Below are 63,256 nucleotides of genomic sequence, written 5' to 3'. Positions count from 1 at the left end.
GGGTGAATATAATAGGGGAATGATTCACCCAACACTCGCCTTCGTTCGACTCCTGTACTGAGTGTACTGCCGCCACGTAGCGTTTTCTAGCCTTACTTGAAATTGCACCCCCGCCAAATCCTCCTGCAATAGATAAGCATTCCCCAGCAGGATCGCCCAACTCTTCAACTATCTCTTTACCTTTACCTTTGTCCCCTTGAGTGATTTTAGCTACCTCCGGCGCTGCTGTGTCTTTGACAAAGTTTGCCAAATGGCCAGCTTTAATCAAGCGATCAATTTCCCGCCTTAAATTCCAGCAATTATCTGTCGTATGCCCCAACGCTCTGTGGTACTCGCACCACCTTTGGTGTCCACGTTAGCTGGCGGCCGCCGTGGGGTGGTGGGTACTGCACAACGTTGGTCTGTCCAACCGCCCTTAAAATGGTACTTAAGGGTGCATTCAACTTAGTAAGGGGGATTGGCGTTGGCGAAGCACCAGGCTGACCAGCTGTGGCAGCAGCGGGACCTTGTGAGTTTCTGTGCCATGTATTTTGAAAGCCAGGTTTAGAGTTGTGGTATGGTCCGGTCTTGGTACACGGGGGGTTTGCGCTATCCTGGTTTCCTTCCCCGCCTTAGATTTGTCTTGTGAAACACCGCCAGATTGAGACTGCTTACGTCCTTCCTCTCTTTCTTGTTTCTTCTGGTCATCTTGCTCAATCAATATGAACTCTTGAACACGAGCGCGAAGATCCATCATATCCTTCGCCGGTCGCCTTGTTAAGTCTCTATTCAAATCTCCCGCCCGAAGGCCATTTTTGAATGACGCCAAACAGACATCTGGATTTTCATCCTCCAACTGCACCGCCATCTTGCTGAAGCGTGCCATGTAGGTTTTTAATTTCTCGCCTGGTTGCTGATGTATGCTGATGAGATCAAACATTGTTGCTTTTGTGGTTTTATTGGCGGAAAATTGAGTCAGAAACTTAGTGGACAGATCAGTGAAATTATCAATGGAGAAGGGCGGTTGTCGAATGAACCACTGCATCGCCATGCCCTTGAACGTGGAAGGCAATAATCGACATTTTACCGCATCCGACGCCCGCCGATCACCATTTTAGTATTGAAGTATCTAAGATGCTCCATAGGATCAGATTCGCCCGAAAAGGCGTCTAATGCCATGGTTTGCAGGTGCTTTGGAATGTCCACCCTAGTGATGGCTGGAACAAAAGGTTGGAATTCAACTACATCCTCCGCCTCCAGGCGTTGTTCTTGCTTAAAATTCTGCCGCTGAGTAAGATACTCAACTTGGCTTGCAACTGCTCGTTTTGGGACTGCACCTTCTGCAAGGTATCTAACATTTGTTGCAAAGCCGCAGGCGTGATACCTGTCACTGCCTCTTGCGCTCTCCGTGGAGCAGTTGTTTTAAGATCTTCCAAGTTCACGTAGTCAGGCGGCGTTGAACGCCGCCGAACACCTGGATCTGATTTAGCGATCAGATCTGAAGGTCTTCCCGGAGCTGCATTCACCAATGACGCCGGCGACGGCGCCACTGAGTGACCCCCTCCGAGGAAGCTTCCTGCTCTTGGTCGTCCAGTACGGGACGGTTGTTGTTTCGTCCGCCGGCGCGACCGCCGTGTCGACCACCACCGCGCCGGCGATGATCGCGCCGACCTACGCCGTATGAACGAGTCTCCATGGCTCGCGATTCCTCCTTCTGTCACCGGAAGAGGTAAGTCCTCCCCACAGACGGCGCCAAAGTTCTATACTAGGGCAAGCTTATGTAAAGAGAGACAAAAAGTAAACCCTAGCAGAGCACTAAAATAGCAAAACTACCATAAAAGGAATATTCTCATTAATGCTGAAAAAGTTGGTCTCGTACAAGTGGATGACCTCCCCTTTTATAGAGGGGGTGGTCATGATATGGATCTTTCCTATATTTGGGCCTGACAATCAGGGCCCAAATCCCCGTACATATAAGACAAATCCAAAGGAATCTTCCAGCTGGCTTGTGGGTCCATCACCTAAGGGAGGGCAATGAAGCTCGTCATGTTGCCTTTCCCGCCATGGCTATCTTCAATGATTATTTGTTCATTTTGGGCGGGACATAATCTTCTTTATGTCCCGCCCAGTCCACATGCCCCAAGACATGAGACTCGAGTAGAGAGTTGAAATGTCTTCATCATGTTACCTAAGTAGTTCGCCGCTATTGTTTATTCGTTCATCGCCATTTTCACGTTTCGCCACCTTTGTTGCCGTTTCAAAGATATGTCGCCATTAATCATAACCGCCAACCACGTCTTTTCAACTGACGCACGTATCCTTATTTTCCGGGATTTCGTCATCATTTGTTATAAATGCAATCTTCAGTTGCGCGTCTCGAGGAGTAATGTCTTTTTCGCTTCCTAACTTTTCGAATTTCAAATCCCACGATCCCACGATCTTCCCCCACTCATTCTCTCTCTTCCTTTCTCTCTATAAAATCCCCTTTTCACTTTTCATTTTTCACTTTCTTAAAACTTTTGCTCTGAAAACCCTTTTCACCGCAGCTTTCATTCTCTTCTTTGAACTCCGGTGAACCTTTTCTTCCTCCGGCCGTCGTCATTGCGCGGTGCTCCCCTATCGCCGACGTTCTCCTTTCTCAAATTCACGGTTCTCCCTCTGGTTAGTTTTTCTCTTTCTTGAGACTCTTCGTTTACTTCTTTTTTCTCTGACTCTGTTCATCTTCTTTCTTCTTTTAACTCTGTTCATCTTCTTTTATGAAACTGCCTCGCATGTCTTTACCAAACGCTAGCCTTTCTTCCCTAGAACTTTCTTCACCCTCCACGGAGGAGGAAGTTGTCGCCCCCTCTATAATTGAAATTCATTCCTCGCCTTCTACCCATGATGATTCCGGTCCCGCCGGCTCTGTAGACTCAATTCTCTCCTCTAATGGAGATTTGTCTTCACCTGAATGGCGCTCTGACGTGCATTTAGTTGAAGATAAATGTCTGTTGCATTCTATCTGGAGCAGCGTTGGAGCATTAGTTCGCTTCGAATTTCTGCTCAAGGTTCACGAAGATAGATCCCGCCACCTCGAATAATGAAGATCATCTGTTGAATGTCCTCCCATGTGGCGAAGATGACTGTGTTCTGTTGCGTAAAGAACCAGACGATGGATCGCCCGATTTTTTCTTTGTTTATGGCTATTTCTTCTTAGATTTAAACATTAAACTTCCTTTCTCGCCGTTTATATGTCACGTTCTTTCTTTTCTGAATGTGGCGCCTTGCCAACTCCAGCCAACGCCTGGGGTTTCCTCCGCTGCTTTGAAATTCTTTGTGAACACTTGAGTTTCACTCCAACCTATCCCTTGTTCTTCCTTTTCTATAAATCATCACCACTAAACCTACTTTGTGAAATGGGTTCCACTATTAGCCCGTAATAACATGAGTCGGTTTACCGCCCTTAAAAGCCATTACAAAGTATGGCAGAAGAAATACTTTAAAGTTGTGGAGTCGCCCGAAATAAAGAACTTGTTCCGAGATTCTGACAATAACCCCCTCTTCCCTTTTTACTGGACAAAGAACCCTCGCCGAAAAAATATCTGTTTCATACGACGCCTTGGATGAATCTGAACAAGGCGTCGCCGATTACCTCCGCACACTACCAGTAATTTCCGGTCATGACTTGATTGAGGCGTCGAAGTCCGGCACTTTAAATCAATTTTTAGTAAGTTTATAATCTTTGTACGTAACTTCTTTTTCTTTTTGTTCATGTATCTCGTCTAATTGATGTTTTCCGTACAGCTACGATGGGAAAAGGCAAGGTTGACGCGAACCCACTCAAGATGAAGGAGTACCTCGCCCAGTCTGCTGCGGCGGCGAAAAAGAGGGCCGCCGAAACTGAGCAGAAGAAGAAGAATGAAGGTACCTCGGGTTCTGACAACGTCAGGGACCCTAAACGTCAAAAACTTCAAGTGCTGCTGGTGGTAAGCCTCTCCACCAATCAACTCTTGATTCAAAAACTCGTCCAGCTGAGAAAAAGAAGGGACATGACAATGTCCCGCCCCCTCAACAAGATCCAAGCACGCTGATCAACCGCCCATCAACTCCATTTGGCCAGGCTGGCCCTAGTTCAGCCATTGGTGGCGAAGCTCCTCCCCCCTTGCTGAGCTTGTCGGATCCTCACTTCAATGGGCTGGAATTCATGACCCGTACTTTTGACAACCGGATTCACAAGGACATTTCCGGTCAAGGTCCCCCCAACATTGCTTCCATGGCGATCCATCACGCGCTTTCTGCCGCCAGTACTGTAGCGGGAATGGCTCAGTGTGTGAAAGAGTTGATCTCAGCCAAAAACCGTTTTGAGAAGAAGGCAGCTGATTACAAGGCAGCCTATGAACAGGCTAAAACTGATGCTGAGACCGCCAACAACAAGCTGAAATCTGCTGAGGAGAAGTGTGCCAAATTAACTGAAGACTTGGCTGCTTCGGACCTGCTTCTTCAAAAGACCAAGTCTCTTAAAGAAGCCATAAATGACAAGCACACTGCCATTCAAGCCAAATATCAAAAGTTGGAGAAGAAACATGATCGCCTGAATGCTTCCATCCTAGGGCGTGCTTCTCTCCAATATGCTCAAGGCTTTCTGGCGGCCAAAGAGCAGATCAGTGTAGTTGAGCCGGGCTTTGATCTTTCCCGCATTGGGTGGCTGAAGGAGATCAAGGATGGTCAAGTAGTTGGTGATGATGACATTAGCCTCGATCTCCTTCCCCAATTCAATGATGAGAGTGAGCCTGAAGAAGATGGTGAGGATGGGAATGAGCAGCACAGGAATGAGGATCAAGGGAAGGAAGATCCTCAAGCTGGGACAAGCCAGGGCAACAACGCCAACAACGAGAACCTGGCTTGAATTTGTTTTTATTTTATGAAGTTGAAATTTTTCTTTGGGCATTGCCCCGTTTTCTCTACTTTAAATGGATATCATCTTAAGTTCATTCGTTGTTTTTAGTTGTTCCCAACTTTCGTTGTTATATACCTTAGCCGATTTTTCGACGAGGCTTGGTTTCTAGTGGCCACTAGAATTGCCAAGGCTTTTAACTTTTGAAGGCGATACTTTCTTATTCCGAAAGGTTTACTCGCGGTATTTGCATACCTTGATACGATTTGCATTGCATGAACTCGTAATAAAAATTCAAAAAACATACGATTCTGTTGAAATGATCTTTTCATTAATTTTCCTTCGTATGGGAACCATTGTCCCTTCATTACAATTGTCGCCTCATTAAAAACCTTTCCAAAGAAAGGGAAAAAGAGTGCGACTTCATTCACATTTGTTGTTTCTACTAACTAAAATACTGCTTTAGATGAGAGGCGTTCCATGTTCGTGGAACCTTTTGACCGCTTAGTTGTTCCAACTTATAAGCTCCTCCTCCAACATCGCCAATAATCCTGTAAGGCCCGCCCCAGTTGGGTGAGAGTTTGTTGTGTTTATCGGGTATTGTATTTTTTCGGAGCACTAAGTCTCCTACCCTCATTTTTCTTGGCACCACTTTTGTTGAGAACTTTCTTGCCACCTTCACTTTTCCCGCCTCATTTCTTATGTGGGCCTCTCGTTGTTCCTCGGGCAGCATAATTAGATTTGCTATTAAGTTTTCTCCGTTGTCATTTTCATTAAACCGAGCCACTCGCCAATTTTGGTTTTCAATTTCTACTGGGAGCATGGCGTCAGTTCCATAAGTTAGACGATACGGGGTTTCCTTTGTGCTTGACTGCTCCGTGGTGTTGTATGCCCAAAGAACGCCTGGTAGTTCCTCCGCCCAAAGCCCTTTTGCTTCATCCAGTTTCTTCTTTAAACCCTTCAGGATAACTTTGTTAGCCGATTCAGCCTGCCCATTGGTCTGTGGATGTTCTACGGATGCAAATCGCATCTCGATTCCCATTTCTGCACAGAATTCCCGGGTAACACTACTTGTGAATTGGGTCCCATTATCCATTACTAACGCCATGGGGACCCCAAATCTACAAACGATCCTTCGCCACAGGAAGTTCCTGACCTTGGCAGCTGTGATAGTCGCCACCGCCTCGGCTTCTATCCATTTAGTGAAGTAATCAACCGCCACGATGATGTACTTCATTTGTGCTTTCGCCACAGGGAATGGTCCTAAGATATCGGTCCCCCACATGGCGAACGGCCAAGGCGCCATCATGGTTGTTAATTCTTCTGGTGGAGCCTTGTGCAGGTCAGAAAAGACTTGACATTTTTCACATTTCTTAACATACTCCAAACAATCCTTCTTCATGGTTGGCCAATAGAATCCTGCTCTTATCACCTTAACTGCCAAGGATCGCCCGCCAATATGACTAGAACACACGCCTTCGTGGACTTCCGCCATTATTCCGAGGGCGTCCTTGGTATCGACACATTTGAGCATGGGAGACATGATTCCTCGCCGATACAACTCACCATCCACCAGTGTGTAGAAACTGGCTTCCCTGCGTTTTGTTCTAGTGTTCAAATCATCCTCCTTTGGTGGGTTCTCTAAGAAGGTTTTAATCGATTCCATCCAAGATAGCTCGCCCTCATTGACTGACTTTACAGCTTTCAACTTTATTTCTACCAAATCAATGCTCGGGCGAGGCAGGGTTTCTTGAATGACTGTCTGGTAGTTGCCCAATTTCCCTGTGCTTGCCAACTTCGCCAATACATCAGCCCTCTCATTTTGTCCCCTCGGGACATGTTCTATTTTGATTTCTTTGACCTCCATCATCAATCTGCGCACCACTTCCAAATATTTGGACAGTTGCGGATCCTTCACCTGGTACTCACCTTTCACTTGTTTAACCACTAACTGCGAATCTCCTTTGATAAATAACTTCTGGACTCCCAATTCAATGGCCAACCTTAAGCCGGCAATCAGAGCCTCGTACTCAGATTGATTATTGCTCGCCTTGAACTCGAACTTGAGAGACTGTTCAATGATCATTTTATCTGGACTTTCGATTGTTATTCCCGCCCCACTTCCAGTGTTATTAGAGGATCCATCCACAGACAGGACCCATTCTCCTTGAGTCTTCTCTCCTTCAGTGGGTGTTAATTCCGCCACGAAGTCAATTAAACTCTGGATTGTGACTTGGCCCCTTGGCTCATATTGCAAGTCATACTCTGACAGCTCAACTGACCAGCTAACCAATCGCCCTGATAAATCAGGCTTCTGAAGTACTTGCCTTAAGGGAACATCAGTTTTAATTTTGACTTGGAAACTTTGGAAGTAAGGTCTGAGGCGCCTTGCAGTTTTCAGAATCGCCAAAGCCGCCTTTTCAATTTTTTGGTACCGCAATTCTGCCCCCTGTAAAGTATGGCTCACGAAATATATAACTTTCTGCTTTTTTCCTTCTTCCTGGAGCAAAACCGTACTTACCGCCTTGTCAGTAACCGCCAAATAGAGCACTAATGGAACGCCTGGTGTTGGCTTGGAGAGTACCGGTAATGTGGCCAATGTTTCTTTCAATTTGGTAAAAGCTTGTTCGCATTCCTCTGTCCACTGAAACTTTGAATTCTTTTTTAAACATGTGAAGAACGGGGCTGCTTTGTCACCCGCCATTGGCAAGAAACGTGACAAGGCGGCCATTCGCCCTGTCAAACGCTGAACCTCCTTTACACTTGTTGGGCTTTTCATTTCCAAGATCGCCCTTCCCTTATCTGGGTTTACTTCTATTCCTCTTGATGTTAACATAAATCCCAAGAATTTTCCTCCCTGGATCCCAAAAGAACACTTCTCAGGGTTTAACTTCATTTGATATGTTCTTAACTGATCAAACGCTTCTTTAAGGTCGCCACCATGATCACTAGCCCTGGCGGATTTTACAATCATGTCATCCACATACACCTCCATATTCCTGCCTACTTGCTTTGAAAAAATTTTGTCCATGAGCCGTTGGTACGTAGCTCCTGCATTTTTCAAACCAAAAGGCATTGTCTTGTAACAATAGTTCGCCTGATTGGTCATGAATGCTGTACTTTCCTCATCCGAGGGATGCATCATAATCTGATTATAGCCCGAATAAGCGTCCATGAGACTTAAAAGTTCATTCCCTGAAGCTCCATCCACAAGCTTGTCAACATTGGGAAGTGGGTACGAATCTTTGGGACACACTTTGTTCAGGCTCGTGTAGTCCGTGCACATTCGCCATTTCCCATTGGCCTTCTTGACCATTACCACATTGGCGAGCCACGTTGGGTACTGTACCTCACGGATGAAGCGGGCCTTGATCAATTTTTCAGTCTCTACTTGTACAGCCTTGTTCTTTTCTTCACTCATTCTTCGCCTTGGTTGGATGACCGGGGTCGCCCCTGGTCGTATGGCTAGTTTATGAGTGATCACCTTGGGATCAATCCCTGGTACATCATTGATGGTCCATGCGAAGAGATCTAGATTATCACCCAGAAGGGTGATTAGTCTGTCCTCTTGTTCTGTTGTCAAACCACTGCCAATCTTTAGAAACTTGTCCTTGACTTGCACCTGCTTGGTTTCCTCCAGGGGTTGTGGGCGAAAATCATCAGCATCATCTCTTGGGTCCAAGCTAAATCCTTCTTGTGGGAAGATTTCTGTAATTCGGTGGCTCTCCTTGGCGGCCTTCCGCCCATAGAGCGCCACGCTCCTCAAATAGCATTCCCTTGCTGCATTCTGGTCTACACGCAATATCCCGACCTTCCCGTTGCAGGCGGGATATTTAACAGTTAAATGAGCAGTTGAGATGACCGCGCAGACCTTGTTGAGGGTGTCTCGCCCCAAGAGTACGTTGTAATTGGCTCTACACGCCAATACTAAGTACTTTACTTGAAACTTCTTGACAAACTCTCCTTCTCCAAAGGCAGTCGGAATTTCGACGTATCCCCGCACACTGACACGGTCTCCTGTAAATCCCACCAAAGTTCCCCTGTATGGTTTCAAATCTGATTCCTTTAGTCCCAAGCGATCAAAGGCATCTCCATAGATGATATCTGCCGAAGATCCCTGGTCTAAGAATACCTTCTTTGTCACATAATTGTTAACCCTAATTGTTACCACAATTGGATCGTTGTCATGGGGAATTACATGCGCAAAATCCTGAGGGGTGAATATAATAGGGGAATGATTCACCCAACACTCGCCTTCGTTCGACTCCTGTACTGAGTGTACTGCCGCCACGTAGCGTTTTCTAGCCTTACTTGAAATTGCACCCCCGCCAAATCCTCCTGCAATAGATAAGCATTCCCCAGCAGGATCGCCCAACTCTTCAACTATCTCTTTACCTTTACCTTTGTCCCCTTGAGTGATTTTAGCTACCTCCGGCGCTGCTGTGTCTTTGACAAAGTTTGCCAAATGGCCAGCTTTAATCAAGCGATCAATTTCCCGCCTTAAATTCCAGCAATTATCTGTCGTATGCCCCAACGCTCTGTGGTACTCGCACCACCTATTGGTGTCCACGTTAGCTGGCGGCCGCCGTGGGGGTGGTGGGTACTGCACAACGTTGGTCTGTCCAACCGCCCTTAAAATGGTACTTAAGGGTGCATTCAACTTAGTAAGGGGGATTGGCGTTGGCGAAGCACCAGGCTGACCAGCTGTGGCAGCAGCGGGACCTTGTGAGTTTCTGTGCCATGTATTTTGAAAGCCAGGTTTAGAGTTGTGGTATGGTCCCGGTCTTGGTACACGGGGGTTTGCGCTATCCTGGTTTCCTTCCCCGCCTTAGATTTGTCTTGTGAAACACCGCCAGATTGAGACTGCTTACGTCCTTCCTCTCTTTCTTGTTTCTTCTGGTCATCTTGCTCAATCAATATGAACTCTTGAACACGAGCGCGAAGATCCATCATATCCTTCGCCGGTCGCCTTGTTAAGTCTCTATTCAAATCTCCCGCCCGAAGGCCATTTTTGAATGACGCCAAACAGACATCTGGATTTTCATCCTCCAACTGCACCGCCATCTTGCTGAAGCGTGCCATGTAGGTTTTTAATTTCTCGCCTGGTTGCTGATGTATGCTGATGAGATCAAACATTGTTGCTTTTGTGGTTTTATTGGCGGAAAATTGAGTCAGAAACTTAGTGGACAGATCAGTGAAATTATCAATGGAGAAGGGCGGTTGTCGAATGAACCACTGCATCGCCATGCCCTTGAACGTGGAAGGCAATAATCGACATTTTACCGCATCCGACGCCCCGCCGATCACCATTTTAGTATTGAAGTATCTAAGATGCTCCATAGGATCAGATTCGCCCGAAAAGGCGTCTAATGCCATGGTTTGCAGGTGCTTTGGAATGTCCACCCTAGTGATGGCTGGAACAAAAGGTTGGAATTCAACTACATCCTCCGCCTCCAGGCGTTGTTCTTGCTTAAAATTCTGCCGCTGAGTAAGATACTCAACTTGGGCTTGCAACTGCTCGTTTTGGGACTGCACCTTCTGCAAGGTATCTAACATTTGTTGCAAAGCCGCAGGCGTGATACCTGTCACTGCCTCTTGCGCTCTCCGTGGAGCAGTTGTTTTAAGATCTTCCAAGTTCACGTAGTCAGGCGGCGTTGAACGCCGCCGAACACCTGGATCTGATTTAGCGATCAGATCTGAAGGTCTTCCCGGAGCTGCATTCACCAATGACGCCGGCGACGGCGCCACTGAGTGGACCCCCTCCGAGGAAGCTTCCTGCTCTTGGTCGTCCAGTACGGGACGGTTGTTGTTTCGTCCGCCGGCGCGACCGCCGTGTCGACCACCACCGCGCCGGCGATGATCGCGCCGACCTACGCCGTATGAACGAGTCTCCATGGCTCGCGATTCCTCCTTCTGTCACCGGAAGAGGTAAGTCCTCCCCACAGACGGCGCCAAAGTTCTATACTAGGGCAAGCTTATGTAAGAGAGACAAAAAGTAAACCCTAGCAGAGCACTAAAATAGCAAAACTACCATAAAAGGAATATTCTCATTAATGCTGAAAAAGTTGGTCTCGTACAAGTGGATGACCTCCCCTTTTATAGAGGGGGTGGTCATGATATGGATCTTTCCTATATTTGGGCCTGACAATCAGGGCCCAAATCCCCGTACATATAAGACAAATCCAAAGGAATCTTCCAGCTGGCTTGTGGGTCCATCACCTAAGGGAGGGCAATGAAGCTCGTCATGTTGCCTTTCCCGCCATGGCTATCTTCAATGATTATTTGTTCATTTTGGGCGGGACATAATCTTCTTTATGTCCCGCCCAGTCCAATAGGCTAAAAAGCACTTTTGGCCCCTGATGTTTCAAGTTTGTGTAAATTCTGCCCCTACTATATTTTTGTCGATGTTTCTACCCCTCATGTTTTCAAACAGTGCATCGTCTACCCCTCATGTTTTCAAACAGTGCACCGTCTACCCCTGCGTCAGGGGTAGACGGTGCACTGTTTGAAAACATGAGGGGTAGAAACATCGACAAAAATAGATAGGGGCAGAATTTGCACAAACTTGAAACATCAGGGGTCAAAAATGCTTTTTAGCCAAAAAAATATAGTGCACTCCTGTTTTTTGGTGTTAAACTAAAGAAAAAACATTTTGCGCTACTTGGCGGGCAAGCACACAGCCAACCGTACAAAAGAAAAAAACCCGCAAAATATATAATTAATACAACACAACACAGAAAGAGAAAATGAAGCTGAACAAACGAAACTGAAACAAAACCCCAACAACACACCACCACAGTGACCGTACAGTTTAATTCTTCAAATAAAAAACACAAACCAAACACGCATAACACCTCTGTCTCTGTCTCTGTCTCTGTGAGTGAGTGACTCACAGTACTCTCAAAGTGTAGAGAAGAAACAACAAACCCCTCTCTCTCTCAACGAGGAAGAAAGACGAGCAAAGCTCGCCGATCTTCCACACCATTCTGTAAATCTCGCTGTAAACAACCAGCTACAAACCCGTTTCAATGGACTTGTACGGTCGGAGCCCCGCCGCCAGGAATGGATCCAACCCGGGGAATCAACCTGAATGGCGTTCACCGGCTACCGACACTGGCCTTGAAGGTTTGTTTCTGTTCTATTAGGGTTTTCTTAATGTGGAAGCTTTGGGTTTCGGTTCTGATTAGGGTTTTGGTTTTTCGTGCTGCAGAGTCGATGTGGCATTTGACGCTCGGTGGTGGTGGTGGTGGTGGCGAGCATTACCCGGAGCGACCTGGTGTGGCTAATTGTGTCTATTACATGCGGACTGGCTTCTGTGGATATGGTGGCAGGTGTCGTTACAATCACCCGCGTGATCGTGCTGCGGTAACATTTTGCATTGTTTTGAGATATCTGCATTAGGTTAGAATTGCATGGAAAGGGTCTTGTTGTTTTTGTTTTTGATTTTGCTTGCAGAAACCATTTTCAAGCTCATTTTCTATGGATTGGATTGTGTTATTCTGAAATGGTTAAGGTTTTGGGTGTTTTTAAGTGAGTATGGGGGAACTGAGTCTTGACTTTGTCAATGTGGAGTGAAGTAATCAGCTTAGAGGGTAGATTGGGTGTGTCTTTGCATAAACCGATGTTAGTGAGGGGAATGGGATTAGAAGAACATGTAGCTGACTAATTTCTTATTCATTTTTTTGTTATACTATATGTGAATTGAGTCAAGTAATGCTCAGGTTGCTGCGGCAGTAAGAGCTACAGGGGAGTACCCAGAACGGGCGGGGGAGCCTCCATGTCAGGTATAGTTTTTCTCTGTTTAATGATCTTGTCAATGTAAACTCCATAAATTTCTTCATATCTTTCCGATTTAAAATGGTTATACTAATTTTGGGTATCTTCTGATGGACAGTATTATTTAAAAACTGGAACCTGTAAATTCGGCGCATCCTGTAGATTCCACCATCCCAAACATGGAGGTGGATATTTAAGCCAAGCTCCACTTAATGTTTATGGATACCCATTGCGACCGGTATGACTCTTCTTCTTGCTCTTCTCCCTCATGCAATTGACTGTAATTTATGCGATGGTTAAACTGTTCCTTTTTGTTTAAACAGGGTGAGAAAGAATGCTCCTACTATTTGAAAACGGGGCAATGCAAATTTGGTTTAACTTGTAAATTCCATCATCCTCAACCTGCTGGCACATCAATGCCAGCATCTGCGCCTCAATTTTATCCACAGGTGCAGTCTCCTACAGTTCCTCTGCCTGAACAGTATGGAGGAGCTTCCACAAGCTTGAGAGTGGCTAGGCCTCCTATGTTGCCTGGTTCATATGTACAGGGGGCTTATGGTCCTGTACTTCTTTCTCCAGGGGTTGTTCCATTTCCTGGATGGAGTCCTTATTCGGTGAGAGAGACATACTTATGCATGCGTGTGTGCATGCTCTGAAATATGGTGAAAACCATTTTTTTTCTATGCTTTTGTTGTTACTTCATTGCGATGTTTTTTAAATTTGTGCAGGCGCCTGTAAGTCCTGTATTGTCTCCTGGTGCTCAACCTGCAGTTGGGGCTACTTCTCTATATGGGGTGACTCAATTGTCCTCACCAACATCTGCTTTTGCTAGACCATACACTCCTCTGCCCTCTTCTACTGGCCCTTCAGGAAGTGGCCCAAATGAACAGGTATTTCCTGAGAGGCCTGGTGAACCTGAATGCCAATACTATTTGAGAACTGGGGATTGTAAATTTGGATTAGCTTGTCGATATCATCATCCTCGGGAACGGGTTATGGCACAACCACTTCTTAGCCCCATTGGTCTTCCTTTTCGTCCGGTATGTATGGTTCCTTGACTGTTTAACTTCCCTAGATTTTGTTAAATTTTAAAATGTATTTTACTTCAATGTTATAAATTTCTAATGTCATCAATATCCACATACATGTAGGCATATATAAATGTGTAAGTTTTACACTTAAACATTTATTCTGCTCAGGGAACGCAGTTAGCGAGTTCCTACATTTAGAAACATAAGTCTGTAGGCAGTCTAGACTCTAGACAAGCTTATTTTTAGTAGCTTAGGCTCTAAACAGTATTAGAATGTCCTTGGTTTACATTTAATTCATTACCTGGCTTAAGTTGCATTAGGGTCAAAGTGGACATCAGTGGATCTTGAGTCAGTTATTATTCAACAATTTCTTTGCACAATTGCAGAGTTGGTCCTTGACGTCTGACGGTACATGATCGGTTTTCTATATCTATCATGGCCTCTCACACAAGAGGCTATTTTGGGCTTGAAATGTAATATTTGACTTTTATTTAAATAAATGGATCTAGCAAGGATCAAATTTATGACCACTTGGTGCTTGAAGCGATGATCCCATGTCAAGGTCCACCTCTCCCAAAAGCTGAAGTTATTGGATGAAAGCTCTTGATTAGAACTATAGTATATATGTATCAGTCCTAATATATAACCTGCTATTCCCTCTAACTTTCCTTTTTAAACTATTATGATATTAATGTGCTTGTTGCGTTCTAAATGCCTTAATGTCTGAAATTTCTAGTTTTTAGCCATAAAATTTACGAGCTCATGACTGTTATATGGGTATCATTTTTGAATGGTTCTTCAGCTTAAGAATCCCAAGGGTTTTTGGTGGTTAAGACTTTCCAGTTGCTCACTGAAAATGTGAATTTGTCAATGTAGTATGTACATAATGTTGAAGTTGTAGCATAGTAGTTTCCTTTATTTGCATGTTTGATGTCATACCATGGTTGAGGGGTTTGAGATTGAAGCATAGGATCTGTGCTGAGAAAGGATGTGGATTCATTACATTTTAGTAAATTTGGTTGTGGTTAACTTTTCTTCCTCTGATCAGAGGAAAATATGCTATTTGCACAGCACTTGTACATACAGCAGCACTAGTAACTCGATTTAAATTCAGGTGGTCCTACATAGACTTTAGATGCAATAGCCTGTGCAGTTGTGTGCACTTGTGAATTGTGGCTGCAACATTTGTGCTATAGCATTATTCATGATAGAGTTAGCCACATTAATTATATCATTTATACTGGTATCTAGAGTTAATTAGAGTATTAAAGGACTTATATTAATGAGCTGTGGATGAATCAATTGTTCTTAATGACATTCTCATGTCATGTTAGCAGTGAAATTTGTGTTTTCTTTTCAGAATTTTCTGGATTAATTCATTTTCTAGAAAACAGGGGGTACAACCTTGTGCATTTTATTTACAAACTGGGCAGTGCAAGTTTGGCTCCGCGTGCAAATTTGACCATCCTTTGGGTTCCATGAGATACAGTCCATCCACATCTTCTCTTATTGATGTGCCAGTTGCACCATACCCAGTAGGATCCTTGCTGTCTAACTTGGCTCCTTTAACAGCATCTTCAGAGCTTCGGCCTGAACTGAAGTCTGGGTCCAAAAACGAATCCTTTTCCACCAGAATGCCTTCATCTGGAAATAGTTCTGGTGCTTCTGTTGGTTTAATTTTCTCACAAGGTGGGTCTGTCTCGCTATCTGATGTGCAACTCTCAACTCAGAGTTCTACCCCTCTAAACAGTAGCAGAAGCACCAGACAAAGTGGTGACATACGTTGATCAGGCTAGTACAAAACACATAAGTGACTCCAGATTGTCTACTGGATGTGATATCACAAGCCCCCATTGCTTCTGTCTATAGTCTTCAGTATTTATTGAATAGCAGCTGTTCTATGTTCATATCTCGCTGTTGAGAATTCTTCATCCTATCCTGTTTAGAGTCTTCATACAGTCATTATCTTTTATGATCATCTCATGTGATTATATCATCTTGATCTCAAATAAGCTTCACTAGACAACTTCATATGGTCTTTCCTTGCTCTTTAGTTTTGCTATTACTTTGAAACCTTGCATTTTCTCCTATATTTATCAGGTTTTATTTCACCATGTTTTTAAGTAATACCTTTTGTCTGCAAAGTTTTCTCTTATTATTTTGTTTTTGGTGTTTTACCCTAACCCGACAGAAGAAAACATAGGTAGCTGGTATTACTCTTGGACATCATTATAGTATGGCTGTATTAAACCGTTGATCTAAATGCTGTTATGCATGTATTATTCATGTTATAACCGATCTTGCAATTCATTTACTATGCACGTCTGATGGGTTTCATGCGCGTCCTAGATATGTTCTTGGCGCAACCACACGTTAGCTTCAAAAGCACACCTCTTATGAACATGCTTTATAAAGTGGTACTTTCTAAAATTAAACAAGTGGGTAAAGATTAATCAGTATATTAAACCATAATGAAATGAAGTCTAACCAACGTGAATTGCCATTTTCCCCTCTAGTTTGCTTGTGCTCAGGTATATAAGTTTAAAGCCAAATTTGGCGTTTTCTTTCATGCAGGGTACTGTACACTGAAACGGGAGATAAAGAGGCAGGCGTTGTGAACAATGGTTCACCAATGTAAACTTGTCAAGGATGCAACAGAAGTAGCTTGGTTATTGTGGCTTTGTTTACAGGAGATTTAACCATTCTTGGTGCACCAGTAGACTAAGAATCTTACAGGGTATATGCAATGTAATATGTTTTTTGTTTGGTTTTTTCTGTTAGTCCTTTATAATATTATATGTACAAAATGCCATGACACCCCATGTTCCCATTTTACCTACAATTTCTGTGAATGCCAAAAGCCTTGAGCAAGGACTCCAAACTGTCACTTGGTAGCCACTGCAGAACATGAAGTAGCGGCAATTGCAGTTCACTTGAATTCGAGTTTGGGACGTTCTAAAACCTGTTTTTACCAACTCAACCTCCTTTCATCCTTCAACTCTAATTCACGAGATCCTCTTGCCCCCTTCTCCTTCAACAAATCTGACTCACTAGTCAAAATGCTTTACTCGATACATTCAATTCAAGAGACCTAAAACACGATCCAAGACAAAAGTCGGATTCAAGAAAGAAGCCATGAAGCATGCTGAGGTTTCTGTAATGCGATGATAACATGCATAAACCTTGGTTCTGGCTCCTTTGCCGGTCAAATTGGGTTATGGGTTGAGTCGATTTGGCTAATCTCAGTTTATCAGTGGGTTGAGTTTGTAAAAATATATGATTCATATTTTTCGCGTTGATATCAGCTGACTCAATCCACGGAGTTGATATTTTTTTTACATTTTTAATTACTTATAGAAATTGAGGTCTCTAGGAGAAAATCTAAAATCTTACCTCCTTCTCTTGGCTCTAGCCTCTAACAAGTCTCTTCATCCTTTTAGCAACTACCTTTGCCTATTGGCTCCCCACCATTTTAGACTATTGTTGACCCGGCATTGTAGCACCTTCAACATCATTTTTTTGGTAGATGCCTTCAACAACATTATTGCAGCATGGATTAAGATTTTTTCTTCACATGACAATGTCAAGTGAAACATTGTATTTATTTTTTTCATAAATATTTAAAGAGTCTAACCTATGTAATACACATGAAAAGAGAAATAGGGACAAAATTCTAAGAATGGGGAAATTTTCAAATGAGATGATCTTGATCAATTTAACATAGCGTAGACTACATTCATATTTCACGTTTTTCTAGATCACATTTCACAACTTTGTTGAGTCCATCTCATTGTTGCATCCCATCGATTCCTTTTCAACCGTGTCGTTGTGTCCCGTTGATCGCTACTTAGTCATTTTGTCATCGCATCACTATTTGTAGTTTTGTCAAGTCCCTCTCTTTGATTCCTTTTTCGTCAATTGAGATGATAATTAGATTATTGGCTTAGGTCATGTAAACGACACTTACATGGAGGGGATGTGTGGTATAGGACCAGTATGGTGGTGGCAGGGAAAAGATGCAGGGAACTATAGCTCTCACATAGGAATATAGGATAGAGAAAACCCTCACTAAAGAGGGAGGAAAGCCCGAGAGTCCTCCATGAAGAGAAAAGGATGGAAAACAGGCGGAAGAGTTTGTGGAGAGGGTGATTTTCTAGAGGAAGCAGATGCTATTGCGGCTAGGGTTTTTGTTGATGGTATGACATAGTGCTATGTTCAGTTTCTTCAATAACACTTGTTGCCGGTCTTCCTCTTGTTGTGTAATATGTTTTCAATGTCTCATTTTGTTTTCACTTTGTCTACAATGATATCGGGTATCATGGTAGTAACCATGAGTCTTTTTCACATTTTCAGTATGAAGTTTTTGATTAAATACTTTTCTATGAGCTTGAGTTCATCATCATCACAAAAACAACTTCACTTCTAAAATCAAAAATCACTTCAACTTTAAACAAATTGAATAGATTCATTCATTTAACTTTTTTTTGGTTATTTTCTTATACTATATGTTTCAATTCATTATTTTTATTAAAAAACATTTATTAAATGTAACTAGATTTATATCATAGAGAAGTCAGGCTTTTTGGTTTGCTTACATATTTGTGCAATTATTTTAGTGACATCTTTTGTTAGAATAGAATGACAAGTGGTAAGAAGCCCACATGTTGTTCATCAATACACTTATATAATAGAAACATGAATTGAATACAAGGTTAGCTGCATATATAAACATCAATCTCTCAATTATAGACCTCATTCATGCAATTGAAGGGAGAGTTAGTCTGTGTTCCCACTTCCCACAAGTTTTAATTAAACAGGTGGGCTCACATGTTTTCTGCATATAATGATTGTGGCCACCAGCATTCACACCTGCACTAATTAATGATATTTGGAGTATCTTTCATCTGTGTGTGAAAAAGGGAAAAACCTCATTAACAGTGGCTGTCCCAGGTGTCATCTTCCCATTTTATTATGGATGCCATAGAAGTGATTTTCTTAGCTACACCAATCATGTATTTTTTAAACGAAGCAAGGACCATGATTGATTCTTCACACAGCCGTTTCATGATTGATAATACTGTTCTTCTTTATTAGCCTATTAGTTTCACAGCAAAAAGCTACTTTTAACTTTTTTTTCTTCGAAGAAGTCATTTTATTACCTAATAGACATCATGTATTTACATGAATGCTTATATTATTTATGGAATGCAAACTTAAAGGAAACAGCTACATATAATTTCCAGCTTCAGTTTAAACAGCCTGGAAGATCTTAATTGAGATATGTATATATGTCTCCAGACTCGTTACAAGAATCTGGTGTGCCCTTATGTGTTTGGTTTCCAACTCAAAGCACATTTAAGTGACATATTTGACTTTTAAGATAGTTCTTTTACTAAGAAAAGTTGTATGATTGAGAAAAAGCACGTTCATATCGGGTTTAACGGATAAACAAAAAACACACTTGACTTAAAAATCAAATATTGAGATTTTAAAAGTTTATGTTTGGAAATCCTTCTATAATTGAGTGTATGTTTCGATAACAGTTGAGTTAATATGCAAAAACATTCATCTCAATCGATAAGAAGAGTTTCGCTTTCCCTATTTTCTTTTTCATCACAAAAATTAGTTTAGAAAAACTAAATCATAGTTTTGCTTTGGAATCTCCTCAAATCTTTAGCTTTGACAAACCTGGTCCGCTATGAAGTCAGACTGCCTGTGATCAGGGAGCAGAAATGCAGAGTTGGCATGAAGGAGGAAAAGAATAAAAAGTTATGCACATTTAAGACTCTTTTACTCTTTCACTCACAGCTGCTTGGTGCTTGTATAGTTTTCTACAGAGTCCAGATAGATAGGAATAAATTGCAGGTTAACATAGGACCCCCCTGCCAACTGTACTCATTTCTTTGGAAGGAGAAGCTGTAAAGCATGTAAGTACTTTGGTTCAGGTAAATTTTAATCCTTTCCAGAGCAAAAATATCAAACTCAAAAAGATTGAATGAAATGAAGGCCACATCCACTAAAATGTATTATAAATTGCTCATTACCTACCATAATACTCAACCATGCAACAAAAGAAATTGATGTCCTCATCATGGCCACCAGATCGATGCAATCCAATACCATGATGATTCCAACAGTTGTCGTATTAAGTAATTGTTGTAACTACATAAATTAGTGTCTGTATCATGAGCTGATATTTATTTAATAATTAACCCGTACGTGTTTTGGAGAGGACACTAGGTGTTGCTTTCCCACATTAATGATGTGCAGACACCGCTATAGTATTCTGTTTGCACCACTTGACATATGTAGTTTGTGACAATTTTTACGACTACAAATTACAGAGTCTTAATAAATTTTGCAATTTGTGACGGTCAAAAACTATTGTGCCGGTGTTTACATATAAATGCATCTTGCCATTCATTATCAATTGCTCTTATTTAGCCTATTTTTTTGACTTTGAGAATGGACTAATAAGCTTCATTAGCTAGCCTATTGAGTTAACTCAAGTTGCACAGACTGTAACCAAAATTAATTATTTCTTTGCCACATAAAATTAGATTTTCTTTAGGTTTATAAGATAGATGTTATAAACTTAGCAAAACACAATGTGATTGAAAAAAATTCGCAATAGGCTAAGAGCATGTTTGGTTTTGCGTTTTTATTCTAAAAGCAACTATTTGTTTACTTTCATGCAATTGCTAGTGCAATAAAATTTTCTTGAATTCAAATCCTCTACCGCCATCCAGCCATTGTAGCAGCAAAACTATCAAGTGTTTGAAAGTTTTGACAAATTTAACATTTTATTAATCAATCTGAACCACTAAATATAATAATCAAAGCTAAAATTGTGCAATAGAGAGATGTAAAGAATATGGGGCAGGGGATTCATGTTGAATTTCCATCACATAGTCAGTAACTTAATACATGTATCTGAGCTGATTTATATACCGTGGTTCTTATTATATCATGTAATCCAACTCATCATTTTAATTTCTACTTTTTGTAGACTTTACACATAATACGAGTTAATTTATGATAATATTTATGTTTATACCTTTCGCTAGTCATTATTACAACTCCAAAAAGCACTGCAATGCTACCGGATTCCTGCAATTTCTTAAGACAAAAACCATGTAAAAGTAAGAAAGGTTCCATTTTCTCACTAACTTTCACCGAAAAGTACAAGCACACCTGCATTTTCCTTGACTTTAGATTAAGTTTATTATAAACACAGAAACACTCATAAAGTATGTCCCTAATCACTTCCTCCATCCTTTAACACTGCATGTATTCATGTGACTTTCACTTCTCCACAACTTTCCCTGAAGAAGTGGTCCTCAACACAAAGAATCTGTCAAGAGAATCATACACATTACACTAACAGAGTGAAAACTCTTAGTGGGGTGCAGAGGTATCACAATTTTCAAGTTTGGTGGAGATGGGAGTTGTCACTGTGGGAGAATTCAAGTCCAGCATTTCAGGGAAGAGGACTTTTCGTCCAAGTTCAAGCATAAGGCATGCCACTGAATGGTAATGTGGCCTATTTGTTGAGTATGATGTTTTCCACCATTTTTTTATTGTATTTAATTCATGTTTAGATCAACTTATTTTTCCGCGAAAAAAATTCTGGCGCCTAGAAGCAACTCGCATAAGCTTCTTCCCAAAATTAATTTTAACTCTCAGGAATTTCAAAACGTGCTAATTAGTGTTGTTCCAATTCCACTTCTTTTTCTTCAATATCAGCTGCTAGCTTAACTTCCAAAAACCAAAACCTGCAAGTAGCATTTAGATGCATCAGGGTGATATTTCATTTTCTGAAGCAAAGTGAATGAATGTAATGAGGATTCAGTGAATGGACAGAATGGCAGATAGTTCAATAAATTGATATAATGACCCACTATAAACTTTGAAAACAAATCTCAAGTGTTTCCCTTGTAATGTCATTTTCACAAGTAGATTTTGACATTGAAATTGATCAATTATTTGAAACCAAGTGCTCCAAGATTAATTCTAAGCTGTTTAATTTTGTGGGTCTGCTACTGTCTCTTTCCAATTGGATTCTGAAGGCACCAGTTGGTAAACTTTTTCTTTCATTAGTGTTGTCATTTTGTCAGTTTATATCTCTCTTTTGTATTCCTTGAAATTTCAACCTTCCACAACTTGTCATTATTCACAGACTATGCAAATAAATGGTAGATATAGCTGTAACCTGTGACCTTGACATTGATGTATAGCATGTCTAGAGCAGCTTATTTTTCCTTAGAATCAATTCTGGCACACAGAAACTACTAATATACTCTTCTTCCCAAAAGTGATTCTGGCTTTAGAATCAGTTGTAGAAAAATTTCCAAACATCCTAGTTGTCCTTTACTCCCTAGACAGCAATATGGTGCTGCATGGTGAAGGGCCAAATCTCACATATCTTATATGAAAATGTCAATAAATGTTTGTCTATCAATTATTCTGGTGCTATTATTATCTTCAGCCCCTAATTAAGGCTATGCTGTGAGTTTTGAATTAGTACGGAGATGCTGTAATAAGAGCTCACCAAGCATATGGGAAAATGTTTTGGATGTATATAGCACATGACAGTCCGGTGCACAAAACTCCCGCACGCGCGAGATCTGGGGAGGGTGATTATTTGGTCTATTCTACGCAGCCTTACTTTATTTTTTACACAAGAGGCTGTTTGAACCTCAGCCATATGACAAAAACTTTTTACCGTTGTGCCATGGCTCCCTTTCTTGGATGTATATAGCACAGAACAGCCTTAAACATCAACCTCACAATACTTGTGTGGCTAAAATGGTTTCCCTTTCTTACTTGTCTATTGTCCGGATTAATGGGCTCTATTAATGTAGCATAACCAATCCTGTAATATTCAATTGGAATTAAACTCGTGTAGCCTTGTTGTCTGAGGTACTTTTTAACTAGTCCCACTCAAATTCTGTTTTATCATTGAGTTGGGGCCATTCCCATCTAGTAGCACTTGATCTTGGAAGATTACACTGTCTTTTGGTTTGTGGTGTACAAAACACACACATTGAACTCCACCTTCTACATTAAATTGCACATACACCCTGCAGCTATAAACTCTCTTAATATTTCACTTTGGTAATAATATAGTAATATGTGTAGCTGCACTTCTTGCTTTAGACAGATATTTCCATGTCTACACCTTGCAATTATTCACCTAAATTTGCATATTACAGGCCTATATCTGATGTATCTAGTGACCTTACCATTGAAATAGGAGCTTCAAGCTTTGCACTTCACAAGGTAAAGAAACAAGCTACCTTTCTCACAGGTTACTGCATATTTAGCATAGCATAGGTATTCATAAAAAATGCCATTTTTCGGTGAATTTCATAAATATTGATTTTTTATGCATGTTTTAACACCTTCTAAAAGAATTTCAAGCTTAATATTAGGACAGTAGACATTAGCAGCCAGGGTAAAAATCATAAGAAGGCTTTATTCATGCAATTCCACAACTCATTGCAATTTTTTCTTCTACAGTTTCCTCTAGTTTCTCGGAGTGGAAGAATTAGGAAACTTCTGTTAGAAGCAAAAGATTCTAGAGCTTTGCGTGTAAGTCTCCCAAATGTGCCAGGGGGTGCAGAGGCGTTTGAGCTTGCTGCAAAATTCTGTTATGGAATTAATGTTGAGTTCACCCTCTCCAATGTTGCTATGCTAAAATGTGCTTCCCATTTTCTCGAAATGACAGAGGAATTCGCGGAGAAAAATTTGGAGACGCGAGCGGAGGCGTATCTAAAGGAGACTGTGCTACCAAACATATCAAGCACAATATCTGTCCTTCACCGTTGCGAAACTCTTCTTCCCATTGCAGAAGAGATTAGCCTTGTTAGCAGGTTGATCAATGCAATTGCTAACAATGTGTGCAAAGAGCAGCTAACTTCTGGTTTACAAAAACTGGACCATAACCATTTTCCTTCTAAATCTATCTCAAACATGGAACCTGAGACACCCTTAGAATGGTGGGGAAAGTCACTCAATGTTCTTAATCTTGATTTCTTCCAAAGAGTTTTGTCTGCAATGAAGTCAAAGGGACTAAAACAAGAACTTATCAGCAAAATTTTGATAAACTATGCTCATAATTCTCTTCAAGGGATGGTTGTTAGGGACCCTCATGCTGTCAAAGGGAAACTTGACTTAGAATTACAGAAGAAACAAAGGGTCATTGTTGAAGCTATAGCTGGATTACTTCCAACTCAATCAAGGAAAAGCCCGGTTCCAATCGCGTTTCTCTCAAGTTTGTTGAAAGCTGCAATAGCAGCTTCAGCTTCTGGCTCTTGCAGAGCTGATTTGGAAAGGAGGATTGGTTTGCAACTTGACCAGGCAATTCTTGAAGACATTCTGATTCCAACAAACTCACATCAAAATAATACTCACAGCACCATTTATGACACAGATTCAATTTTGAGGATTTTTTCCATCTTCCTGAACTTGGATGATGAGGATGAAGATGATAACCACATGAGGGATGAAAATGAAATGATTTATGACTTTGAAAGTCCTGGTTCTCCAAAACAAAGCTCAATTCTGAAGGTATCCAAATTGCTTGACAACTATCTTGCTGAAGTAGCACTGGACTCAAACTTGTTGCCATCAAAGTTCACATCACTTGTGGAACTACTTCCAGATCATGCACGTATTGTAAGTGATGGACTCTATAGAGCTGTTGATATCTTCCTTAAGGTGAGCTTTGCTTCTCTCTTTCACTATCATTTGTCATGAAACAACTATCTAACTCGTCCCTTCATGCAAGAGCATATTGGGCTTGAAGCATGGAAAATGCATATACTGAAAATTAACTTTCTATGAGAATCATAGGGCAAACAAAGATTGAACTCTTGACTACTTAGTACATGTTTGGATCACCATTTCCAGAATTGTTTTTGGGAAAGTATGGTAAAAGTATGTTGAATTTGAAGTGATATATGTTTAAATACACGATTCCCCTTTTCTATATGGTAATATGAAATCTAGTTAGTGCATGTTCGGATACATGGTAGAAAAACACGATGAAGTCAAAATCATGGTGGAAAGAAATAAAAGTTATTTCTGTTCATCGTGATTTTCTACCGTGTATTAAAACAAGTGCTTATAAAATCTCATAATTGATTATGTCCACTGCAGAAGCGGCTTTCTATAGCTTTTCTACAAAATTGATTTTGGAACTAAAGTCTATTGTCAAACATATATATAGAGTGAGTCTGGTCTATGAGAATTGATACCATTACTCCCAAATGTGGAAACAAACACATATTTAATCATAGAAACTCATACTATTGATACTATGTCATGAATAAATAACTACCCAAAACTTAAACCCTACTTACCCATTTGTTTGTTTTCTACTTTTGTCACATACATACATACAGGTTCATCCAAACATGAAGGACTCAGAACGTTATCGTCTCTGCAAAACCATTGACTGCAACAAACTATCTCAAGAAGCCTGCAGCCACGCCGCACAAAACGAAAGACTACCAGTGCAGATGGCAGTGCAAGTTCTCTACTTCGAGCAAATCAGGCTCCGGAACGCCATGAACGGCGGAGGCAACAACCAATTCTTCTTCGGCGCCGGGTTCAACGCTCATCAATTCCCTCAACGTTCAGGGAGCGGTGCAGGAAGCGGAGCCATTTCTCCGAGAGACAACTACGCTTCAGTGAGAAGAGAAAACAGAGAGCTGAAGCTTGAGGTTGCGAGGATGAGAATGAGGCTCACTGATTTGGAGAAAGACCATGTTTCCATGAAGCAGGAGCTTGTGAAGTCTCACCCTGCGAACAAGCTGTTCAAATCTTTTACAAAGAAAATGAGCAAGCTCAATGCTCTGTTTCGGATGAATGGTATCAAGATGAATGGTGCTGGTTCTGAGAGCAGGTTTCCTTTTGCAAAGAGAAGGCGTCACTCAGTTTCATGATTATAGTATGTGGAACAGAAAGAATGTATATAGAATGTATTATGCATGGAGTGATTGTGTAATTTTTTCACTCCATAGTTTTCTTGTGTTTTAATTGCTTAATGGTGTCATTACTCAAACTTTGGCTGGACTATCATGAATCATGATCCAAACTAAGAGTAACTTTTAGAAAAACATGGAAAGAAAATTTACCCAAAGCCATCCCTCCAAGACAACCTTAAGCATATTTGGTTTTGTTCTTCTAGAGTGATGGTGTACGGTGGTAATTGAGGCAGAGAGTGCGGCGAAATAGTGTGAATCCACAAATTGTTCTTCCATAAATCCAGACCGAAGAGTAGCGGTGCATGGTGACGATCGAGGTAGAGAGCGCGTGAAGTGAATCCACAACGTGAGATGTACCTACAAAATATACTTTAGCACTCAAATCAGCTTAAGATCGTAGATAGTATCTCAAAGTCTTATAAGAGAAATATGTAGCAAATGAGCAATGCTTCAATTATCGAATGATCAAACCTGTATTTATAGAGTTCGGTATGAACAGTAATGAAGGTGTTTAACCTTAACTTAGTCTTGTAAATAGCTACTGAGACTACAACTTTGCTTGAGCGGTTTATAAATCATTAATTCTCTAAGTTTTACTTTGCTCAATTAGTTGTTAGGATGAGTTAAGACTTCGTATTGTTCATCCTGACCTACGAACACGACATTCACTTGACTATGAATTCAGTAAACCGACCAAGACGATATTGAGCCTAGCGGCCATTTGGGTCGACCAGAAGAGTTACCTTAACTATGAATTTCGGGAAAATCCTATAATTATAAGAGAAAACAAATCAGGTCAAGAACAATGGTGATTCATGAACACCCGAAAATCATATTTTGAGAAGTAGTTTTCGAAATGCTAATTTTCGAAAAATGGATGTGTAAAATTTTGAAATATAATTTTTTGAGATGTTTATTGGGTATCCACACTGTGTAAAGTTTACAAATTGTTACCCATGTGCAAAAATGAAAATAGATCATCAACATTAGACAATTTCTTTGGTACCCCTTTAAAAGTGAAGGGTTTCATTTTCATACATTTACTTATGTTTCCTCCATAATATATATATATATATATTTTTTTAAAATTTATAATTTAGTCATTTGTATGGTAAAAAATGAACTAAAATGTACTATACCCTTTTATTTTCAATGGGTAGCTCTATTTAATATTGTATAATAGGTCAAGTGACTGTAGAGTTTATATATTGTAAATTATTATGCAATCCCAACAAGCGACTCTGTGGCCCAATGGATAAGGCGCTGGTCTACGGAACCAGAGATTCTGGGTTCGATCCCCAGCAGAGTCGTTCTATTTATATTTTATGTAAATTTTGGCAATTTTAACACTCCAAAGGGGACACTGGACACACGACGTCGTACTAGATTAAAATCACTCATTTCTTGGTTCAAAAAAAAAATAATCACTCATTTCTCTTTACTTGGAAATGTGAGGAGCTGTTTTTAAACAATAGGCAGCAAGTAGCAACTTTAATTTTGATCTGTTAACAAGATTAGCATCTAATTCAAATCCTAAATACCGAAAGGTGAGTTTGAAGATAATAAAATATCCACTTTGGGTGGGAAGATGCTCATCTAAAAGTTAATCTAACTATGCCTAGTAGTGTTATTTATTCTGGCTAATCTGGTCCTTCATATCATGAAAATCTACACAATGATTATCTACATGGAAAGATGCTATGTGCTTGCATAGAGCATTTGAATTGTATATACAGTCAGAACTCACAAGCCGCTGCCATCTTCCATTCATTGACTGTTTGGAGAATAAATTCAGACTGTATGTCAATTTATTTATGTGCTGCAAATACTATAAGTCCAAAGTACTAACTTAACAGTGATTGCATAGTGATATTCTCAGCAGTGTTTAGTAGTAAAAGCTACAGTAATATTCTCACATCTGAAGGTGGAGTGCTGCTGTGTTTGCTATGCAGTTTCATACTATATGCTTTAACTTCTTATCCTTGCTTACAGAAGGTGAAGTTAAACTTGGCAAAAAGATTAAAGCTATTGATCAGAAGAAGAATATGATAAAAACTTATGAATTAGCAAAATAAGTGAATTGAGTTCCTTCTTGCAATGCGAATTCGATCATTTTCTAGCTATAGACGCCACTCTCATAAGGGAGGATGTCAATTAAATTTGGATTTTGGAGTTGATATATTTATTATAGCTGAACCAGAAATCTATGATATCTGGATTCAACTATATATAAAACTATATAGCTAGACTCCAAAATTCTTTTTCAGCTTTGACACTATATGTAACTCTTGTTACTTCAGCAGTGGCGCTAACTCATTCCGAAGATGCAAGTTAATGATTGTTTTAGAGCCACCAATGAATTGTTGTCCTATAAAAACAGCAGGAACACTTGGCTGGCATCCAATTTGAAGCAGAGCCCTCTCAATCTGCTTCCCATTTGCCACTTGATCAAGCTCATAAACAGTGGGGTTTGCCCCAATGCTACGTATCAGTGACTTGATGGAGTGACTCATGCAACAGCTGCTCTTGCTAAATATCACCGCAGGTTTATCACTCACCATGCTTGTGATCATGTCCATGATTAGCAAGAAATTTATTAATGGAGCTTCTTATGTAGACTTTTGAGCTTTGGTTATGAGGAAAATGAGGTCCTTCAAGGGCTATATATACAAACTGATTCATTGTGGTGGGGATTGCATTGTCGTCTCAGATGTCATAATTATTGTTGAAGTCAACATGACATATTCTTTATGTTAGATGCAATTTTAGATACAAGTTTAACTAGTGTTTGTCAAACACAATCAAACATTAGATCAGAGAAATTCAATACAAGACAATATTTAAGTGCATACTAGAGCATGTAAGTTACTCAATTTGAAAGAATTCACATTTGACACTCAAATTACCTATTGCTGCTTAATGATGAAACATAAGGGGTGGTAAAATTTACCATAAAAAGAGTTGGTGGGTTCAAGAACAAGGATCATAGATTTTTCCAGAGAGTTTAATGTGTTGGATTTATGCTGTAAAGGATAGGAGTAGTTAGTTAAGGTTGTTAATCAGTTATGCAACTGATTCTGTTGGAGGATTAGTGATTGGTTAAGCAGGTTATAATTCTTCTCTGTATATAAGCAACACTGTACTCTATCTCGTGTGAATGAATTCATTTCTTCTCTATTTCTGAATATTCATTCTCCTTCCTCTCACTCTCAATCTAGGTATCATACCTTACATATGTTGGGATGTCAAGTGTGAGTAAAGAAGTCTCACATTGGATAGTTAGAGGAGAGATGAACACTTTATAAGTGAGAGGACCCATACACCCATTACCTTAAGGTTTTGGGTGAAAGATGTGGTGTCCAATCCACTTCGGTGTGCTCATGTAAGCCCAATGTGATGATTCCCTGATTTATCCTCTTGCGGCCCAACAGTGGTATCAGAGCCAATGGTTAGGCGATCATGGTGATGGCTCCTTGTGTCGAAAGTCTTTCTAGCATTGGTGGCTAGGCGGCGTGTCCTGTTGATGGAGATCCAACGACGGTGCAAGTAATTGAAGGTTTGCGCTTGAGATGGACTCACACTTGAGGGGGAGATTGCTGGGATGTCAAGTGTTAGTAAAGAAGTCCCACATTGGATGGTTAGAGGAGAGATGAGCACTTTATAAGTGAGAGGTCTCATACACCCATTGCCTTAAGGTTTTGGATGAAAGATGTGGTGTCTAATCCACTTTGGTGTGCTCATGTAAGCCCAATGTAATGATTCACTGGTTTATCCTCTTGCGGCCCAACAACATATGCCATAAATTGCATTGTAGAATTCTGTGAGGAGTTGGGTGTACTAAAGTTACAGATATAGTGTGATAGCTTGGGTGTACTAAAGTTTTGGATATAGTGTGATAGCTTGTAATTATTTCAAAATTTGGTTAGTCAAAATTTTAAAATACATTAAATATGATTGTGTCGGTTTTAAACCTCCACAAACTGCACGTGTGTTTTTCATACATGCAGCTTGCGGTTTCCAACTATCAAAATCATATTTAATGTTTTTTTAAACTCGCAACTAGTGGAGGTTAAAAACAACCCCAAATTACAGGTCAAATGTCTCCGAAAAAGAAAAAGGGTGCCCATACATATTTTCCTAAACCACGTGATGTTGGATCATGTGAAGGGAATCTTTGAAGTTAGAGAGGTGTTTTTGATGAAATGTAAAATTTGTTATACCAGAGCAAAAAAGCCTAAATTGTTTATTATATATACATCATTAGAAATACACACAGTGTATATGTGAAGTATATAGATGAAAAGGGAATAAGTGAAGGTACACATATCATTACTCCTCTGATAAATATATGCCTCTGTGGCTTACTTTATTTTAAACAGGGAACTCAACCGACATCAGTATGCGACCAGTAGTATGTACAACTAGATAGCTAGACTTCAAAATCCTTATTCAATTTTAACATTTAACTCTTCTTATTTTGTAGAAATAACTTCATTTCAACTTCAAATCCATATAGCTCTGGCATTCATCAAAAGTGGCACTAACTCATTCCGAAGGTGTAAGCTCATGATTGTTTTAGAACCACCAATGAATTGCTGTCCTATAAACACAGCTGGAACACTTGGCTGGCACCCCATTTCAAGCAATGCCCTCTCAATCTGCTTCCCATTTGCAACTTCATCAAGCTCATAGATTATGGGGTTTGCCCCAAAACTTCTAATCAGTGATGTGATGGAATGACTAATGCAACAGGTGCTCTTGCTGAATATCACCACAGCCTTATCACTCACTATGCTTGTGATCATGTCCATGATTAGATAGATTTTTTTTAGCTGAAGCAATGTTATAGGAGCTTATGAGTAATGAAGACTTTTGAACTTGGTTATGTGGAAAATGAGCTCCTTTTAAGTGCTATATATATACATCAGGCTGATTCATAGTGGTGGTGACTGCATTGTCTCCCCAGATGTCATAATAGGAAAAGGATATGATTGTAGAAGAAAATCTGATCAGGGGATTCCCAGTAACAGTGTGAATCTAATGAATCCAAAGCTTAATTTCTTCAAGAATAAGATTCTTGGTCGTACATGAGGAACATTTTTGTCCATATCCATCTAATTGCATGTGCGCATCTTATCACTAATTTGATATATAGTTTGTATTTGTAATGCTCTAAAAATTACTGCCAAAGCAAGTTACAGAAGTAGCAGATCGAGCAATCTAACTGGTCCAAATGTTTTCTACTTCATATGGTACATTCTAATTATGTACTCTATTTTTTTCGTAAAAAATATTGTTGTAGCTTGAAATAGTAGCAGACACCATACACCAGCAATTTGTGGCGCCATTTTGTCATTGACCGGTTTGTTTGGGAATGTGTATTATGTTGTAGGCCCGAAAGAGTGATGACTACAAATATAAGTATGATCTAGTTCAAAATGTAGTATTAAGGTAATTGGACTTTGCACTTTCACACTCATAAATGATAACTTTACTCTTGAAATCACCCATGGGTAACTTTTTTAACTCCCTTAACTTAGCACTAGACCAGCAAGACCCTTGTTGTTGTTGGTATTCTGTTTTGTATTTGATAACACTTACAAAAAAATTAGGATAAGGTCCCATCCAAACTTGTGTTGCATTTATCTAATAAACAAAGAGATGAGTGGGAACTCAAACATCATTTCACGTCCCTTTAATAATGGTTTAGGAAATTAAAGATAGCAAATCAATAATGTTATCTTCACGAGGTGGAGAGAGGTAGAATGAAGAGAGAGATAGGAAGAAAAGAAAAAGTAAGAGAGAGAAAGTATTAGATGTGATAGATGATAAGAAGAGAGAGATAGAAATAAAAAGAGGTGGAAATGAAGTGTTTCAAAGATGAGGTGTGTATATATCATTACTCATAGCAAATACATGGTAAAACCTGTTAATGAAGACTGAAGAGGAACAGAAAAGGAATGAGAATATACAGAAAAAGTGTTAGGAGCGTGTCAATAGTTAGCTGAGGACGGTTTTCAGTTTCACTCTTGAGCATACAAGCATGTGAGAGAGAGAGGTAGAGAGAGAGAGAGGGAGAGAGAGAAAACTGGGGAGGGACACAACGGAAGAAGGATGGGTGAGGGTGAGGGTGAGGGTGAGAGGGAGACACCAGATGACAAAGGGTGTTATTTCTTCATTCTTCTTTTCTCACTTTCCAGAGAGTCATGGGGAACATGAGATGTGGAGGTTCTTTGAGGATTGGGGAAAGGTTTGGGAGGTCTTCATCCCAAAGAAAAGAGATAAGCTTGGCAACAGATTTGGGTTTGTTCGATTCCAGAATGTCAAGGAACCATCTTTGTTAGCGGAGAAACTGGATCGAGCCTACATTGGAGGGAAGAAATTGTTCGTCAATATTCCACGTTTCAGCAAGCAACCTGTGATGAAACCTCGTAAGGGCTTTGAACCAACTGCTGAGGGGCCTAGAGCAGAACCCAAGGGTGTTGTCATGGGGAGAAACCAGCAAGGCGAGAAGGATCCACTGCCCTTCAAAGAGGTGCTTCTTAAAGGCCTCAAGTCGACATCAGAGAGAAAGATTGTAGAAGAAACTCAAGGCAAAATCCCTCTACTGTCAGACCGTTGTTGGCAAGTCAAGGGCATGAAGGTGGAAGGAAAGGTGGAAAAATGGCTGGAGAATAGCTGGGTAGGGAAGTTAAAAGACTTGGAGAGCTTGAATACCATCCAAGATAACTTCTTTCTAGAGGGGGACAAAGCAGTGAAGGTGAGATATTTGGGAGATTATCTGGTTCTTTTGACTGATGATGATGATGAAGCACTGAAGGAGGTTTTAAAGGACAAGGAAGGCTGGATAGGAGATATGTTTGAAGAGCTAAATCCCTGGAGCCCCCATATTTACTCTGATTTCAGGATCTCCAGGGTAAGATGTACTGGAATCCCTCTTCACTTTTGGAACATGGAATGTTTCAACTTGCTAGTCTCAGAATTTGGAACGCTGGTTGGTCTTGATGAGGCTACAAGCTCTTTCAAACGGCTGGAATTTGCTAGGCTCAAGGTACGAACAACCTCTGAGAATCCTATTTCTTGGTTCAAAAAACTTAACCTGAACGGTAAGGAGTATGGGGTCCGATTCCAAGAAGAACAACAGGTGATCTTTGATGGCTTCTGCTCCTGCCATAACCATAACCAAGAAGAAAACGTCGATTCCTCTTGCTGGTCACAAGGTGATATCGACCTTGAGTCCCTTGACTCCTCTGAACCGGAAGAGGGAGCAGATCTGGGTTTTGATCGGAAGGAACAACGAAACTCAACGGGGACGGCGGCGGAGCATGGGCAAGAGACCGGGAGTAGGGTTGAGGCTACGTCAGTAGCTGTTGGTTGTCAGGGGGCGGCCAGTAACCTACGTTGGAGGCATTTAATGTGATAGAAAATCTTGCAGACATAGAGCCAATTGAAGAGCAGAGAGATAGAAGTCAGAGAAAGAAAGGGACCCAACAACCTACTTTTAATCTGATAGAGGAACATAACAACTCTTTTGGTAACCAAGTCAATATCACTACTTTTAATCTATTGAAGTAATTGAACCATAGCACCGCAACAAGAGAGAACGTTGACTCTTTAAACAACGTTGTTGGGCCTCTTGAAAGCCCAAAGGCACGTGCGGATCCTAGTGCAGAAACTTTTGAACAAATGCCTTTAAGTCACCAACAGGGAATAAATGTCTTAATGAGCCCTCAAGTGGAGACAACATTTAATTCTGATGGAAATAAAAGCCCAGAGGATGAGGGTTATGTGGGACCCAATAAGTGTCATTCTCTATTTATTCAATCTGATGATAAAGCCTTGCCTTCTCACGAGACAAATGAGGTACCTTCTACAGCTTTACATCTTCAACTTAAAAATGAGTTTCTGGAACACTCTTCTTCTATTCCACCAAGTGTGCCAATTCAAAGACAGAGCTGCTCGCATGCTTCTAGTTTGCAGAACTATCATGGGACTACAAATTCGGTGAAGCTAAGGAAGGAGTTTCGAAACAGAATGTATTCTACTTGCAGCTCCCTTTCTGACTCGGCTATTGAGAACTGCAACAGAGCTTTCTGGGTGAAAATTTCTGAAACTGAGGCGAGGAATCTGTGGAGGCTGGGCAAAGAACTAGGGATGTCACATTCTGGAAACGAAGAAGAAATTATAAGTAGACTTGTTGATTTGGAAAACAGATATTCTAAAATGGCAGTTGCAAATGAAGGGAAAAACATGGGTGATCAATGAAGGTCCTTAGCTATAATGTGAGGGGAATTGGAAGCAAAGCGAAAAGAAGAGCAATAAGGAATTTACTTGGTCAAGAAGGTGTAGATCTTGCTTGCTTTCAGGAAATAAAAATCAACACAGTAGACTTGAGACTATGCAAACAATTATGGGGGGAAGATAATTTTGATTGGGCATTCTCTCCAGCTCATAACAATGGTGGTGGACTTTTGTGTATATGGAAAGCTGATGTGTTTAAAATTCAGGAGAAGATTTGTGACCCTAGATTCATTGGGTTGAAGGGAGTTTAGGGAGAATAGGAAACTCAGTGCACTATCACTAATATTTACTCACCATGTGATATGGAGGGCAAGAGACAACTCTGGGCAGATTTGCTAGCTTGGAGGAACACAAATATTAACCCAAATTGGTGCTTTTTGGGTGACTTTAATGCAGTCCGAGTAATACAAGAGAGGAGAGGAGCCAGTATTGCATCGTCACAATATAGAAGGGAGATGGAAGAGTTTAATACCTTCATTGAAGAAGCTGAACTAGTAGATATACCAACCGCGGGAAAGAAATTCACTTGGTATAGACCGAACGGTCAAGCGATGAGTAGACTTGATCGTTTCCTTGTCTCCAATGATTGGTTTTCATCGTGGCCCGAAAGTGTTCAAGAAGTTCTTGAAAGAGATTTTTCCGATCATTGTCCGGTGTTGTTAAGGCTTGCTAGACAGAATTGGGGGGCCTATCCTTTCCGAGTCCTTAACTGTTGGATTCATGATCATAGATTCAAACCTTTCTTTGAAACTAGTTGGTCCTCGCTTCATGCCGAAGGGTGGGGAGCTTACGTACTTAAAGAGAAGTTAAAGGCACTTAAGGAGGGACTCAAAAGGTGGAATAAGGATGTCTTCGGGGACCTAAATACTAAGAGAAAGGAGGTGGTGTTGGAATTAAATGCTTCGGATAGAAAGGCCGAGGAGGGTACTCTTAACTCGGAAGACATTGCGAGGAGGAAGGCTTTGGGGGCAGAATTTTGGAGAATCTCTAATCTCCATGAGTCTATGCTTTACCAAAAGTCAAGGCTTAGTTGGATCAAGGAAGGGGATGCAAATACTTAATTCTTCCATTCCATGGTAAATTGGAGGAGAAGAAAGAATTCTTTGGTGGGTCTTCACATTAATGGGAGATGGAGCGAGGAACCTTTAGACATAAAAAATGAAGTCAAATGTTTTTTCTCACAAAAATTTAGAGAGGAACAGTGGTCTTCCCCTAAATTAGATGGTGTACCCTTCCGACAACTCTCACATGAAGACAATACTTTTCTAATGACCTCCTTTGACATTGATGAAGTGAAGGAAGCGATTTGGGATTGTGAGGGTGACAAGAGTCTGGGTCCGGACGGTTACAATTTCACCTTCATTAAGTCATTCTGGCACATTCTTCAAGATGACTTTAAGAGAATGGTTGATGAATTCCATAGAAATGGTAAGTGGCCAAAAGGAACTAATGCTTCTTTCATAGCTCTTGTGCCTAAGGTGGACTTTCCAAGTAATTTGTCTGAGTTCCGTCCTATCTCCTTGGTGGGGTGCATGTATAAGGTGGTCTCAAAAATCTTAGCTAAGAGACTTAAGAGTGTACTTCCGAAGCTCATTGATGATGGCCAATCGGCTTTCTTGGGGGGAAGGAATTTGCTTGATAACGTTCTTATTGCAAACGAAGTAGTACATGATGCGAAAAGAAGAAGATCTCCTACTATGGTATTTAAAGTGGACTATGAGAAAGCTTATGATTCGATGAATTGGAACTTTTTATTCTATATGACGAGAAGAATGAATTTTGATGCAAGGTGGATTAGATGGATCCGAGGTTGTATCTCATCGTCTACCCTTTCGGTGTTAGTAAATGGAAGCCCAATAGAGGAATTTAAAATGGAAAAAGACCTTCGACAAGGAGATCCGGTGGCACCTTTTCTCTTTCTCATTGTGGCGGAAGGTCTTAATGGGTTGCTAAAACATGCGGTTACACTTGAGAAGTATAAGCCATACAAAGTAGGTGAGGATAATCCCATTAGTATCTCGCTCCTCCAATTTGCCGATGACACCTTATTCATTGGCGAGGGTACTATCCAAAACACAGTAATCTTGAAATGCATTCTCCATTGTTTCGAATTAGCATCCGGGTTGAAGGTGAACTTCTCCAAGAGTAGTTTGGTGGGGATTGCTATAGATGAATTGTTGGAGAGAAGAATGGCAGCTATACTTCATTGTAGAATTTCAAAATTTCCCCTTGTTTACCTTGGCATTCCAGTAGGCGGTAACCCAAGGAGCTTACGGTTTTGGGATCCTATAATTCTGAAAATCAAGAAGCGTCTATCTAAGTGGAAACAAAAGCTCCTTACCTTTGGAGGTAGACTATGCCTGATCAAAAGTATCCTCTCTAGCCTCCCTTTGTATTTCTTTTCCTTTTTCAAAGCACTTGCTGGAGTTTTGAAAGAAAGCAAGAAAATTGTGAGAAGATTTCTTTGGGGTGCAAAGGAGAACGAGATCAAATTGGCATGGGTGAGTTGGAGTAAAATTTGCAGACCAAAGGAGGAAGGAGGCTTAGGTATCCGAGATTGGGGTTTGTTTAACAAGGCTTTGCTGGGTAAATGGAGGTGGAGATTGTTAAAGGAGAAGGAGAATCTTTGGAACAAGGTACTGCATGCTAAATATAAGAATAAAGTCCCTGTTGACGCCTCATCATGGTGGAAAGATCTTAATCTCATGTGCTTTGAGGAAGGGTTAGATGGATGGATGGAAGAAGGCCTATGTCGGAAAATTGGACAAGGAAACGATACAAAGTGATAAGCGCATAATTGATGCACTTTACGTGTGTCTTTCTAAGCTTCATTATATATATTTTTGTGCTTAATTGGTATGACTTAGCCATGTTTTGACCATTAGTGTTTATTTGGATTATTCATGGAAAAGAGCTTAATGCTACACTTTTAGTTTCTATAACGGTTTTGCTAGAACAGGTTGAATCTGGAGTTAGAAATATTGAAATAAGGCCCATAATATGTCGTTGGAAAGATAACTCGAAGCCCTACAACTTTCATGTTCAACACAATTGACGAATCAGCCTATAACTTGTTTAGAATGGCCTTGCAAAGTTGCTGTCGCTAATCCTGCGAGTCTGGAACAGTCTGCACTAAAATGATCATATCTTGGGCTACAGAACTCCGAATTAGGATCCGATTGAAGGCCCGCGAAGCTGACTTAAAGACCTAAAACTCTTATGTTTACCTCAGTTGAAGATTCAAACTTCTTGTGGGACCCACGAATGTATGATTGTTCAGCCGCTTACTCCTTTATTTGGGCCCGATTTTGTGAAGATTTAGAAAAGATTTAGATAACAAAGATTGTTACTTGATGAACAAGTTTATTTATTAGTATAAATAAGTGAGTTTAGGCTTTTGTTAGACACACCACCTCACCACATCTCACCATCACCTCCTCCACCTTCTCCTAATATCTCTCTCCATCTTTTCTAGTATGAGTTGCTAAACTCCATAGTTAGTCTTAGGATTTTTAATATTCTTGTGTTTGCAAACTTGAGGTTCTGTTCTTAATGCAAATTTCTTCTTTATTAATTCTCTTCATCTCTATTTCTGATCTAGGGTTTGCTTAATTCCGTAGTTTTAGAAATAAGAGTTGATGCATGTTCGCTTAGTTCATGTTAGTTCGTAACTGTTTCTTAATCGCTTAGTTTAGGAAACTGTGAATTGATTTTCGCTTAGTTAATCAACTCTCACGAATTAGAGAAACAATAAGGAAGAATTAATCTTTTGTAACCAATGAAGGTTTGTTGCACTGGAATGTTATAATCCGATGACTAACGCTTTCTCTCTTCTGTCTAGTCTATTTAGTTATTGTTTTGTTACTTTTCAATCCAATCAATCAACCCCCTTTTTAATTGTTTTGTTTTACTCTAATATCAATTAATAATTTATTAAGTCCTTGTGAGAACGATCCTGGTGTTAACACCTTGTACTGCATTCAAAGCAAAAATACTTTGACACACACCCGCGACAGTGCGTTCGTCACAAAGTTCTGGCATGACAATTGGCTGGGACCGGGACCACTTAGGGACAGATTTGTGAGACTCTACTACCTATCAACTCAGCAGAATCATACTATAATGGACATGGGAAGTTGGCAGAATGGCTCTTGGCATTGGGAGTTCTCTTGGCGTCGAAATATCCTTGATAGAGAGGAGATCCTGGTGGATGAGCTGCATCAACAAGTGAGTAATTTTTCACTGACAGAAGGTGCTAGGGACGATTAGATTTGGAACAAGGAGGAGGGAGGGGTATTTACAGTGAAATCTGCCTTCAGAATTCTTCAAGGAGAGGTTACTGAACCTGCAGACAGGGTTTTCCACAAATTATGGTCCCTTAAGGCACCTTCAAATACTTTATCCATGGCATGGAAAATCCTACTCAACCGTATCCAATCCAAGGAGAACTTAAGAAGAAAGGGCTTATTGAACACTGAAACTGAGACTCGTTGCTCTTTCTGTTATGATGCAGAAGAATCAACATCTCATCTATTTTTTACCTGTGTTATATCCTGGAGAATTTGGATGTTAGTCTATGCTTGGTTGGGGATGCAGACAGTACTACCAGAGGATGGTATTTCTCATTTTCTTCAAAGCTTCAATGGCAGCTTTGGCAGAGACAAGAACCATGGAGTAAGTTTTATTTGGCTGGGCACAATTTGGTATATTTGGTCAAGCAGAAACAGACTTATCTTTAGGGAAGAGGAAATCGATATTCATTCAGCTTTGGACCTAATCCAATTTCGATCCTGGTTGTGGCTTAAGGCAAGAACAAAGGATTTTCCATTCTCATGCTATGATTGGACCACAAATCCTCTGCTTTGTTTGGGAATTTCGTGATCTGTCCTTGCCCTGTTTTGCACCTCTGTTTCGGTGGGGTTCATTGAGAATTTTGGAGGAGTTGCTGTTTTGTTCCTTTGGCCAAATGAATTTTGACGGTTTACCTTGTTCGTTACCTGGTGTAGTGCAGTTGGACTGTTGAAGGGCTGATGGGTTTTTGGGGCCTTTTAGAATTAATCTATCTTTGTACTGTATTGCTCTATGCTTTGTTATTTTCTTTTTTTCTCATTCTCTCTTGTATTAAGGGTTGGAGTACCCCTTGTACTCCCTTTTAATACAATCTTTGGCTTACCAAAAAAAAAATGTGTTGCTGATCAAGGTATATAAACATCACCTGCCACTCTCTGTTTATTGCGATTTGATTAGATTATTGATTAACTAGTGTTTCTTTTACCCGTGCGTTGCACGAAGAATATGTCTGTTGTATTTGATACATCGATCATATTTTCAATTATAAAAAAATTTAAGATACTAAGAATGTAAGAACAGTCATAATGAAGCAGATGATAAACACATATTAATCATGGAAAAAAAATGTCTATTGTATTTGATACATCGATCAATATTTTAAATTATAAAAAATTTAACAGACTAAAAATGTAAGAACAATTATAATAAAGCAAATGATAAACACGTATTAATCATGGAAAAAGAAGAATGTGATAGTAGCACAAATTAGGGTTTTGAAAGATAAATCATAAAATATGACATCATTTTATTTATTTGAAGTCATCCAAGTTTGAAACAATATTGCAAGGTACCTACATAATTTATGAAATATATCAGACTTTGTACAAAATTTACGAATCTTAAACTGAAAAAAATAATTTTGCATAGATTTCAAATTAGCCAACATGAATTTGTTTTGGTAATAAATTTTAGGTGCATAAATTTCTCCTCTCCATTTATAACTGAATGCATTCAGTTGGTATCCCATTTGATTTTATTTGAAATTTAACATAATATCAATCAATTAGTTTAGTTTATAATGATTGTTTAAAAAATATAATGATATTTTTTATATAAAACAAAATTTCATGTTACATATACATAAAGAAATCTCTAAAGTTAAAAAGAAGATTTTAATATTTTATGAAAAAGTTTCTCATATTTAAAAATTTTAAATTAGCCAACATATATTTGTTTTGGTAATAAATTTTTGGTGCAGAAATTTCTCCTCTACATTTATAACTGAATGTATTCGGTTGGTATCTCATTTGATTTTATTTGTAATTAAACACAATATCAATCAATTAGTTTAGAATATAATGATTGTTCAAAAAAAAATATAATGATACTTTTTATATAAAATAATATCTCACGTTACATATGCATAAAGAAATCTCTAAAGTTAAAAAAAAATTAAAATTTTCAGTGTAACACGTGTCAAAATAGGATAAGGATTTACATATACATGCCCATATTTAGTTATTTGCATCAGATTCATAATTCTAAGATCCAAAATCAACACAAATTGGTAGCTATATGATCCATTCTCCTTACCCACATTTCCTTTCCATTAAGCTCATTAACTGTGTTAAGGCTTGCTTCCCACTAAGAAAAAGTTCAAGTATCAGTTATGAAGCCAAACTTAATATAACTTATGGGTGCCCACTAGGGTGGGCAACTTTAAAAGTGGTCCACCGGTGCACCATGAAGTAAATACCATTGGATCTAAAATTCCTAGAATATTCTTTAAGTGAATGGCTAAGATTGAATGAATAAGAAAAAGGTAAAAATGTAAATGGATCACCCCTCCTTCAACCAACAGAAGTTGTTGCAACCCCACTGCCATCACTATAGAGCCAGAACTGGGCATGCTCAAGAGCAACTCTGCTTCCTTCTGAGACTGAAATCTTCAAGCATGTAGCAGATCCGCCCATCACCACCACCGTCATCGCAGAGACTGAATTGGAATAATTGCTACCAAAGTGAGAGGAATCTTTGCTCCCAGATCCTCAACTTCTCCTACATCTCTGCTCCCAGATCCTTCATCCCGTTTGTGTCTCCAGCTCCAGAAATTGTGGAGTACGCGTGGTGTGATGATGGATCAGAGACTGGTGTTTTTGCCTTCTAAAAATCTGATATTTTTTTTAATCTCTTCTCAATTTTTATGTTCTGTTGTTGATGATGGGGGCAAGAAAGATGGAGCTTTCTTGTAACTTCAACAAATAAATGGTAGGAAAATCAGCGTTCTTTGTCTACTGAGGAAAATGGAATTGGAAAATCTGGAAATGATTTTCAATGTAATTACTTTGAATAATAAATGTTAGTAAGTAATTTGATTTAGTATAAGTCCATTTTTTTATGCGATTTCACTAAATTATCCTATCTTTTTTTACTGAGTATTTGAGGGATGCTATCTCTGGTTTTGGAAGCCTCAACCTATTTGCTATTGGAAAATGTTGATTTTTGTTGATGATATGATATTGCTTTGTGCTTTGTTCTTTTCAAAAAAGAAATGGAAGGAAAATCACAATCGAAAGAGAAATTAAAGAGGAAGGGGAGAGAGGAAGGTGAAAACCCAGACTGGTTATGGAGGTTGAGAGGAGAGAGAGAGTGGGAGGGAGAAGGTGAGATAGGGAAAAGTCTAAATTATCCCTTGTACAAAGTCTGTAATACCCCTGGTGCACCCATGAACCAAAATAATAAAGGTCCACCTTAGTGGGCACCTAACTTATGAGTTATAAAGATGCAGCTATGGGTACAACTAATACTCATGCATGTGACAGGTATAAGGATGCAGTTCTGGAATAAAGCAAAATAAAAGAGACTATAGCTATGTCTAAAAGCGATTTACAATTGACAAAAAAAAATTAATTAATAAGAAAAATAGCAAAATCTGGAATTGAAAGCAATCATATGAATAAGTATCTTACCTAAATCTCATTTCCTTAACTGGGATCCTGGGTCAAATTTGTTGGACATCCCTTCTTCTCAAAGAGTTTCTCTGCCTTCATAATGCTGACATTGTAGATGAAGTTTTGGCAGCCAAAACTGGAAGACAATGATGAAATTAAATAAACTTGCAATGGGAAGGATAAAAGCATGTAAGTCTGCTATCAATTGGCCGATTAAGTACTTTCAAAATAAAGGTTGCATAAGAGGAAGCATCACGACATTAGTTTATTTAAGAGATATGGAAGCATCACAGAAACCACCAACAAATGCTAAAGCATATATGAAATTAAACAAAACAATCACAAAATAGGAACAAAGAACAAATTAAGAGAAAATTAAAGGTCATAGCTTTTAGGAATTGAATCAACACTACCAAATATAGTGCTCACTAATTAAGTCAATCAAATTCAGCAACAAAAAATAACCTTTAGGAAGTGAAGCATAAACATTTATGTCAAACACTTACACAATTATCAACTTACACAATTATCAGCACCACATAAAGCAAGTTGCATACTCGAGTTATCTTCCTCATTTTTTCTCCGTGTCAACCGGTTCACAGTAGAGACATGTAGGGGAGGAGATGGCTCATGCAGTATTAGTAAGAAATAATTTAGGTAAACCTTAGATAAATAAGGCAAATCTTTTAAGATTTTATTATTTTATGAAAAAGTTTCTCATATTTAAAATTAACTTTAAAAAATCGGTTTCAAGATTTGTTATGGAAATAAATTTTAGGTGAAGAAAAAATTTATTTTTAGAGTATTAATTAAATTTTATGTCATTTTTATTGAATTTTCGAATTTTTATTTAATTAAAAATTTTATGAGTTTTCATTGTGATTTGGTAGTTTTAATTAATTAATTTTTAAGGTATTTTTATTGAATTTTTAGTTTTTTATTTAATCTAGGTAAATCTTAGATAATTAGGGCAAATCTTTTAAATTTTTAATATTTTATGAAAAAATTCAGATTTAAAATTACCTTTAAAAAATCCTAATCAAATCTAAAATTTAAAAAGGTACTAAATAAATGTAGATAAAAACTATCAAAATCTAGCAAATAAATACTATAAAAATTAATTGATACTCTAAAAATAAATCAAAAATAAATTAGATAAAATCAAGAAATAAACAACCTAAATCCTTATCAAATCTAAAATTTAAAAATGTATTTTTTATGAGAATTTATCTGTAATGGGACCATTATAATTCTTCACCTGATTTGTGACAGCACTTGCATGTGCTCATCAATTTTCTAACAACACTGCCAACATTTTGCCACCACCAAATACATCTCCAAATTAAGGGTCAAAACTCAAAACTAAGTTCTGCATTGAACAGATCATTCATACAATAACATTATTTCTTCTTGTCTCATGAGATTAGAGCCATTATAAGACCCACCAAACGACATAATTTTGAACATAACAGCAGCATCTAAGGAACATGGAGGAAAAAAATGGCAATGGAAGATCCTTGTCTGAAACCCCCACTTGAGTTGTGGCAACTGTCATCAGTCTTTTGGTTTCTTCTAGTTTCTTATTCCATGGCACATTGACAAAATTGTTTAAGGTACACACAAGTATATTATATCATTTGCTTTCTCTTCACTGATTTTCTCACATTCATAGTTTTCTAATTTTCTTATAAATAAATTTTAGGTGAAGAAAAAGTTTATTTCTAGAGTATTAATTAAATTTTATGTTATTTTTATTGAATTTTTGAATTTTTATTTAATAAAGGATTTTATGAGTTTTTATTATGATTTGGTAGTTTTTATTAATTAATTTTTAAGGTATTTTTAGTTTTTTTTATTTAATCTAGGTAAATTCTAGATAATTAGGACAAATCTTTTAAATTTTTAATATTTTATGAAAAAAAAATTCAGATTTAAAATTACCTTTAAAAAATCCTAATTAAATCTAAAATTTAAAAATTACCTTTAAAAAATCCTAATCAAATCTAAAATTTAAAAAGGTACCAAATAAATATAGATAAAAACTATAAAAGTCTAGCAAATCACAATAAAAACTCATAAAATCTTGAATTAATTAAAAATCTGAAAATTCAATAAAAATACCATAAAAATTAATTAATACTCTAAAATTAAATTAAAAATAAATTAAGATAAAATCAAGAAATAAACAACCTAAATCCTAATAAAATTTAAAATTTAAAAATGTACTTTTTATGAGAATTAACCTGAGAATGACACGTAGAATTTTTTTTTTATGAGAATTAACGTGAGAATGACACGTCACCAAGAATTAACGTATGAACGACACGTCACTAAATCAGCCTCATGAAAGTTCTTCTTTTCTAATATATATTAATTGATTGATATTGATTTCAACTTTAATCAGAGTTTATATTCTGTTACTATTTATAGTATAATTCAACACATTCAAACGTGTTAAAAATATATGCGGCTCAAACTATTAGATTATTATGCATGGTCGGTGTACACTTGAATTGATCACAACGATACAATGTGCAAATCAATGTCAACAGATTCTTTGAGCGGATTCTGAGTATTTAAATCATCACATGAAAGTTTTAGGCTAAAGTGTAAGTGGTGATGAGCATATTTATCCATCACATGATTGCAGTGTTATAGGGAGAGTTAACTTTATATTTCTGAAGACTATTTTTAGATTACTTCGGATCAAATGTGATTTTTGGATATATACCAAGAACTTTAGATGAAATGATCAAGCTTCAAAGTTTGCATGGTAACTTAATCTTTTTGTTTAGATTTTAGAAATCTCAAAATTAGTTTTGTTTTTTTTATAGGAAAATAAATTACTTATACAAAAATAATTATTTTTCAAATATGAAATTTAATTTTTTTGTAAATACAATTAATTTGGGATATGATTGACATAACTCAATTCCAAAAATATATTCGGAACTAGGAGTAGTTATGTAGATCGCACCCATAGAGCCTATGAGCCTCGTACGTAGAATTTTGGATGCGGATTAATGACTCAATCATTGTTTTAAATTTTTGGCTCGGTCATTGACTTGACTGAGGTACTGAGTCGATGAGTCATTGGTCAAATCAATGGATCAATCGATGGATTGCTTGACTCAATGTATGTTAAAAAATTCTAAAAATTAATAATATTAGCTAACATTAATTAATAATTCCATACTCAATTTAAAATTACTATCACCACATAAATACCTAATTCAACAAAACCAACAAAAAATATTTTACTACAATAAAAGCGCCACAAATAAGTTGAAAATATCATCACAAAACATAGGTTCTACATTTTAATAATTACAAAAGCCTTATGTGTCTAACATAGTTAAACAACTTTAGTTCCAACCATGTTTTTTTCTTAATTTCACTCTATTGAACGACATCGTCTAGATGCAGAAAAAGGATTGATGACTCACAAGTCCAACTAAAATCTAGCTAAATCACCATTTCAATCATTATAATGGTCGAGTCATACCAGTTCTCACTATATTCCTTGCATTTTTTATCCGCTGAAAGGCTCAAACCAGTCAAGTGATCGAGTCTCGATCCAACCGACTTGATTGGCGGTCTAAGTTGAGTTTTAAACACTTGTTCAATCCCTAGGTGTCCCTAAGTATAAAGAGGATGCATTTGAACAGTGGTCCAGAGTTGTTGCTTGTGTGTCCCTCTTTATTCTTTAAGTTCTTATCAACTTAAGCATTACTTGGCATATGAATAGTGGTGATTTCATTCCATTTTTATATTTAGTATGTAATAATTGATAAATAAAAAATTAGTTTTAATTTTTTTCAATAAAAAGCTTCTATTTGTAGCATACTTTTGCAATAGGGAGATATATATTCAACATGAATGATTCCATCTCACTTACGTAACCAAACATGAAACCAGTTAATCCAACAATTAATATTCATATTCTTATATAGCACACAACTTCTAACTAGCATATATTTCCTCTCGAGTTGACATTCTATTCTTTTTGTGAGACGTTTATTTCAAGGTATGTAACTACATTATCAGGAATGATATACTCATGAGTACATTCGATAAAAAAAATTACGTCATATATATTCCTAATTATTTTCCCTTGAATAATTCTACAAACATTGAAAGTTGAAACAGACACACTTTAGGTTGAGAAGTTGACATTAATAAATAATAACAAAAATTTCAGGTATTGCAATAGGAGAACAGAGTTAGGAGGAAGTTTTGCCATTTTCACTCAACTTTATTTGAATCGAGTAAATTTTTTTTTATAAGCATTTGAATTGAGTAAATATTCAAAAGTGGAAATTTGTGTGTTGGTGATTTTAGAATCATCAATGTATTTTAGTAGTAATGTGATCTACTATAGGTTGATGCAATTATGCGTTAGGCTCGGAATCGAGTCAGGTTAGTGCGGAGTGCACGCTCGGTGAGCCAACGCATAATTGACCGCGAATACGAACCGGGGTCCAAGGGGCGGAGCCCCTGGCTGGGGTCCCGTTGTACAAAAAACCAGAATCGCTCTCTACTTTCTGATCTGTTCTCTATTGTCAGAAGCAGATTGATCTTCAAAATTATCCCAACAAGGATTTCGTGAACCCAGACAAGAATAGGGTCGAAATACTTTGTTCGGAAAGTGTGCAAACACGATTTTCGAAGTTATCCAGGATTATCATACCCAAAATTTCTAACAAACGAACAAAGTAATTTCTGATAATCATGGCTGGAGAAGGCGCTGTCAAGGAGATGACTACTAAGTTCGGGAAATTGGACAAGTTTCAAGGACAAGACTTCAGGCGTTGGCAGAAGAAGATGCATTTCTTGTTGACAACATTGAAGGTGGTATACGTCCTGTCTACACCGATTCCTGAACTTATGGAGGAAGAAACTGTTGAAAATATAAGAAGCAGATCAAAGTGGGAGAATGACGACTACATATGCAGAGGACACATTCTTAACGGTATGTCTGATCCTTTATTCGATATTTATCAAAATGTAGAATCTGCAAAGGAATTGTGGGATTGTCTTGAAGCCAAGTACATGACAGAGGACTCATCCAGTAAGAAGTTCTTGGTGACCGATTTCAACAATTACAAAATGGTTGAATCAAGGTCTGTCATGGAACAATACAATGAACTTCTACGAATTCTTGGACAATTCACACTGCACAGATTGAAGATGGATGAAACAATATCTGTCTCAAGTATCATAGACAAGTTGCCCCCTTCATGGAAGGATTTCAAACACAATTTGAAGCATGGAAAAGACGAACTGTCTTTGGTCCAACTTGGAAGTCACTTGCGCATAGAAGAATCTCTAAGAGCGCAGGAGAATGACAAGGGAAAAGGAAAAGAAGTTGCTGGTCCCTCGGTTGATATGATCGAGGAGGGTAGTAAGAACAATAACAACAAAAACAAAGGAAAGAAGCGTGCTTTCAAGAACAACAAAGAAAGTTTCGGTTCTAACAAGAAACCGAAACTAGAATGCTGGAAGTGTGGTAAGACAGGCCACTTCAAGAGGGATTGTCGTTCTGGAAAGAAGCATGATAACGCGAATGCAAGTGGTTCGGGAAAGGGGTCTAAGGACCAATCCCAAGAACAAGGTCAGAAATCAATTCATAACTTGAATATTTTGATTAAACATTCAGTTTCATTAATTTCTGAAGCATTTTATGTGCAGGATGATGCTATTGCGTGGTGGATTGATTCTGGCGCCACAACACATGTTTGCAAGGATCGTTTTTAGTTCAAGACTCTTGTTCCAGTGGAAGATGGATCTGTCCTCTACATGGGAGATCATCACTTTGATCCTGTTGAAGGCAAAGGAAGCGTGGTGTTAGAATTCAGTTCTGGAAAAACTATTACTTTGTTTAATGTTTTGTATGTTCCTAAACTACGTAAGAACTTAGTTTCTGGTCCTGTATTGAATAAGCTTGGATACAAGCAAGTGTATGAATCCGATAAATATGTATTATCAAAGTCTGGTGTGTTTGTAGGATTTGGATATTATAATAATGGTATGTTCATGATGAATTTGAATGAAGTTCCTAATGATTCTGGTTCTGTATTTATGACCAATTCGAATGTTATTAAATCTTCTTTATGGCATGCTCGTCTAGGACATGTTCATTATAAAAGAATGCTTGAAATGTCTAAAGATGATTTAATTCCTGTTTTTGATGGAAATGTAGAAAAGTGTAAAACTTGCATGTTAACAAAGATCACTAGGCAACCTTTTAAAAGCATAACAAGGAAATCTGTCATACTTGAATTGATACATAGTGATTTATGTGATTTGCATGCTACTTCATCATTAGGACATAAAAAGTATCTTGTCACTTTCATAGATGATGCATTTAGATTCTGTTATGTTTATTTGTTGCATTCTAAAGATGAAGCCTTGGATAAATTTAGAGTTTATAAAACTGAAGTTGAATTGCAACAGAATGCGATGATTAAAGCATTACGTACGGATAGAGGTGGTGAATATTATGATCCTGAATTCTTCCAATCCGTAGGAATCATTCATGAGACTACGACACCTTATACACCTCAACAAAATGGTGTGGCCGAAAGGAAGAATAGGGTTCTTAAAGAAATGGTGAATGCCATGTTATCCTATTCTGGTTTGAGTGAAGGGTTTTGGGGAGAAGTCATGTTAACGGCTTGCTATTTGTTAAATAGGGTTCCTAATAAAAGGAACAAGACTACCCCATATGAACTTTGGTATAAGAAACGACCCAACTTAACATTTCTACGTGTTTGGGGTTGCAGGGTCGTGGTTAGACTCCCGGATCCTAAAAGGAAAACTTTGGGTGAAAAGGGTGTAGCTTGCATCTTCGTTGGATATGCTGAACATTCCAAAGCCTATAGGTTCTATGTTATAGAACCTAATGACTCGGTTTCTATTAACACAATTATAGAATCAAGAGATGCCATATTTGATGAGAATTGTTTCTCTTCTATACCTAGACCAAAGGACCTTGTATCTAAGTCGGATGAACCTACAAAGGATGATCATTCAACTGATGTACCAAGTGAGACACTCGAACCTCAGAAAAGCAAAAGAGCTAGAAAACCTAAATCTTATGGTTCGGATTTTCAATTATATTTAGTTGAGGGATCAAATGATCAGATTGATAATCAATACTATTATTGCTATAGTATAGAGGAGGATCCAAGAACGTATAATGAAGCTGTGAAATCTCGAGATTCTGCTTTTTGGAAAGAAGCAATTGATGAAGAGATGAGTTCTATCATGGAAAATAATACTTGAGTATTATCTGATTTACCACCAGGTTGTAAACCATTGGGTTGCAAATGGATCTTCAAAAAGAAGATGAAAGTCGATGGTACAATTGACAAGTTTAAAGCTAGATTGGTAATTCAAGGCTTTAGACAGAAGGAAGGGATTGATTACTTCGATACCTATGCTCTAGTTGCTCGTATCACTACTATTAGATTGTTGATTGCTTTAGCGGCTATTCACAATCTAGTGATCCATCAAATGGATGTCAAAACAGCATTCCTGAATGGTGATTTGGAAGAAGAAGTGTATATGAAGCAACCGGAAGGATTTGTAATGCCTGGTAATGAGCATAAGGTGTGTAAGCTAGTTAAGTCATTGTATGGGCTGAAACAAGCTCCGAAGCAATGGCATCAAAAATTTGATGAGGCTGTTTTGTCTAGTGGTTTTATTCTAAACCAAGCTGACAAATGTGTATATAGCAAATTTGATACATCCGGTAAAAGAGTTATTATTTGTCTATATGTGGATGACATGTTGATCTTTGGCACGGACCAAAATCAAGTTGATAATACAAAGAATTTCTTGTCATCAAAGTTCTCCATGAAGGATATGAGAGAAGCGGATGTTATTCTTGGTATTAAGATTAAACGGGAGAATAAGGGGATTGTAATTACGCAATCTCATTACATTGAGAAAATACTCAAGAAGTTTAATCATGAAAGTTGTTCTCCGGTTAGTACTCCCATGGATCCGAGTGAAGAACTTATGCCAAATACAGGTAAACCTGTGGATCAGCTCGAATATTCAAGAGTTGTAGGCTCTTTGATGTATGCTATGATTAGCACTAGACCGGATATTGCTTTTGCGGTTGGAAAGTTGAGCAGATTTACTAGTAATCCTATTAGACATCATTGGCATGCGATAACTAGGGTATTCAAGTACTTGAAGGGTACTATGAATTATGGATTGTCATATGTGGGATTTCCTTCGGTATTAGAGGGTTATTCGGATGCTAGTTGGATAAATAATGTTGAAGACTCATCCTCTACAAGTGGTTGGGTGTTCTTGCTTGGGGGAGGTGCCATCTCGTGGGCTTCCAAGAAGCAAACATGTATAACTAGTTCTACAATGGAATCAGAGTTTGTAGCATTAGCTGCTGCTGGTAAAGAAGCAGAATGGCTAAGAAACTTGGTATATGAGATTCCATTATGGCCTAAACCGATATCACCAATTTCTATCCGTTGTGATAGTGCTGCCACATTGGCCAAGGCTTATAGTCAAATGTACAATGGAAAGTCTGGACACTTGGGTGTTAGACATAGTATGATTAGGGAATTAATCTTGAATGGGGTGATATCCATTGAGTTTGTTCGGTCGCAACAAAACTTAGCTGACCACTTGACGAAGGGGTTAGCTAGAGACTTAGTGAAGAAGTCGGTAATTGGAATGGGATTAAAGTCCATTTAAATCTACTACCTATGTTATACCCAATTCCCTTCTAATACAACGTTAGAAGCTGAATTCAATGTGGAAAGATCATAGTTAGAGATTGGAGCACTTGTGTTTATCTTCCCAAGGTATGTGCTCAGACCTGCAAGTGATGGCTAGGTTGAAGTATATCTTCTTAATGGTTCTTTTGGAAAATTGTAAATGCAGGTGCAAGATTAAAAGGATCACCTATGTAAGCATGAAGTTTTGCCGCTTCAAGAAGCTTGGACTTGGCTTCCTATATGCTTATTAATGGATAAGGACACATGGCTTGTAAAGTGTCAAGTATGAATAGTAGAGTGTTGTAGAAACATATGTGTACAGTATCTTTAGATATTCAAATGGGTTGACGGGTTCAATCTTTAAAGACACCCCGATTCTCGAGTATTTGGAATGTGTATTTGTACTAAAGTGGAAATTCAATCGCAAGATATTTTCATTTATGCATTTGTTTGATCGTTATATCTGTGTGTTATAAACTGAGTAGATCAAGGATTACACTAAAATGGGGGGGGGGATTTGTTGGTGATTTTAGAATCATCAATGTATTTTAGTAGTAATGTGATCTACTATAGGCTGATGCAATTATGCGTTAGGCTCGGAATTGAGTCAGGTTAGTGCGGAGTGCACGCTCGGTGAGCCAACGCATAATTGACCGCGAATACGAACCGGGGTCCAAGGGGCGGAGCCTCTTGGCGGGGTGCAAGGGGCGGAGCCCCTGGCTGGGGTCCTGCTGTATAAGGTTGCTTGCAGCCTAAGGAAAAAGGACACAGAAAACAAAAAACCAGAATCGCTCTCTACTTTCTGATCTGTTCTCTATTGTCAGAAGCAGATTGATCTTCAAAATTATCCCAACAAGGATTTCGTGAACCCAGGCAAGAATAGGGTCGAAATACTTTGTTCGGAAAGTGTGCAAACACGATTTTCGAAGTTATCCAGGATTATCATACCCAAAATTTCTAACAATGTGTACACCATCACTTTAATCGATAAAAAACGTAAAGATATATGTGATTGAAAATGTGGTAGAAAAGAGAGAGGTAACATGGATAAAATATATGTTGAAGAGAAGATAAGTGTTTGAAATTCAAGGTTAGGAGTGAATACTAAGGTTTTATTAGAAAGAATTTTTTTAGATAATTCTATAGCATATGCACTTAAATAAGTGTTTTAAAGAACTTATATAATCAAGTTATCACCTGAATATATATAATTTGTTTTAAGCTTATTATCATAAACTGTTTAGATTATTTTATAAATAAGAGCTTATACTTACATATAATATATTTTTAGTATATTTCCATCAATTTTCTAAACTTTGCTTATGAATAAATAATTATACGATAAACATATATTACCATAAGAGCTTAATTAAGTTGTTGAGCGTGAAACATACCCTAATATATGTTTGGTTTAGCTTTGGACCGTTTACGTATAGGTGATCATTAATACTAAAATTTTAAAATTGCTTAGATTAGGCCGGGAAACCCTTTCTACAAATGTAGGTAAGGGCTGAAAATGTTATCTCAAAGGTCGGGCTATAAGACATAATCAAAATCCACAAGTAATGTGGCTAAGTTAAGTTGAAGGCCTATTCAAAGAAGTTTGCTTGGTGAATTGCATCGAATGTGAGGGTCAGAGAACAGAGCCCAAGCATAGCTTGGAGAAAGGAACATTACTTTGAACTCACAGTCTCACATCCGTGGGCGTTGGTTATTCTAAGTCACGTCCAAATTCAAAGCATTTGTGGTCAAAGGAACACATACCCACATCTAGAAGCACCATTTTACGTTAAGAGTACTCACCCACGCTTTGGAACGGTTATTGGATTCGAGAACGTAGTTGATGGGTTCGAGGCACTCTTGAAGGGTTCGAAGTATAGTCCCAGTTCGAGCTTCATAGTTAGGCCAAATGAATGACATAAATTAAGCAATTTAATCTTGCTTTATTTTCATCGCTAAAATTTTATTTACGATTATTTTGTGAACACTATATATAACCCGTTGTAATTTGAAAATAGAGTTTGACCTCTTACTACTAAACATTTTGAAAACATTCAAAATCTCTCTCCTCTTTTGTACTTTCTTTCAATTAATGTTTTTTCATTTGCTTTCGCTTGTTTTTCTTAATCTTTTGTTTAATTTCATTTTGCTAACTTCAACAGCCATGAATTTCATTTTGTTTAATTATTGTCACCCTTAGATCAGTGCTCACCAGAACATTGTTCCTTTCAAAATTATCAGTGCCCAACCTGATCGTGCAACAGCCACAAAGCCAAGGAATTTATCCCCAAGGATATTGAAACCATTCCGGCCGTAAGTCAAACAATAATAACAAAGCATTGTGATTTTGATGACAACATCCTTACCATGGTGCCTGCGAGTTAAGGACTCTTCCTTACCCAAGGGGTCATATGAATGAATGCACATATGATTGTCGACATTGTCACTACTTTAGTATTCCGTGAATCTGATGCCGGAATCAAAGTGAGAAAGTGGAAAGGAATTGGATAAACACTTATCTCGCTCCACATGCATGTTAATAGACAGAGAAATAGGTTCTTTGATGTTGGAAAATTTGAGTATTCTAAAAGCTCACATGTCGTTGATATATTAAGCTTGACATTCAGGTGATAAAGAGCTTACTTAGTAAAGAAAATGACAATAATGATATTTACACACATCATTTTTTAAACACTCTATTTTCACCTTTTTTTTTTATTTATTTCTATCTCTCTTCTTTTATCATCTATCACATCTCATATTTTGCCTCTCTTACTTTTTCTTTTTTTTCATATATCTATTTCCATTCCACCTCTCTCCACCTTAAAGAGAGGTGTGGATGAAACATTATTCAGAAAATGAACTTGTGCACATGAGATCAGACCAATGGCCAAGTGGGTCTAATCTAGTGGTGTAATCGGACCAGATTGGTTCGGATTTATGATGTTTAAATGTTCGAATCAATTAAACATGTTCGGTTTGGGTTGGTTCGAAATTCATGATATTTACTTTTAAAACCGAACCAAACCAACCCGATCTTAATCGGATTGGTTCGGTTCGGATGGTCGGATTCGAAATAAAAAATATTATTTGGAAATATGTACGAAATTATTCTAAAAACGTGAAAAAAAATAGAAAAATCCAACATTTTTAGAGAACACACTCCATAACATTCAATAATAACATAATTCATATAATTCGAATAAAACTAACATCTCTAATACAAGTATAAATATGTAATGTAATGGGATGAAAGTGTTTGAGCTTAATGTAAGAAAATTCTCAATTCATTGGGTTGGTTCAGATTGATTGGTTTTTCAATCACCAAATCCGATACCCAAACCGATGGTGATCGGATTCAGTAAAATAATCCGAACCAAACCAATGATCCAATCCAACCCACCATAATGTGTTTGGCTCGGATCGGTTTGATCGGATTCGCGGATCGGACCATACCCACTTACATCCCTAGTCTAATCCAGTGCAAATAATGCACAAATAATTAGAGGAGGGGACGGGAAGGGCAAGGGATGGTAAGCCCCTTCCCTTATTTGCAAGTTTAAAATTAGATCATGTTTTAAGCTATTTTCTTTCATATACTTTAAAAAAAAATAGATAATGTTTTTAATTTTTAATTTTTATTGTACACAAATGGTTCATTTACTGTACACAAAGAAATGCTTGTGCAAAGTTACACAAACCTATATTGACCTGTTATCACAAGTTTAGTAGCAGGTCACCCTTTTTTAATTTAAAATGGGGTTAAAATAAAAAATTAAAGAAAAAGTCTAAATCTGCCATCACCATCCTTAATCTTCTTCCTTCATCTTAACCCCAGAAATTCATTTCACTCTTCATCTTCATCATTATGCACGAAAACCCAGATTGGAACCCCAATAACCCATACCACACCACCACCAACCCGAGCCCGTGGCACGCCGTCGTTCCTCCTTGCTCAAGCCCAACCGCAGCTCCAACGGTGAATCGAAGCTCCTTCCCTTTCCTTCGCTGCTGCTATTTTGGTTGGGAGCCACGAACTTGACCCAAAATCCAGAAATAAGAGATAATAAAAATTGAACTTGCAAATGGAGGGGATAGTGGGGCTGTTGTTGGCAAAGGCGGGGAGATGATAGACCTCAGCGGCGCGGTGGCTCATGGTGGTTCAGGGACTGTTGGTTCGATTCTCTTCTAAGAGGTTTTCTTGCTCCATTTTTCTGTGCCTCTCGCTAACAGCAAACTCCCTACATCTATGTGTGTTAATGTGTTTCACGGATGGAAAAGCTAAACTATTCCAAATTTCCATTGGAGATGAGTTTCATTGTCATGCTGTTTCTTTTTCTAGACTTGGGAGTAGAAATTGAATAAGCACTGAGTCACCTCCTTGTTGGTACCGTTCGTTCAATCTCATCCTATTAATCATCAATTTCTATTTCAAATAAAAAAAAAGAGGGTTGATGATGAATAATTGAATACATTTTCTTTTCTGAATTTTATTGTTAAAGTAAGTAGGTGATAATATTAAAGATGAGAGATTAAGGAGATGTGATTTTCTTACAATAATTTATTTATTCTTAAAAAAATGATTTAACTTGTTGTAACCTTATATAACAGGTCAACCTAGGTTTGTGTAACTTTGCACAAGTATTTTTTTGTGTACAATAAATGAACCCAAACCCTTATTTTCATTATAACTTTCACTCACTAAAAACAGTAAAAAGTTTTCAATACAATTTTTTTCTAAAGAAATATGTATATTTTTCTTCATAATTATTTTTAAAAATATGTATATTGTAATTAAAATTATTACAATAACCATAATATAAAACTCGACTAGAAGGGTTGGACCGACCTAAACCCAACCTGAACTAGGTGGACCAACCACAACAGGTCGATTGATCGTCGACCTGAAGCCTAAAACCAACCCTAAATAAACCCGACACGAACATGTCAACCCGACTAGAATAAGTCAGGTCGACCTTAACCCTAGTTCAACCATAGACTATAATCCTTAAACCCTTAACCCTTAACCTGACCTGGACTAGACGAACCAACCTAAAACCTAAAATCGACATGAACCCGCGGGCCGACCAGTACTGGCGGGGTCGACCTAAACAAGTTGGACAAAACCTGGGCCGACTTAAATCCAAAAAATCAGCCCTAGCCCTTAAACACTTAACCATAAACCCGACTTGAACAAGTTGGGCCGACACGGGCCAGCTTAAAACCTAAACTTTAATCCCTTAACGCTAAACCTGACCTCAACGGGTGAGGCAGACCAAACTAATCGTATTCGCAACTCGGCTTAATACCTCGTATATCTCGCGTTGCTCATCAAATTTGACTAACATTAAATACTCTTTGGTGTAAGTTAGACAGCCCTTAATCATACTCAATTAATAGCACAATCATTTTTCTTTATTTTCTGAATGTTGTTTTTTTTTCTTCATTTCTCACCCTTTTACTGTTTTTTTATCTATTTTTTTCTTAACTAAAGTATCAAAGTTGATAATTGTAAGATTAATCCATCCCTCCAAAATCAATGCGTGCATTACGCAGTACAGAACTAAACAGAGAGATTTTTTTCAATTAAATGAGTTTGGGACTGGTTTTTATCTTTGATTTTAGATGAATGTGAGTTAATAAGTTAAGCTTTGCCATGTCAGCAATGTGTGGTTTGCCTGTATATGACACTTGGAACTCTTTCATAGCCTTTGACTTTGCCTAGCGTTACTAATTCTAATTGGATATAGGATTCCAATCTTTCAACAGATTGTGCTGACAACGCAACATTGTTTTGTGCCATCTGTCTCAGAGAAGTTACCATAAATTTTACATTAGAATAATCATCTTGATGCTCCGAACCAAGGCCGAAAGAAATTTTTTCAAGCAATAAATTATCATACCATGGTTCTTATTCCTTCATTGATTGCTCCCACAGCCACTCCAAGTGAATTGAATTACTATCACTTACAGTATGATGCTAGATGCAACTTGTCCATGTCAGAGTATCAAATGTCAAAATAATTAGGGGCATTTTCCTTATCCAAACAAATATCTGAAAAACTTTATAATTTCTTTCCATTTCCTATCCATTCAACTACAATTAATTTAATAATAAATTTACCGCAAAACGCGTAAGATCAACTGATATCAGACTCTTCTAGCTTAAGTATAAGTCTTAGGTTTAAGTCTGCTAAATGTAATTGTTTGTGAAGATCAATTTTGTTATTCACGGTTAGTCCTATCTGCTCAAACATGATTTCCTCTGTAGAGAATATATACCGTGTTTCATAAAAAAAAAGTATAATTAATTTGTTTCTCTACTTTTCTAGATTATTCATATCCTCACACAACCACTATAAATGAGAGATGATGAAATCTCAAAGTCCACCAAGCAAAACAGAACAATTACACAAGCTTTCCTAGACTTAACTTTGTTTTCCCCCAAATTTTCAGTAATGGACAGAGTGAAGGATTTGGCATCAAAGAGAGCTGCTGTTGTATTCACCAAGAGTTCGTGCTACATGTGTCACAGCATCACACAGCTCTTCTATGAGCTTGGAGCAAGCCCTGCAGTGCATGAGCTTGACAATGATCCCTATGGCAAGGAAATGGAGAAGGCTTTGAGGAGCTTGGGATGTAGCCCTTCGGTTCCTGCAGTTTTCATTGGTGGGAAATTCGTAGGGTCTTCAAGAGATGTGATTTCCCTCCATGTTGATGGTTCTCTGAAACAAATGCTCATGGCTGCAAGGGCCATTTGGTTTTAGCTATGAGACTTTGAATAAGCTCCATATATAGCAGTAGCTAGCAGGAAGGAGCATTGATCGATGCTGACAGTGTTAAAGAGTTATGGGACACACCTTGTTTTTCTTGAGTGTCCTGTTTTGATTGTGTGGAAAAAATGTATGTAAATAAGTAGTCTTGGTTTTTTTTTTCTTTCTGGTTTTCACTTAAAGGCTATATAGCCCACTGTGGCAAATGCCTACGAAGTTATATGAATCTTGTTCAATGATCATGGGGGAGAAAACTACTCTCCTTTAAGTTAATGCAATTTTAAACTTTCTGGGAATAGCACTCTTTACACCATTAGGTATTAGCAATGGTAGTTTTCAGGTCGGAGAAAAGTGGTGAATTTGTTCACTGCAGCAGCTCAAAGATTCAAAGCTAAAACTAAGTGGGACAAAAATACAACATGAATGACAAAAGCGAAAACATAAAAATGTGTGGGGTTCATAAACTTTTTCAAAATGGATCTTTCAAACTAAGTTCTCTATAGAAATTTTTCATGTAAATCATGACCATTGCTTTTTTATTTTCAAAGGCTAAGATTGCTTAATTAATGATTCTTTTTCTGTCAAAGAAGTTCAGGTACTATTAGTTTATTTTATGGAATATAGAGGCCGGAGATGATCCAAATCAAACTTTTTAGAGTTGTTTTAATGGAGAAAAATGTTAATTATGCCATTAATTAAAGTAGCACAATTCATCATATTCATATGTGCCGGTATAAAGAGTTGTAAAAGTTGGTATAAATAATATCATCTTAGCTAGACTAATAATATTTCATATGTGAACTAAATTTTTTTATAGGCAAATGTTAATTGTTAATTGTTAGTAAATTAGTCCTTTAAAACTTAGCTTTTCACCTTTCCATACCCTTCATTTTCCTTAACTCACCAAGTGAGCTACCCATTCTCTTCATATGTGGACTAATAATATTTAAAATAAATGAGTAGGAAATTTTACTTGTTTTAACTCGAACTTTATAAATAATGTTACTGGTCCAAACAATAGCTACAATGAAGGTATAACTTCATAAGGCAACGCAAGACATGCAAGTTAGACAATCACAAAATTTAAATTAGCAAAATTTAATGAGTTGCATGCAGGGGCGGATCCAGACCTTATATATCAATGTGGTTAAACATAAAAGAAATTATAAACTAAAATATATTGAAATTTTTTTTTCGAAAAAGAGAAAAAGCTTCTCATGGAAATAGAAGAGATTATAGTCCAAGAAGGACTAGGCTTACAACAAAATATAACAAAAGAAACAAATGAAAACAACAGTACAGTAAAGAAACAGGAACAATAAAACAGAAAAATACAATATGAAAACAACAATCTATACTACACTAATAGTGGATGTCGAAAAATAGGAGGTGCATGAGAAATTCACAACATCACATAGCAGGTTACAAAACTCATCAAAGCACAGAACACAAGATACTTGACAACAAAGTGTAACTTTTCTAATTTGTGATCTTATTGGAAAGTTCTACTTACACAGACTGCTACCCACAAATACCAAACTCAAGCAAAACTGCATATACAAGAAAAATAGAAGAAAACCAACGAACACAAGAAAATTGTGAATGTACAAGAAAAGACTAAAGAGAGCAATTACAGTAACTTGATGTTTAAAACTTAGACAATAATTTCATAGTTTAGATATTTGTGAATGTACATATAGAGAAATTATATCTCTAAGAAATTTAAACACACTCCTTAATTAAACTATTTTAGAAGAATCTCCTGATTCTATTAGGATTAGATGTTGGGTCTTCTCCTTTGGGTTATCTCTTAATTTCTTTTCTGTAAATTGTGATTTTTAATTGTGAGACGAAAAATAATTTGCAATTAGAGACATGAGTAAAATCAAAACAATAAACTTTAGATTGAAAAATAACTTGCAATTAGATGTTGGGTTTTCTTGTCAAGCATATAAATTTTTTTTTTGAAAAAAAAAAGAAAAACACACCTAGCCTTCAAGTAGATCTGTCCATGGTTGCATAGATGAAAATAGTCAAAATACTTGCATAACACTATTTTTTCAACATCTCTTTTTTATTGGTTAACACATCCATGTGAAGCAAATCAAGAATGAGATTAATAATTTAATACATTTCACACAATTATCAGCTCATAAAAGAGTGTTAAAATGAGTATTATTATAATTTTGTTAGGTTTTAAATACTTTGAAGAAAACTTGCTTCAATTACACTCTTTATCCAAAGAGATTTCATACAATCTTGCTCCCACTTCCCATGGGATAAATATATATTCATTTCAATCGGTTGCAAGCATATTTGCCTTATTATATATAATGTCTTTCCTGAGCTGAGGGTCCCTTTTTCGTTAATAATAATAGATAATAGAAGTTTCCCATTAAAACCTATGCGCTTAGCCATCAAGCTTTTCACTAATATGGAACACATGGAATATAATTCCATTTTCCTGACTCTATATAATTAACATATTCCCATCTTAATTTAATATATTTCTTTTATAAAGATGTTATGCTTTCGTTGATGGGACGCGAGAGGGCCAATGAGTACACGTAGGTAATGATAAGCCCAAAACAGTCAGCCCAAATTTAATTGAGCATCACTTTTTAATTAAGGTTTTATTAAAAAACAAAAAGTTATTCGTTTTCGGGCCCAAAATCTTTATTCAGGCGTGGTTTAGACTATTTTTTAATTGTTTATATTATGACCAGTTTACTTCTAGAGTTTAATTTGTATGGATTAATGGTGTATTATACCGTCAACCAATGTGGTATTTCAAAGAAACTTCACGTCATCATTTAAAATAATAAGGTTTAATAACACTTTTAATCTGTCACTTATCACGATTTGACAGTTATGGTCCTTTAAGAAATTTATTAGCTTACAACGTCCCTCACATTTACTAATTGTTGCAGTTTTGATTTTTTTTCAACTTTCATCCAATATTTAACGTTTTTTAATTAAAAAAAATTAAAAATAAGGTTTGAACAACAATTTTATGTTTTTTAATTAACAATTTTATGGTTTCTAGTTTTTTTTAATTATTTTTTTAATCATAAATGTTCAAAAATTAGATGGAAGTAGACAGAAAACCAAAACTGCAACAATTAATAAACGTGAGAGATGTTGTAAGCTAAGAAATTCCATGTGAGACCAGAACTGCCAAATCGCAATAAGTGAGGGACCAAAAGTGCTATTAAACCAAATAATAATTAAATTAAATAACTAATTTTCCATGTTTAGATATGATTAGTTGATAGTGTAAAACTTATTTATATTGTCAGTGAATATATTTTCACTTACTTGTAGTTTTAGAATTGATGAGCTTGCCAAGCTGATGAGAGTTAAGGTAGATGAAAGTTATGATAAGTACTTTGATCTTTCTACCGTCATCTTTAAATTGAAGACTCAGGTGTCTAATTTTGTTAAGGATAAAAAGTTTGGAAGAAGCAAAAGAGTTGGGAAACAAATGTCCTCTCTAGACCTCGGACTCGGAGAGAGGTGTTGATCAAGTCTATTTCTCAATCTATACCATCCTATATCATGATTATGATCAGCGGTTTTTTTTTTAGGTAAGTCATGGTGGCGCCTACTCTCGTGTCCTTCAATCTTGGCAGCCCAAATTTTAAAGGCCAGATATTTCCCCAACAACTCTCTTCTAGAAGCTCAATGAGTGTCTAATGTGAGTTACTTTTGGCAAAGTGTTTTTGGTGCTTGGTGGGTCATTGATTGTGGTTGCTACTAGAGGGGGTAGTGGTGAAAGTATTAGAATTTGGCGGCGAAATGGATTCATGACAATGGTGATTTCATAGTCCATTGGAGGGTTACACAATTTGATCCTATTTTAATCAGGTTCATCGCAAGTGAAATGCACCTCTTAAGGATGCAGCACAAATTCTTGCAATTCCTGTCTATGAGAGTTCTTGCTGATGGGCTTGTGTGGCATGACTTATCTACCTCATCGATTGAACTTGTGGTTTTTCATGTTTTGAAGACGTAGATTATTATTTATGGAATAAGACTAATCCTAACGGCCCAAATTAAAAGCCCCAAGTCAAAATAGATAGTTGAATGACTAACACGGGCCATAATGGCCCAAAATAGTTTATACTGATTTATTAAGAATTTAGATGGTTGATTTGGAGGATTTACGAATTACAAATAGAAAAGGGGCTATAATTATCAAATGTGGGACATATAAAATCGTAAAGTATTCTTATGTTCTTTTTTTGGTTGCAAGGAGGAAAAAACGAGTAATGATATATACACACTCATCTTTTAAACACTTCATTTCCACCTATTTTTGTTTCTACCTCTCTCTTCTTATCATCTATCACATCTCATACTTTATTTCTCTTACTTTTTCTTTTCTTTCTATCTCTCTCCTCTTCCACCTCATTCTTCCTCAAAATGAGGTGTGAAGAAAACATTTTTCGGAAAAAACAAAAGAAAGACTAAACAACTACATCTTCAAGACAATCCATGTGACATATCACATATTGGTAACCAAGATCCCAGGCATGCGAGAGACCCCTCGAGACCGCTATAAGCTCCACCTTCAAAGCATGCATCACATGCGCCCAAGGAGGTTGCGAACCCAAAAATTCATCTTCCAGCCTTATCACGGATAACTCATCCACCCCTATCTTATATCCAGCCGCTCCGCTGCTGCCAACTACCATCAGTGTGGAGTGTCACCCAATTCTCCATGTAACTGCCCACAACCGGAGTGAGCTGCTGCGTAATTGTTTTCAAGAGCTTATAATTGTTTTTATAAATAAATATTCACTTATTTACCAACGAATGAATTGTACCTTTTGTTTTCTATTTTTCATCGGTGAAAGACTGTTTGACTTGACTCCAAAATATCAATCAATCCTGCTCTCAAGGGCTCATATCGTAGTGTCACAAATGGAAGATGGAAGCAAATTGAATGACTTCTAGCCAAAATTGAGAAAGGGTCTCAATGAATCTTCCTATCCTTCCATTCTTCTTACATCTTTTCATAGGTCATACGTTCGAACCATGTAAAAGTCATTTAATAGGAATGACAATTACAGTTTCAGTACTGATGGTGGAAACATCCCTTAAATACAAAAAAAAAATATTAATTTAAAGCATGGATGTTGCTGTTATTCTAAGAGTTTTCATTTTATCAAAACCAGGACTGAATGTTGAAATCTTCTGGTGGTTCACATGTACCTGATCAACACTTGATGTTGTGCAGTGACACATGGAATTCTTTTATTCGCTACTTCACTTACTAAAGGAAAGGAATTCATTCTCCTCTTTCTCAATTGGGAAAGGCTTTTCACTCTAATCGTACACGTGTCGAACCTGCACACGTGAGAACACTATGCAACATTGCAGCCACAAAAACTGAAGGGAGCAAAACAGAGTGTCCAGTGAATACCATGACCATATCAGTCTCATTCTGCATATAAGGATTCAAAGCTGTGTTGATCATCAGAATCTTCATTCTCTTATTAAATTGACCACCATCCCAGAATTTACACTTTTGCTACCTTTTTCTAGTGAAGCATGCACAAGTGTTGAACTAATGGTCAATCGCGGTCCAGACCCATACAACTTGGCCATTTTGAAGATATTTTTCTTAGTAGTAGTACTTAGAAATACATACAGTGTAGTCCTATTTTTTTATCTATCTCTTTTTTCAATCACATTTACATCCATTTCTTTCTTTTTTTTCTTTCTCACTCTCTCAGTTAAATATCTGCATTATGCTACGAATCTCTAAAATCATTTTCATTAATTTTATTTTCATCTATCTATGGCGGTGTTGAAGAAAGTCATCACAATTACATTATATGGTTATGGTCTAATAGCCAAGGAAAATGTTAGTTTAACCCGGAACAATGCAGACATACTTTAAAGTTTAAACATACACATTTCTAATGGTAGTATAAGTGATATCAATTTTTTTTTTTTAACTTTGCAAGTTGTGACGGTTTTAACGGCCACAAACCCAAATGAATGTCATCTTTCAGCGGAATTTGTGTATA

The 63,256-nt window shown here is 37.9% G+C and overlaps 6 protein-coding genes and 1 non-coding gene across 10 annotated transcripts; 5 read left to right on the top strand and 2 right to left on the bottom strand.

Annotated features, from left to right (window-relative positions):
* Positions 1-11,600: 11,600 nt before the first annotated feature.
* LOC130716841 (zinc finger CCCH domain-containing protein 32) lies at positions 11,601-16,533 on the top strand. Of its 4 annotated transcripts, XM_057566855.1 has the most exons (8): positions 11,601-11,977; positions 12,063-12,217; positions 12,574-12,636; positions 12,747-12,866; positions 12,952-13,242; positions 13,357-13,668; positions 15,054-15,450; positions 16,234-16,533. In XM_057566855.1, exons 1-7 carry the CDS (start codon positions 11,881-11,883, stop codon positions 15,444-15,446), a joined length of 1,431 nt encoding a protein of 476 aa, XP_057422838.1. In that variant the 5' UTR covers positions 11,601-11,880; the 3' UTR covers positions 15,447-15,450; positions 16,234-16,533. The 4 variants fall into 4 exon arrangements, with proteins under 4 accessions (XP_057422838.1, XP_057422837.1, XP_057422839.1 ...); XM_057566854.1 differs by lacking the exon at positions 16,234-16,533 and having other exon boundaries at positions 15,054-15,786; XM_057566856.1 differs by lacking the exons at positions 15,054-15,450; positions 16,234-16,533 and adding an exon at positions 14,046-14,371 and having other exon boundaries at positions 11,602-11,977.
* Positions 16,534-20,888: 4,355 nt separating this feature from the next.
* On the top strand, positions 20,889-25,807 carry LOC130716840 (BTB/POZ domain-containing protein At1g03010-like). Its single transcript, XM_057566853.1, has 4 exons — positions 20,889-21,192; positions 22,875-22,941; positions 23,182-24,381; positions 25,068-25,807. Exons 1-4 carry the CDS (start codon positions 21,101-21,103, stop codon positions 25,608-25,610), a joined length of 1,902 nt encoding a protein of 633 aa, XP_057422836.1. The 5' UTR covers positions 20,889-21,100; the 3' UTR covers positions 25,611-25,807.
* Positions 25,808-26,889: 1,082 nt separating this feature from the next.
* On the top strand, positions 26,890-26,962 carry TRNAR-ACG (transfer RNA arginine (anticodon ACG)). Its single transcript has one exon. It is a non-coding gene; the product is annotated as a tRNA-Arg (tRNA).
* A 736-nt stretch (positions 26,963-27,698) lies between these two features.
* Positions 27,699-28,265, bottom strand: LOC130720879 (monothiol glutaredoxin-S6-like). Its single transcript, XM_057571581.1, has one exon. The coding sequence runs from the start codon at positions 28,229-28,231 to the stop codon at positions 27,944-27,946; it is 288 nt and encodes a 95-aa protein (XP_057427564.1). The 5' UTR covers positions 28,232-28,265; the 3' UTR covers positions 27,699-27,943.
* A 1,889-nt stretch (positions 28,266-30,154) lies between these two features.
* Positions 30,155-30,601, bottom strand: LOC130716963 (monothiol glutaredoxin-S1-like). Its single transcript, XM_057567032.1, has one exon. It carries the CDS (start codon positions 30,461-30,463, stop codon positions 30,155-30,157), a length of 309 nt encoding a protein of 102 aa, XP_057423015.1. The 5' UTR covers positions 30,464-30,601.
* Positions 30,602-31,806: 1,205 nt separating this feature from the next.
* LOC130719847 (uncharacterized) lies at positions 31,807-33,072 on the top strand. Its single transcript, XM_057570450.1, has one exon. The coding sequence runs from the start codon at positions 31,807-31,809 to the stop codon at positions 33,070-33,072; it is 1,266 nt and encodes a 421-aa protein (XP_057426433.1).
* Positions 33,073-56,821: 23,749 nt separating this feature from the next.
* Positions 56,822-57,516, top strand: LOC130718414 (glutaredoxin-C11-like). The gene has a single exon (XM_057568998.1). The coding sequence runs from the start codon at positions 56,904-56,906 to the stop codon at positions 57,210-57,212; it is 309 nt and encodes a 102-aa protein (XP_057424981.1). The 5' UTR covers positions 56,822-56,903; the 3' UTR covers positions 57,213-57,516.
* The last annotated feature ends 5,740 nt before the right edge of the window (positions 57,517-63,256 follow it).

The sequence above is a fragment of the Lotus japonicus genome, chromosome 5 (genome assembly GCF_012489685.1).
Source record: "Lotus japonicus ecotype B-129 chromosome 5, LjGifu_v1.2".
Taxonomy (NCBI): Eukaryota; Viridiplantae; Streptophyta; class Magnoliopsida; order Fabales; family Fabaceae; genus Lotus; species Lotus japonicus.
The sequence above is the reverse complement of the archived record's forward strand: the minus strand, read 5'-3'. Positions and strand labels throughout refer to the sequence as shown.

Bases quoted from the DNA above. Each gene is read 5' to 3' on its own strand.
- LOC130716841 (XM_057566855.1), top strand. From the start codon at position 11,881: ATGGACTTGTACGGTCGGAGCCCCGCCGCCAGGAATGGATCCAACCCG. The intron at 11,978-12,062 runs GTTTGTTTCTGT...TTCGTGCTGCAG, and splicing joins TACCGACACTGGCCTTGAAG to AGTCGATGTGGCATTTGACG. The intron at 12,637-12,746 runs GTATAGTTTTTC...TCTGATGGACAG, and splicing joins CGGGGGAGCCTCCATGTCAG to TATTATTTAAAAACTGGAAC.
- LOC130716840 (XM_057566853.1), top strand. From the start codon at position 21,101: ATGGGAGTTGTCACTGTGGGAGAATTCAAGTCCAGCATTTCAGGGAAG. The intron at 22,942-23,181 runs GTAAAGAAACAA...TTTCTTCTACAG, and splicing joins CAAGCTTTGCACTTCACAAG to TTTCCTCTAGTTTCTCGGAG. The intron at 24,382-25,067 runs GTGAGCTTTGCT...ACATACATACAG, and splicing joins CTGTTGATATCTTCCTTAAG to GTTCATCCAAACATGAAGGA.
- LOC130720879 (XM_057571581.1), bottom strand. From the start codon at position 28,231: ATGGACATGATCACAAGCATGGTGAGTGATAAACCTGCGGTGATATTT.
- LOC130716963 (XM_057567032.1), bottom strand. From the start codon at position 30,463: ATGGACATGATCACAAGCATAGTGAGTGATAAGGCTGTGGTGATATTC.
- LOC130719847 (XM_057570450.1), top strand. From the start codon at position 31,807: ATGACAAAGGGTGTTATTTCTTCATTCTTCTTTTCTCACTTTCCAGAG.
- LOC130718414 (XM_057568998.1), top strand. From the start codon at position 56,904: ATGGACAGAGTGAAGGATTTGGCATCAAAGAGAGCTGCTGTTGTATTC.